The 71906-nt window shown below is 31.7% G+C and overlaps 7 protein-coding genes across 51 annotated transcripts; 3 read left to right on the top strand and 4 right to left on the bottom strand.

The window, feature by feature from the left end:
- Nucleotides 1-11462: 11462 nt before the first annotated feature.
- LOC146912433 (transcription factor MYB30-like) lies at nt 11463-13659 on the bottom strand. Its single transcript, XM_085720561.1, has 3 exons — nt 13407-13659; nt 12769-12898; nt 11463-12341 (listed from the first exon to the last, which is right to left on the bottom strand). Exons 1-3 carry the CDS (start codon nt 13537-13539, stop codon nt 11660-11662), a joined length of 945 nt encoding a protein of 314 aa, XP_085576687.1. The 5' UTR covers nt 13540-13659; the 3' UTR covers nt 11463-11659.
- Nucleotides 13660-25639: 11980 nt separating this feature from the next.
- On the bottom strand, nt 25640-27214 carry LOC146912432 (uncharacterized). Its single transcript, XM_085717651.1, has 2 exons — nt 26600-27214; nt 25640-26102 (listed from the first exon to the last, which is right to left on the bottom strand). The coding sequence occupies exons 1-2, from the start codon at nt 27121-27123 to the stop codon at nt 26099-26101; spliced, it is 528 nt and encodes a 175-aa protein (XP_085573777.1). The 5' UTR covers nt 27124-27214; the 3' UTR covers nt 25640-26098.
- A 7574-nt stretch (nt 27215-34788) lies between these two features.
- LOC146912431 (uncharacterized) lies at nt 34789-35367 on the top strand. The gene has a single exon (XM_085720729.1). It carries the CDS (start codon nt 34789-34791, stop codon nt 35365-35367), a length of 579 nt encoding a protein of 192 aa, XP_085576855.1.
- Nucleotides 35368-48280: 12913 nt separating this feature from the next.
- On the top strand, nt 48281-50631 carry LOC146912430 (2-methylene-furan-3-one reductase-like). Its single transcript, XM_085720512.1, has 4 exons — nt 48281-48580; nt 48985-49308; nt 49759-49918; nt 50036-50631. The coding sequence occupies exons 1-4, from the start codon at nt 48368-48370 to the stop codon at nt 50299-50301; spliced, it is 963 nt and encodes a 320-aa protein (XP_085576638.1). The 5' UTR covers nt 48281-48367; the 3' UTR covers nt 50302-50631.
- A 294-nt stretch (nt 50632-50925) lies between these two features.
- On the bottom strand, nt 50926-57813 carry LOC146912429 (G2/mitotic-specific cyclin S13-6-like). Of its 45 annotated transcripts, none has more exons than XM_085720520.1 (19): nt 57587-57813; nt 57349-57413; nt 57230-57271; nt 57046-57144; nt 56883-56951; nt 56530-56606; nt 56024-56150; nt 55879-55924; nt 55561-55764; nt 55117-55467; nt 54931-55042; nt 54684-54812; nt 54518-54589; nt 54260-54365; nt 53374-53445; nt 53177-53242; nt 52777-52845; nt 51984-52168; nt 50926-51385 (listed from the first exon to the last, which is right to left on the bottom strand). In XM_085720520.1, the coding sequence occupies exons 7-10, from the start codon at nt 56128-56130 to the stop codon at nt 55243-55245; spliced, it is 582 nt and encodes a 193-aa protein (XP_085576646.1). In that variant the 5' UTR covers nt 56131-56150; nt 56530-56606; nt 56883-56951; nt 57046-57144; nt 57230-57271; nt 57349-57413; nt 57587-57813; the 3' UTR covers nt 50926-51385; nt 51984-52168; nt 52777-52845; nt 53177-53242; nt 53374-53445; nt 54260-54365; nt 54518-54589; nt 54684-54812; nt 54931-55042; nt 55117-55242. The 45 variants fall into 45 exon arrangements, with proteins under 45 accessions (XP_085576646.1, XP_085576649.1, XP_085576666.1 ...); XM_085720523.1 differs by having other exon boundaries at nt 50926-51346; XM_085720540.1 differs by having other exon boundaries at nt 51984-52116.
- A 5556-nt stretch (nt 57814-63369) lies between these two features.
- Nucleotides 63370-67063, top strand: LOC146912428 (2-methylene-furan-3-one reductase-like). Its single transcript, XM_085720511.1, has 4 exons — nt 63370-63703; nt 64256-64579; nt 66237-66396; nt 66523-67063. Exons 1-4 carry the CDS (start codon nt 63491-63493, stop codon nt 66786-66788), a joined length of 963 nt encoding a protein of 320 aa, XP_085576637.1. The 5' UTR covers nt 63370-63490; the 3' UTR covers nt 66789-67063.
- A 3070-nt stretch (nt 67064-70133) lies between these two features.
- LOC146912427 (chlorophyll a-b binding protein 3C, chloroplastic-like) lies at nt 70134-71240 on the bottom strand. The gene has a single exon (XM_085720501.1). The coding sequence runs from the start codon at nt 71158-71160 to the stop codon at nt 70363-70365; it is 798 nt and encodes a 265-aa protein (XP_085576627.1). The 5' UTR covers nt 71161-71240; the 3' UTR covers nt 70134-70362.
- Nucleotides 71241-71906: the final 666 nt, after the last annotated feature.

Here is a 71906-nt window from a genome sequence, read left to right as displayed (position 1 = left end):
TCTATGTTGGATCGTTAAGCTCTCTCCACGTAAGACTTTACAGTCCATAAAAAGCTCTCTCCACGTAAGACTTTACAGTCCATAAAAATCTCTGTGTTTGATTTTCTAATAAGAATATGTCTATATGAGAACATATATATCACTCCATTCTTGTATGTGATAAGATGCTCATATATTTTTATAAAACATGTATTAGCTATAGTAAGATAAAAAACAACCAAGAAATCTAGGATGGATTTATCTCTCTGAGACCAAACTTTCATCCAAAAAGACCATGAAAACACTCAACTAGTAGGATTAAACTATCACCAAAGACGAGAAAATGGAAGCCCCCTCATGCAAGTCCTCAAAACCTCTTGATACACTCTCTATATGCCGATTTAGATCCTCTCCTAGAAAGATCTTTTCTCCTTCCAGTATATTCTGAATTAAGCCTTCAAACTCATCCTAAAAACATATTTTAAGGTGCACTCCTAACCCTACCTGAGGTGTGCAACCGCTAATAACATTAAATGTGTCTAGTTCTACTAAAAGTTCTAGGATTTTTATATGACCTTTAACATCCACAACATCTTTCTTCTCTCCTTATTCACAATATCTCATATTTAATTTATCCCTTGTTAAAAAGTATTAACTTTTGCAAGAGCGATTTCTATAATATACTAAACATGAAAGCAAAAAAAAAAAAAAATTTAAAATGGAAGGTATGATTTTACTTAAAAGCAGAGGCTAAAACTTGTGACAGAAAACATTTGAGGGACTAATATTTGATGAAAAAATTTAAATGGACTAAAAACGAAATTTAAAATATTTATATGGACCATTTTTTTTTTTTTGAAATTATGGATCAAAAATTTATTTAACACTTACAAAAATGATGTGAAGTAACAAAATAAAGGACTAATATTGCATGTAAGTATAAAAATAATTTACACTAAGTGTGTTTGCCCTTTAATCTCATATTAAATTTAATAACATAAGAAGGAAAATTGCTTTTTTTGATTTCAAGAAGGAAAATTGCTTTCTTCCTTTGGTTTCTGGTCATTCCCACCCCAAACTTCTAAAAATAACCTCAACGTGAGTTAACTCACGCTTGGTACCCAACATGAATTAACTTACATTGGTAGTTAACTTATGTTACGTTATTATATAGCAGACATCGTCTCATTTCTCCCATTTCACAACATTCAATCTTTAAAGCTCTCTCAAATCATCCAACACCAAATTTCGTCAAATTCAAATTAGCCAGCACTACAATAAATAGTAAGTTTTTAAATCTGCCACCACTCAACCACATAGAAACAATGAGGGGAGACGACATTGTGTATCGACGGCCATCTATCGACTCATCTGGGAGATTGCAGTTCAGCCAAACATGTTCTCGATATTTTCTCTGCACAACATGTTCTCGTCGATCTAGTTGGAAGTTTCGTTTGTTGAGATCTTCTGAAGATATTCTCAAGAGTTTGATTCGGTTAGATGAAGAGTTTGATTCGATATTATTATAGGGTTAAATATGTTTTTGGTCCCTATAAATATGTCAACTTTTCGTTTTAGTCCCTTTAAAATTTTCCTTCAACTTTTAGTCCCTATAAAATTTTCAATCTTCACTTTTGGTCCCTCTTTTAAAGTAAACTCATATGTAGAAGTCATATTATTTAATAAATTTTTTTAGAAATATTCAAAATATTATAAGAATCACTCCAAAAAAAATTCAGAATTTTTTAACAAAACATGAATTTAATATGAATTTTTATATTATTTACGGTTAAAAATTCATATTTAATTTGTGTTTTGTTAAAAAATTCTAATTTTTTTTAGGAATTTTTTTTAGAATATTTTACACATTTCTGCACAATTTCATTAAAAAAATACAAAAGTTAAATAAAAAATAGGGACCAAAAGTATTGATTGAAAATTTTATAGGGACTAAATGTTGAAGGAAAATTTTAGAGGGACTAAAACGAAAAGTTGACATATTTATAGGGACTAAAAACATATTTAACCCATTATTATATGATTTTGTTGGATTTTAGTTTAACTCTTGTAATTTTGCTGAAATGTTTGCTTTGAAGTGTGTTATACTTAATGAAAAAGTTTGCAAGTCTCTTTGATAACTCAAAAGAATGAAGATACCACATTTTGTATTCTACTAAATCGACTATACATGTTCTCACATCGAATTCTTTCGTATAAGAAAGTGGGACATAAGGGAATGTATTTATAAGATGTAGTTTTGAGCTTGATCATGCTCCTTTGTCAATTGAAATTTGTCAGTTGGCAGAGCAGTAGGATTAAGGTCAAAATAATATATTAAAATGCATTCATTTATGTCCTACTCATCTTATATGAAGGAATTCGATGTGAGGACATGTATAATTGATTTGGCAGAATACAAAATGTGTTCTCTTCATTCTTTTGAGTTTTCAAAGAGAATTGCAAATTTTTAAACTAAGTATAAGACACTTCAATGCCAACATTTTCAGCAAACTTTCCTGAATTTAATTTAAATCCAACATCATGATGATACCACATCCTTAAGGAAAATGTAATGCAACACAACGCTTCGTTTATTGCCCGATTTGAACGGAGATGGAATTAAAACTAAATAAATTTGTCATATTCTATTATTTTGGAATTGATTTTGTGTACTTGTTTATTTTTAGCTAGGATTTATTTTGGAAATGAATGAATTTATCTTTCTAAGACGTGTTTACCATTGAGCAAATGAATGTTTTCAAAAAATGTAGTGAATGATTGGGAATTGAAAAATGAACATAAGGTATTGTGAATGAGTGAATATGGTAAATGAATGTAGTGATAGCCAATAATGCATATTGTAAACAATGCATATTTAAGGGCTTAAAAAAACAACATCTCTGTTAAAAAATGTTGTTATGTTAGCCTACCTAAAACCGGCACATGTTAACTCACGCTAATACCCATGCAAGTTAACTCACGTTGGGTATCGAGCGTGAGTTAAATCACGTTGAGGTTATTTAGGAAAATCAGGGTGGGAATGAGAAAAACCAAAAGGAGAAAAGCAAATTTCATAAGAAGCATTGATAATCATTTAGACTATTACTTTTTCCACCCTATGCCTTACTAGCGCGCCCTGTAATTTTTCCAAAAATGCCCTTGAGCAATTCGGATTTTAAAATCCGAATTCTTGTTTCACTAATTCGGATTTCGTAATCCAAACTATTCTTATGTATAATTAGCAATCAGAATCTCTCACATTTCAGTTGTTTTGCTTTTAAAAACAACAAAAAAACTAAGTAAAAAAATGCTAAAAACCAGTCAAATAAAATCATAAAAATATAAAAATACCACCGAAAAATTCTAAAAATCAAATAAAACTAATGCAATTTTTTTCGGATTTTTCTGAGAATATGAAAAATATAAAAAAAATAAAAAATGGATCTAAACGATGGAATTTTGGATTTTGAGAGGCAGATTCTTGATCCTTGATTTTTTTTTTCTTATGATTTTCTGGGGAAGTTTCGGAGCAATCCGATCAAGTAGCACGAAAACCCAATTTTTGACTAAGAACGGCTAACAATGACCCAAAACAGAAGGATGAGAGTTAGAAAGATTAATATTGTTCATAAAATGACTAACCATGTTACAAGCATGTTTAGAATTTGTGTTGATACAGTTCACATTATATAATCCGAACTGTTTTTCCCTTGAAAAAGGGTGTTTAGGGGGTGTTCTGATTATATAATCCGGAAAAAAATCAAGTAACGCGCCCTATTTTTGAAGTTTTTGGATTATAAAATCCGAACTGGCGATGAACTCATTTTTTCACCCTATAACAAAGGAAAAACATGAATTCGGATTATAAAATCTGAATTGCTCAATGACATTTTTGAAAATATTACAGGGCGCGCTAGTAAGGCACAGGGTGGGAAAAGTAATAGTCTATTATTGCAAGGAGGCCCATGAGAAAAAGACACTTGTCCTGGCCTGGCCCATTTTATCCACATTGCTGCTGGCTTTTAAAAAAAACCCCATCTGAAACATGTGTGAGGTATTCACTTATTTAAATAACATGAATAAACAAGATTAATATAATTGAACCTAATATTAAACACTGCATAGAATTTATTATGTTTGTCAAACATTTAAAATTTATTAGAATAACTAAAACTAATAAGAAAAAAATTATTTCATCCATATCCAATGAATGTGACTCAGATGATTAAGCAAACATTGAGGGCTTGTAAAGGTCAGAAAGGCAGAAACTTTAAGTTGCAAAAGGACCAAAGCTTGTGGAGTAACATCGTTGTGGAGCTATAGAAGTGGCAAAATCTTAATTACAGTAGTTTTATTGATAGTTTTTTTTTCTTTCATGCATAATGTATCAATGATCAACGTTCCTAGCTAATTAAAATAATAAACTCTTTCTTTCCTTTATGACTTATTGTATTATTGGTAAGAAATTTTATCGTTGTTTGACGATGACTAATCTTCTTCGGAAAACTTGTGGAATACATAAGATGATTTCTTTCTTTCCTATCAAATTTTCTCCATACACAAGTGATAGGGATAGAATCTCTGATCATTTGCTTAAGAGGTCCAAATCTTTAACCGATTGATGTTAAAATACTAAACTTAATGTGCTCCTCCTGACCTCCTCAAAATCTTATGTTTAATTCTCCTCGACGACAATTTAGGTGGTATTGTTTAGCTTCTTTAAAAACTATACTAAATTTAGTAAATTGATTTGTGAAAAATGTATATATGATAATATGACCATAATACTTGGTTAAATATTGGTGTACATCACCGAATGTGAGAAGCAAAACTATACCATAAACAAGCTAAACAAAAAAATAAATTGTGAAAAATAAGTTTCATAAGCTTGGACTCACAGAAATTGTGTGGAAATTTTTCCTTTAATATGTATTAAATGTCTTTTTCATATCAAGTTTCGTGTATGACAATGCAAGCTGTCAAAGCAGTATATGTATATGCAATTCCACATGGTTTCACTAAATGCACAATGAGTTGGTATCTGAAAATCATGCTTAAGGCACATGATTCTGTCCTTAGGAAGTTAGCTTTGGATGGCAACTTGAAAATGATGCTCTAGGTTTTTTCAATGATTCTATATTTTATTTTTATTCTCTACCCTCTAAATTTTTATTCTATCCTTAGGAAGTTAACTATGCATTTTCTAGTACATGGTTCAAAAGATAGTACACAGTATTCTTATGAAATTAACCATGTCCTATTGGTCAAAACCAATAATGCTACTCAGTCTTGCATGATGGTGTATCTCTGATGTAAATTTAGGCCAAATACAATGTTTTTGGAATCATGGTGACAATCTGATTTTATTGAAGCTCTAAAACGTAGTTTGATTTTGTTAAATTCATTGCAATTTCAATCATGCACTAAATCATATTTTAAAGAGTAATGTTAGCAACACATTATTTTTTATTGGTTAAAATTTATATGAATGACATTAAATTTGTATTGGACCTAACCCATATGATTTGGTAGGACTCATTCGAATTTTAACCAAACAAAAAAGTTTGTTAGAAAGTGTGTGTTAAAATGTTTGTTGATAATATTATTCTTTAATTATATTTTAGTTGGATAGCTATGACCAAGTAGATTTAATGTTAATATACAAGAAATATATTTATGTAATCACTCATTACCTTTGTAAATTTTGTGTTATGAGTCTCGCATTTGATTGATAGGGTCGATGTGAGTAATCCACATTACTAATTTGATTCACACCAGTATCACATTGGATCATCACATTAGGTTAAAGGCAACTACATAAATGAGTTGGACATCACATCTTAACCTAAAACTTTAAGGCATTGTGTTTATGAGTCATTTCACTTGCATGTTTTTAAAATGAACTCTTTCATTCAATGTGAGACTTTACTTACACTTGACACATTACTACACTTCCCTACCAAGCTGAACGAGACTCTTATACCACTTGTTGGAGGTATTCAAGGGAACATGGTAGCCACAATGGTCTAAACGTTAAAGACCCCTACGAGACTTTAACATTATATCTCCATAAAAACTTTAATATATCCAACATTTCATTAATTTCTAGTCAATGTGAGACTAGCCACTTACATTTGATTCCAACAAAAAGTTTAGTGAGGACAATTCTTATTTTACATGTGAGTTAGACTCAATTCAAATTATAAGTTAGTATCATAATATAACAAAGATTTATTGAGTCATCTACTATCAAACGAAATTTTTATTTCTATCAATTATATAGTTAAAATCTTGAATTCTCGATTATATTTGTCAAAGCCTCTCTCTCTCTCTCTCTCTCTCTCTCTATATATATATATATATATATATATATATATATATATATATATATATATATATATATAAGAGTCATTGTAACTTTTGCAAATTTACCGTGATTCTCTATAATTTTGACAAACCTATTTTAGTTTTGGGTTGTATCTTTAGCTTTGAATTGAAGACTTGTCATTATATTAGTACTTTCTTTGTCATTTTATAAAAATTTTTAAAAAAATGAATAAATGAAATAGATAGGATTATTCTTTGTACAATATTATATTACTCTTATCAAGTATTGCTTTGAATTCCTTTAAAACAACGCATTGCTTTGAATTGAAAATTGAAAGTCTCGATTATTATAAAACAGTATTTTTTACAAATAGATTAATTATTATGAGAGGAATGGAACGTTACTTAAATATAGCATATAAGCTTTTCTTGGTCTATCTAAGCCAGCTACATGCAAATATTTTTTCTTGCATATTAATAATGGCACTCATTGTGGTAGTATTTGTAACAATTTGAACTATGCCAGTTTTCCCTAGAGTATGGCTTTATCATGGAGGGTGGGAAGGAAGGGTTTATAAGAAGAAGTTTTTATTTATATTTTACTACATAGTCAAAAATGGTCCCATGAAAGATAAAATTTCAACATTTTTGCCATAATGCTACACACATGAGTCTTGAGTACGTATGAGACTTAGGTTTTTTCCCCATACCTTTACAGCATGGATAAGTTAACAAAAAAAACAAGAATAAGAACTATAAAATAACCTATCAAAACAAGAGAAAAAAAATGCATCACATGAGCATTGATAGCCAAGCAGTTTAATTATATGAAAATATTCTACCAAAAAAATTTGTTTAGATCCATTTTTGACGTCATGCATGATGGAACAACATAAGAAAAAGTTGAATAAAATTCACTTTTCCTTTAGTTTTATAACTTCCCCATTTTTTCCATTATAAGATCACTTTAATGCATGGTTGTGCCAGCTGACAAAAGTTTAAGATGAAAAATCCAGTCAAAAAAATAAATTAGATGAATGAAACTAAACTCTATATTTGGCATCATGCATGACGAAAATAACTTAAATAAAAAATGCTGACTACTTATCTCTTATATTCTTGTTTTCCTATCTTTGAGTTTAGTAATAGAATATGTATAGTGTGCCACAATTAATCATTGAGGTAACGTTACTTATTCATATTTAATTATATATTTTAGGTAATTTAAATTTTATGTTGATTTTGTCTTATAAGTACGATTATCCAACTTTTTTCATGAATACATAAGAATTATTCGTAAGAAATTGTAGAAAAAGAAACTTTTGTTTTGTTTCATTTTTTTCTTACCATAAAATTATGTGTGTACATGAAGTGTTAGCTCAATAATAAGAGCTTAACCCTTTTGATTTTAATTAAGGTATATAGTTCAAACTCCTTCTTTGATAGTTCTATATGATCATTAATGTCACTATATTTAATTGTGTTAGAACATCACATAATGGGGAATGATGTGGCATGGAAGCTACTCCTATTATCATACCCCCTCCCCCGATATGATCAACCTTACATTAATATTAGTCTTTGGACCCCCTCCCCATTTTGTGAATGTCATCAACATCACTTGTACATGTGATCATTTGTATTTCATTAAAATAAGTTATGTGCTATTTTTTACCGAACAAAATCAATGTATGACATATGATAATGATGATTTGGGCGACTTAACAATGTCTTTTTTAAAACTAATTAGAGAGTGCAAATGCATCACTGTTTAAATTATTAGTTTCAATTAGGTTGGCACAATCCTAAAATATTACTAAAAAAGGAAGATGCAAATACAAAAATTTCAGAGAGGACATACCAAACTTTGGACAAGATCAACAAAATTTATTACTAACTATAAAAGAAAAGAATCACTTGTTAATTACTAGTACAAAGTTTTTGTGGGTCGATATGGAAGATTAGGAACACTCTTATTTTCGAGGGAACTTTGACAATGGTTTCTAAAGTTGTTAATTTGATGAAAACATTGTCTTAGCAATGGTTGTGGCTAGCTTTGAAAACAGGCTATATGACTGTTTAGGATCGGCCCTAACAGGCTTTGGGTTTTATCGGATCGAGCCAAAAAAATCCTTTTAAAGTATGGGCTCTAAAAAAACTACTCGAGCCCGACCCTATACGGGCCACGGGCTAAACATGTCAACCCTTATAAAAAAATAACTTTTTTAATAAAAAATTACTATAAAATAATCCAACAAAATTACTTTTTTTGAGTAATCAACAAACAAAATTACTTTTTTTTAAGGACAAACAAAATTACTTATAAATCATATTTTTAATAGATTTACCTAGCAAAAAATACGAATGTTGTGGTTATAGATATTTATATGTTCAAACTTTTGAAATCATATGTAACGAAACAAATAAATACAATTTTTGTTTACTTTTACATGTGTGTTGATTCACTGGATTTTTTTACCTTTTTATTTTATTTTATTAATCAACTAAGTAAGGAATTATTAAAAATAATATATAAAATTTTTAAGATTTTTTTGTTATGCGGGTTGAACAGGTTACCCGTGGCTCGTATCGGCTAGCCCAAGTGGGTAAGGGCTTTTGAGGCCGGGCTGAAAAGCCCTAAAAAAGTCGGGATAAATATTTAAGGCCCAAACTATCTTATCAAATGATTGTCTTAGTAGGTAGCCTTGGTTTTTGTTTAGTGGCATCTACTAATAAAGTAAAAATTAGCGAGGAAAATTTGGAGATGGAAAACGTGAAATCTCTCTCTAATTTCATCACTAAATTTTGCGACGAGGAAATTATGAGAGATTTCATTTTAACCGCCATTGGTTTCCCTCCCTATCCTACTTTTCCAAATACTAGAGTACTTCTTGTACTTCATCTAATGTGTTTGGGCAAAGGCTACGGTGGGAGACCTCTTTAGGTCTCCTACAGTAAGAGACTTGATTTTTTTTTTTTTGGCAAAATAGATATTAACCATTGGATGTACTTGAATTTTTTTAAAGACCATGGTATTATCATACTCTCTTTAACATTAGATGATTTTTACACTCATCCTTCTCTCTTCCCCTCCATGTTTCTACTTATTCACTCACCACCATCACCACCACATGAACTCATTTCAACAACACTCCAATGACAATAGAATAATAATTAATGCTACCCATCATCATAAATACCATGAAAATAAAAAAAGGAAAATGCTAGGTATCAAGAATGGATTTTCTTGATGAATTCAAGAATGACATGGCACAATAATTACCCTTAGATTTTAATCTTATTTATTAAAGTTTCATAAAAAAAAAATATATAACACCCACCCCCCATGATTTCCGGGCAGGCTGAGATTTTATTGGCTAACATTAATTTCGGGACAATTTCTTGATAAAATCTTTCTTGATAAATAGCATTGCTCATAAAAAAAAATTCACTGTAGCTTAATTATTTCATTTTATTATGTTAATGATATTTTAAATTTGTGTTGGTTGTGTCTATTATTCAATAATTTCTCCAAAGAACACAAACCCAGAAATAGATAATGACTAAGAGGTTGAGATAGAGAAAGGGAATCAACTAATGGTTTTGATGGTGGCGGTGGTGATAGATATGTTGAGCTATGATTTGGAGATAATGATGATAAAGAACACGATAAGTTGATATGAAAAAAAATCTGAATTTACAGAACACAATAATGGAGGATGGAGATGATTGATGAACACAGTAATTTTCTAGATTATAAACCAATTTAGCAGGTAGCATTTCATATTATTTTGGATTTTTAATCTTAAATCATTGTTCTTATTAATTTTCTGGAGGCACTATAAAGCTTAAGGTTAATTGTTCTCCATTAAATTACAGTGAGAAGAGCAACAACAACACAGTTGCTACAGTACTAACAGTCAAAACTCAAGAAAGTGTGTTTCTTTTTCTTCTGGGTTGTCTTGGTTGAGAGGTTGAAGAAAGTGTGAAAAATTCTAGCGTGGAGGGATTATAGTAAAATTAGTGTTCTTCATCAATCTAATGGTGACATATGTCATTTTTGTTATACAACACAAACTTTATCTTTCTATTAATATATTGCTACTCCTCGTTTGATTCCGATGTAATTTCTTTTGATTCAGGCTTACGCTCTTATTGTATTCAAATAAAAAAAAATATATATACGAGAAACTCTAAAAAGTTTACTTCTAAGAATGCTAATCTTCCAATTAATTAACCAAATAATTATTATTGGTGGCTACACTCCTGTAGAGTTGATCCTATAATGTGGAGAATTTCTTAACATAGTTTGCCCAATTTGATTGTGCTCATTTGCTTTAAATATTGAATGAAATTGTTTAGCGTAAAAAAATAGGCTTAATTGCTTACACCAATGGTAATTGAATTTTAACTCTAAATTGAAATTGATACTACTCTAAAAGCTATAACTATGGAAACTAATGAATTCTAAGCTAAGAAAGAGGAAGAAGAAAGGAACTAGCTAGTACAAAATAAAACATGAGCTTCTTCATTAATTTTGGCTACCTTTCCGAAAGGGAATAATAATACATTATATATGCTATTCTAAGTAAATTCTAGTGATCCAAGTGTCCTTATCTTAAGAATCCTATGAACATTCTAGAAAACATAATAATATAAAAATAACTACTAATATATCAAAAATACTATAATTAGAATATTTTAACTAATAATTCATTAATTTGATTAACTTTTAAGTCCATGCTATATTTTAGATAGGCTTATCAAGGCATCAATATAAGTTTGGAATTCCCATGTATATATGGGAAACTATTACAACTTACACCAAAAAAAAAGGAAAACTAAGAGGGTTTTAAAAACTAAAAGGAGTTGTCTTAGGGGTATTGATTAAGGAAATAATACAAAAACTTATTTGAGGATAATAGTTGAACACTTTTTTATGTACCAAATTAGTTTTTTTTTTTTTTTTTGAGGGAATGTACCAAATTAGTATTAGTAGTATATCATTCTAAATAAATTTATCTCATTTGATTTCTTAATCAATACAGATAGTTGTTAAACTTCTTCAAACTATATGATATTTTTATGCATATGGCATGTAAATTTCAACCAAGACATTATATAAGTTCTGGCAAATTAAAAAAAGACATAAGAAGTAGTAAATGATATGGAATTAATTGTAGAAAATGATGATATTATAACGTCAATATTGGAGTGGAATATACACTTCTTACACCACAAGAGTGTTAAAAACCAAAGAGAGATTCAATTAGTCTTAGTCCTAGAACTAAGAAAAAAGCTAGATTCCCAAAATCTTACAAAATTGAAAATCCAAAACATAGTCACAATAATTTCAAAATATGTAATTAATTTCACTAAGACCAACTTTCTCTTGACAAGCACCATCATCTAGAAGCCATTTTTCAAGCATTGAGAAAGGCATAATTTCACCAATATTTTCAGGTTTACTCTCATCTTGAAAAAGAGTAGTAGAATCAGAATTTGGTGAATCAAAAGACTCATAACCAAACAAAGATTCAAAAGTCTCAGATAATTCAACACTTGTTGACCCTTTTTCCATTCCTTCACTATAAGCACTAGTCTCATAATTTGGTGTCACATATGTGTTATTACCATTTGATCCTTCTTTAGGTTTATTTTTCATCCAACCTTTCAACAAACGAGCTATGTTATCAGCACTTGATGCATAAGACATAGGTTTTGTTGAACAAAAAGAGCTTTCACTAGAAAAATTTGATTCAAGTGGTATCATTAAGTTGCTACTAGAAGTGCTTTTTTCTGGTTGAAGTGCTTCACTAAGTGCTTTTTTGGCCATGTGAATATCAGTTTGAAGCCTTCTTTCCCATTGTCCTCTAGCTATTGGTTGAGAAACTGAGAATTCATCATGACCTAAACATGATTCAGAAGAAGTACTTGTTTCCAATTTTTTCAGCTTTTTCTTCAAATAAGTGTTCCAATAGTTTTTGATGTCATTGTCTGTTCTTTGTGGAAGGTATGCAGCTATGGCAGCCCATCTGTACAATAATCAATGTGATTCAATTAATTAGCATGTGAAAAAAAGTACTTCAGAAAAGCACTTTTCCTAGACAAAGTTCTCAAAATAACAACTTTGATGAAAAATAAAAGTAATTAAATTTCACTTTATTATGTATTATTGTTAAGAAAAAAATTACTTTGACATGTGCTAGGTCTTATAAAAAAAAAGTTTACAACTACAATTTGAGTCGTGACATCAACGTTTTAAATATCTCTTTAAATCGTATTGTTAACGCAATTTAGGTTACATCAGCCGTATTTGATCGTGATTCTCGAGAAGTTAGAGATTGTGATGCAAGCACATCTAGAATAGTGATTTAAAAACTTTTGTATATTCTTCAAAAATTAAAAAAAACTAGGTGGTTGTGGTAGATAAAGAGTTTGAAGAATAATCAATGAATATACCTGTTTCCTAAAAGAGCTTGAAGATGGATAATCATTTTCTCTTCTTGGTCAGTGAAGTTACCCCTTTTGATTCCTGGCCTTAGATAATTTGTCCATCTAAGTCTGCAACTCTTACTACACCTTAACAAACCTGACAAAAAAAAAAAAAAAAAAAACTATTAACTTCAAATCACAACCTTAAAAGAATTAAAATCTCCTTTGAGCATAGTCTCATAAAACAAGACAAAGACATAAAATTTTTAAAAATAAAAATTGATAAATTTCAACAACAAAAAAAACAATATCAAGTCACGACCTTAAAAGAATCAAAATTTCCTATGATTATGGTCTCTATAAAACAAGAAAAAAAAAACATTTACAAAATCACCAAAAAAAGACTATTTCTAATCAAAACCTAAAACAATCAAAATTTCTTTGATTTTTTTTTTTTTTGAAGGAAAAATTTCTTTGATAATGGTTTAATAAAAAAGACAAAAATTAAAAACAACATTGATAAGTAACCAAAAACAGACTATTAATTTCAAATCACATCATTAAATAATTCAAAATTTCTTTGATTAATAATCTTATAAAACAAGAAAAAAACTTTGATAAAATCATTTAATAGAGTGGAACTAGAAGAGTGATTAAGTAATTACCAGTATTGGTAGGAACAGCTTTCCAATTTCCAGGACCATGTTCTTGAATATAAGAAACCAAAATGATATCTTCTTCAGGAGTCCAAGGTCCTTTTTTCACACCTTCTTTATCACAACATGGTGGTCTAACCATTTTTTTTTCCTTGTATACTATTTTTCTCTTTTTTCAAAAATAATAAACTTTCTATATGTTTCTTCACAAATATAGCTTCTTCTTTTTTTCCTCTTATTGTTAGCTACTAAGGAATGTGTTGAGGCAAGAGTCAAAATGAAAGGGTGTATAAATAGGGGAAGAAAATAACAAAGGGTGCAAATAGTCAAAAGTTGACAGCAAAAGCATTAACTGTTGTCATAAGGATGTAAAGAAGACATGGAAAAAGTCAGCTCAAGTGGAGTAGTAATAAGCTCTTTGTGAGTCTCAAAACCGCGTTGTGCATTCAATGTGACTGCACTGGGAAAGCTCAATTATCTACTTTTTTAAGTCTCTAAAATTGTATGCTAGCATTAATGTTTATGTGAGGTATGAAAGGTGTTGCATGGTGGTGAGGTGACTTTAGCCAACCTATAACTTTTTTTCGTATTATTTGTGTATATACCTATATGCCCTTCTTTGTATGCTTGTGAATAGTAGTTGAGTTTATCACTAACCTAAGTTAGAAAAAAGCACAAGGTTTAGATTATGAAAAACTAAATTAGGGCAAGTTAGTCTCTAAACTAAAATCATAGTAGTTTTTTAAATAGATAGTGATCAAGTTATCACTAACCTAAGTCACTCTTAGAAGAAAAAAAACAAGTTTTAATTTATGGAAAAATAAATTAGGGCAAGTTAGTCTCTAAACTAAAATCAGAGACCTAAGTTACTCTTAATTAGAAAAAGAACACAAGTTTTAGTTCATGAAAAAATAAATTAGGGTAAGTTAGTCTCTAAACTAAAATCATAGTAGTTTCTTTTTTAAAGAAATAGTTGTTAAGTTATCACTAACCTAAGTTACTCTTGGTTAGAAAGAAAAAACCACAAGTTTTAGTTTATAGAAAAATTAATTTAGGGCAAGTTAGTCTCTAAACTAAAATCATAGTAGTTTTCTAAACAAATGGTGGTCAAGTTATCACTAACCTAAAATGGACTTAGTTATAAAAAGCACAAGTTTTAGTTTATGAAAATTAAATTAGGGAAAGTGTCTCTAAACTAAAATCATAATAGTGTTTTAAAGAAATAGTGGTCAAGTTATCACTAACCTAATGGTCTTAGTTAGAAAAACCACAAGTTTTAGTTTATGAAAAACAAAATTAGGGCAAGTTAGTCTCTAAACTAAAATCATAGTTTTTTTTTTAAAGAAATGGTGGTCAAGTTATCACTAACCTAAAATGTACTCCCTTCGGTCCTTATTATAAGAAACAATTGACTTTTTAAATTGATTGTGTAAGTGATGTATTTAGTCTATATTTATAACAAAATACATTAATTATTTAATAAACCTAAAAAGTTAATTGTTTCTTATAATAATGACCGGATGGAGTAGTTTATCCATAAATATTTGGCAGTATGCACTTTTTTTTTTTTTTATCTTAGCCCATAACAATCCAATAGAAGACGAACAACACATTCTAAACATACAGTCCCCACTACAAAATTGGAGACGCATTAGTTCTGAAAATTAAAAGCAAAGGCTTGTAGTGAAATACATTTGTGTAGCTAAAATGTTGCCAAGTTTCCTGTGAAGCCAAATGGTTGTAAGGTCACACTTCAACTTTGTGGTACACAGTTCGAGACTGGCACCAAGAGAAAGAAGAAGGAGAAATTGAAGTATTTATGAGGTATTTCAAAATACCTCTCTTTTTAATACCTCTCTTTTTATTAATATATGAGGTATTTCAAAATACCTCTCTTTTTAATACCTCTCTTTTTATTAATAAAAGGTATTTCAAAATACCTGTCTTTTTAATACCTCTCTTTTTATTTTTTTATATTTTTCATTGTTACTCAATCTTTGTTTTATTTTTAGACATTGTCATGATATTTCTTTACGTTGCAAATTATAAAATAATATCAATCCCCAATATTTCAAATTAATAAAAAAAATTAAATTAGGGTAAATTAGTCTCTAAACTAAAATCATATTAGTTTCTTAAAAGAAATAGTGGTCAAGTTATCACTAACCAAAGTTACTCTTAGACGTTAGAAAAAAAAAAACACAAGTTTTAGTTCATGAAAAAATAAATTAGGGCAAGTTAATTAGTCTCTAAACTAAAATCATAGTAGTTTTTTAAAGAAATAGTTGTTAAGTTATCACTAACCTAAGTTACTCTTGGTTAAAAAAAAAAACAAGTTTTAGTTTAAGAAAAATTAAATTAGGGCAAGTTAGTCTCTAAACTAAAATCATAGTAGTTTTTTTTAAAGAAATGGTGGTCAAGTTATCACTAACCTAAAATGGACTTAGTTATAAAAAGCACAAGTTTTAGTTTATGAAAATTAAATTAGGGAAAGTAAGTCTCTAAACTAAAATCATAGTAGTTTTTTAAATAAATAGTGGTCAAGTTATCACATACCAAAATTACTCTTAGTTAGAAAAAACAAAAGTTCTTGTTTATGAAAAATTAAATTAGGGCAAGTTAGTCTCTTAAACTAAAATCATAGTAGGTTTTTAAAGAAATGGTGGTCAATTAGTTATCACTAACCAAAATTACTCTTAGTTAGAAAAATACAAGTTCTTGTTTATGAAAAATTAAATTAGGGCAAGTTAGTCTCTAAACAAAAAATTGTCTACACTATCCATTAAGCGTTTACAGTACTATTTAGGTGACGATGTGACGTTAATGTTGTTTACCGTGTGTGATTTTTGCAATGGGCGAGAATCAGACTAAAAAGTTTGTGGATGGGATCTGGATCGTGACGTTAGGGTTTCCAATGCCTCTAATACCGTAACTTCATTGAATTTGAGGTCATCATGTATAGTTTTAAAAATTGGTATGCACACGCAATCTAAAATGTGACATTAAATTTTTTTATGACACCGCAATGCATTTGACCATGATTTGTCATTTTATCAAGGGTTGCAGTTCGACTACTACACTAAGAGTGTTCATTTACAATCTAGCGCAATAGAAAAAACACAATCAACCGATTCAAAAATCCGGTCAGTTGAATACCGGAAACAAAAAATCAAAAGAAGAAAAGTTATTCTTTTTAAATTGATTGAATCGATTTTTGGTTCCTAAAATGAAAACCGATCAAATCCGATCCAAATCTGAATTAATCAAATCCACAAACACTCTCGTTATCAAATTGATTGGATGATCTAGTCAAAACCAAATCAATTATACTAGTTGACATTTTCTTCTCAATATTTATTTTTTTGATAGGTTTTTCTTCTCAAAACTTATTCAATCTAATCCACAAACACCCTAGTTATCACGACTGATTTTATTTTTGTTTTTTTTTACATAACTACTGATTTGAAACCTTTAATTGTGTGGTCTAAGTGACCTGCGGCAGCCCTTTTCTCTTTCAACTTATCTAGAACTACATCAATTGACTTGTATTTGTATAATATAATATTAATTTCATATTTGACATTTTTGACACATAATTTTGTCCCATGCTTCTTTGGAAAGGGATAAAAAGATCATTATCGTGTGAATTTGTGCTTATGTTATTGACTTCTTTTTCTTGAGTAAATGTTATTGACTATTTTTGTTTTAATATGGTTTGTAAACAGACAAAATTCGTGTTATGATTTTATATTCTATTTATTTAGAGAAAATTTCATTTAGTAGCTTTCCATTTCATGTTTGTAAAGAAATTAATTTGTGCACAATAATGAAATTAATACACCGTTAGTTTACTGCTTAGACACAATATGAATAATTCAAACTTTAGCTCATACTAGCATTGATAGGTTTTGTTAGTTTATAAAACGTTTGCTAAAATATGTTTGAAATCATTTATTAATATACTGCCTGAAAACAAAAATAAGACCCGATCTATTTTTATATGTTTATGCAAATACCTAGTTGTTTACGTTGGATTTTCGTAAACAACCGCTGGTTTACAAATGGTAACTTGCAAGATCAACCAGTAAATCTTAGGACATATTGTGTTTGTTCTTGTTGTTAGAAATTCTGTGTCTCTGGTGTCGAAAATATAAGAAATATGATAATAACAATCGAATTCAATCCACTTGAACTCAATCGAACTTAATAAAGTAAAGTGCAAGAACACTTAAAAAAAAAAGGTAAATTGTATTGATTAAACAAAAGTTGGTACACAGATTCATACATTGCAACTTGCGACTCGTTTCTCGCTTCCATACGGATACTTTGAGTGTAAGTTTGTATGATGGAATTGTGACCCGTTTTTCCTATGAAAAACTACTATTTATACTAAGTCTAGAAATAACTACACTTCTTTGAAATTCAAACTACAACTGCCACAAGTCGACAGTTTTGCTTATTTGAAAACAAACTTAAAATACAAACTGACTTAAAGAATAACTGTTGATAACCGCCTTCGAAAACTGCTCTGTCGAAGTCTTCTACCATCTTCGAACCTAAATTTGCTTTCAATACAACACTCTGTTCGAATCTTCTTTAAATCTAGGTCAACTATACTTTGACCACATTTATTACAGCTAGTAAAATATATTGGCTAACAAATTGCCCCCCAGAAACGCCATTTTCGATTTCACCGAAGAAGAAAAAGACGTTTTTGAAAAAATAACTAACATTCTCCATCGAAATGAATGATGTCAGTATTTAATTCAAAACTAATTCAAATTTCCTTTAAATACTGACCCCACAATCTTAGTTAGTGGGCCACGTTCTCTAATATTGGAAAAGACGCCATTTTTAATGGTAAAACTGTCAAAATAAGATCTTGACATGTGTCATGATCAGAGGTCCATATAGAAACAAACTCACCTTTACTCTTCTCACTTTTCACCATTTCATTTTCACTTTCACTGTTCCTCTTCTCCGCCAAAATTCTCTCAAAGAAAAAACTTCGAATTTTCTGCAACTCCTATCTTTAAACACGAAATCTTCACTATTCATCAACTTCTCACAAAAACATTGAAACAATGACAAACACAGCAGGAACTTCTCATGTGAATCGCGAAGAACCCATTGATTTCACTGAAGAAATCGCCAATGCTGCTCCTGCTTTTGTGAACGAACCAGAGATCAATGAAGCTGAAAAAGCTATCTGGAAAACCCAGGTAATCATCCCTTGTACTGATACTCCACATGCATTCTTAGGCCCCATTTCTCTAGAACCTGAAACTCCAGAAATTAACTCTCTTTTTCCATGTATTGAAACTCAACCTCCTTTAATTTTCACAAAAGGTCCTTTTGACCTAAGTTTTGTAAAATCCAAAATTAGGACTGAACCAAAACCTTCTCCAGAATACATTGCTTGGTTAGACAAAGTTCAAAAACAAAAGGGACAATTCTGGAAGGAGAAAGGGATTTTTGATCTCATCCAAATATCTCGATATGGTCCAAAATACCATAATGAATTGATATTTGCTGCTTTACATTTTTGGAACCCATCGAACAACAGCCTTCACTTGAAATGTGGAATGCTCACTCCTACCCTTTTAGATGTGGCCGGCCTTACTAGCTTAAAACCAACTGGATACACCTTTAATCCAGATGTTACCACCTCTCAATACTCAGTAAATTTCGATAGCCCTGCCTATGGTTTGTTTATAGCTAACAACCATGATACCAAATGTGCTGAAGTATCTGCAGATGAACATGTAGCTTTCTTGACCTACTGGTTATCTATGCATGTTTTTTGCTCAAGGTCAGTACAAGTCCCTAAGAAATTCATGTGTCTAGCTAATCAGTTACATGAAGGAACAGATATCTGTTTAAGCAAACTGATTCTAGGTTCTTTGTATGAAACCCTTAACCATACAACTAATAATCTTAGAGATTATCCCCGAACTGGTGGGAATTTAGTTGTATCAGGACCCATATGGTTGTTCCAACTATGGCTTTTAGCCATTTTTGGATCAAAACTTGCTTCGATCCTACCTTCCTCTTACACATCAGCATACTCAGAAAGGACCACTGAAGGTATAGGCTTAGCTATGTTTCACCCTGATGGGAACAAATCTTCGCAACAACTTTTTGAGAATGCTTACAAAACCTTGCTTGATTGTCCCATTTTCACCCCTATAATGGCACCATTTACCACTAGGAAATATGGACCTAACTGGTTCAAAGAGGATTTTCCCACTACTTCGAAAACAGCCAACAAAACAGAAATCAATGCTATATGGGAAGCTTATTTGACCCCTACCTATCTATCTAGCAGACTTACACCTGGTAGCCCTTATGGAGTATATGGTTACCAACCTAACCATGTAGCTAGACAGTTTGGTATGGTTCAATCGAAACCTAGCTCTTTGTTCAAAAGTATAAGTGAATGGAAAATTCCTCTGATCGAACCTGTGTGGAAATCCATAATTCAAGCCAAGAGAACAACTATGTTCGAGCCTACATATTTCTCAACATCATTTGCATGCTCTGAAACATTCTTTCGATGGTGGCGAAATTATTACATACGCCAATCCAATCGAGGGAATCCTGATGAATTGCTGCCTCAACTGACCAGTACTTTTCACACTTTGCAGAACAAAGACAAGAAGACTAGAGGTACGCACATTAAAGAAATTCAGCAATTTCAAAGATATTATCAAACAGCATATAACCCTTTACATCCAAGGAGGACAGTATATTATGCTGCTCAGACCTTGAGAGACAAAATTCGAGAAAAAATTCCAGAAACAATTTTTCCCCCTGGAACACCCAATAAATATCTTTATGTTTTAGAAAAGAAAATGAGACTAGCAAAATTTCCATCTTGTAATCTTGCTTTGGCCTTTAGGCCACCATACCCAAAATGGTTACTTTATAATTTCAAAATCCCACAGAATAATTTAGTAACCTATGCTAAATGCAATTTATATCAATATAGTGGTGAACTTGGCTATGAATTATCCCAAGTTCGAATCGAAACTCCCAGTATCATGGGTATGATTTTTTCCTTTACTAAAATATATTAATACTATTTTTAGAAAAAATAGTACTTATCTGTATAATCACATATTTCAGCTTTGCCTTTAACTCCAGGAGAAACAAAGCTCGATGATGCCAGCTCCCAGAACACCTCTAAAAGCAAGTCTGACAAGAAGAAAAAGAAAGCTTCCCAAACTAAAGAAGTTGAATCGAAGAAATCTGAGGCTGCATCGAAGGAACCTCCTAAATCAAAGGAACCCAAAGTGAAAACAACTTCATCGAAAAGACCTTCTAGATCGAAGAACAAAAAAGAACAAGCAACTGTCGATCTCTCTGATGATGATGACGAGGTGAAGATAACTAAAGAACAGATCGAAGCTTCCAAAGTAACACTTCCCAAAGTCAATACTGAAGGAAGAAGAAAAAGAAAACAAGAACAAATATCACTTGTCCAAGAAAAGGAAGTCGAAGTGGAAGCTTCTGAAGGTTCTCCCACCATCTCACCATCTAAACCATTCAAACGTCTTCGAAAGAATTCTCACTCTAGTGCTCATTCACATGTTGGTGATAATGGTTCGAAGGTATTTTATCAAAACCATATTTTATACGAAATATTTCTAAGTGCCTTGTTTTAAGCATTTATCTTATTCTTTTTAGGGTATCGAACAAGAACAAGCTAATCCATCACAACATGGGCAAGACCTTCCTTCTTTGAAGACCACTTCACCAATTGCTGAAGACAAAGAAGATGAGCATGATGATGCTAGCAGTCCAGAAGGTCTTAAAGTGAATCTTTCTCAACAACAACAAACAGAAACACCCACTGATGACTTGGTAAATGATGAATCACTCAACAATGATCAATCTTATTCTGCACCCACCCTTGGAGATAATGTATCAATCTTTGCTACTGGAGATACAAAAATCACTACTCGACAAGATGCTCCTGGTGATGCAGAGATGATTGCTCAACAAGATACTCCTATGATCGATCTGGAAGAAATCGATCGATTGGCCAAAGATGATCCTTTCAACGCTTTTGCCTTGATAGCTAAGAGTAATACTCTTTTCTCAACTAGCACTGGCCAAACTTCTGATTCATCCAAGGGAAATCCCTCTGAGACTTCAAAGAACAACCTGCTAGCAGAATTTCAAAAGAAGATCATCGAAGCCAACTTGCTAGAGTTGATTGAAAAGGATGCTGGAGCTCTTGCTGAAATCAGGAGTTTATTTGAAAAGCTTGGTGCTCTCCCAACTGGTTGGAAATTTCGAAACCTGTTTAACTATCTTGAACCAATGTTGGAGAGTGCTAATCAAAACTTCCAGAAGAGGAAAACTGATCAAGCTCAAATGGAAGAGAAGAAAGCGTATCATGATCAAATTGTGATCGAACTGTCATTCTTCCAAGAAAAATTTAAAACTCTTCAGCAAGAAAGAAACAATGCGAAGCAGCAAGTGGTTGACATCGATGCCAAGATTAAAGAGCTGGAAGCTCAGAAAGCTGAAATTTTGGCTAAGGATGAAGCCAGAAATCAAGAAGCCAATGAAGCTGTTAACAAATTCAAGCTCTCCAAGGAACTAGAGTCTACCATTGCTCAACTTGCAAGTGACAACCATGCTCTCGATACTCAACTGGCTGAATACAAGAGCCAAATCGAGAAACTCATCTCATCATTTGAGATTTAGTTCTGTTTCTATTTTATTCTCTAAGACTTTTATTTTATTTCAGCCTTATCGAATATCTTGGTCTGTAATGTCTTTATAACAATTTATGGACCATTTTCTGTTTCGAATGACAATTTCTTTTCAATCATCGAAATTCCTTTCTTATTTTCTTATATCGAATTCAAATTTTATTTAAATCCAAATAAGATTGGAACAATTTCCAAGACATTTTAATGATGAGGAAACAAAAAAGTAACTTTTTTGTTTAACCCAACAAGTTAAACTTGTCTAGGAAGTTGAAAAGAAATAAAACAAATAAATAACCTTTTAACACAGATTAATCCTTTTAAAAGAAAACCTTTAAAACTTCCCTCAGATTACAAAGTTAAGTAACCATTGGCCATCAGAATAACTGTTCCCATGTGTCATCATCTTCAAAGCAAGAAGAACCGTCTGATTGAACCACTTCTTTCAACTTCCCTCCCCTATAAATATGATTTTCCTTTTATAAAAATCACTCTTTTCTTTGTTTCGTCTTCGTCTGAAAAATCCTTCTTACTCAAAGCTTTCTTTCCTAAATCATCATGACCACCATTGATAATCTGAGTGATGATCTTTTAGTCAAGATTGCTGCTAAGATTGCTGCTCAAAGCAGGAAAGATCTTTTCGCCTTTCGCCATACCAGTAGCAGGCATTGGCGTGTCAGTGAGGATTCTGAAGTTTCTATGGCTTTTGGAAATGATGTCCTCTACTTCCTCTACGACCCCAATGAATGGTACAACAATGCTATGGTGGCTCATTCTAAGTTTGCTTTTAAACTTAGACTCTGGAATCATGGCAACGCCATGTTCTGTATTCTTCGAAGCACTCAACACATGTTGGATGCTAATCCAAACATTGAAGAAATGAAACGCCTCCTCACTACTGCTATCAACGCCACTGGCTCTCTGAGTGCAAGGTACTACCGTCTTCTCATCAATGCACTCTCCATGCCTATGCCAGAAAACATCCTCGAAGACTTCGAAGATCTTGCATGGACACATCGATTGGCAGAATTTCGAAGCGACATTTTGGGAGGGACTTCAACTTATCGATTTTGCTGTCCTTGGTGGAATAGGCCCATGCCTATTTGGCTTACTAAGCGTCGTTTTTGCAACAACTACCACAACTGTGCAGGAGATGGGAGAATTGGAGGCTGGTATGCACTTCTACCTGGGCCAGATCATGAATACTACTTGGTCAATGCTTGCTTCAGGTGTCGTCTCGATACGGAAATTCGCTGGTTTCTCGATCGTTTTGGGATTGTAACTGAATGGTGAAAACCATCTTTAAATGCTTTTTAGTCTTTAAGTATTTTATGTTTTCTTTTGTAATGGTTTTTCCATTTTAAGCATTTCGATGTAACCTGCCCATCAGTTGGCATTTTTAAATTAATGCCAAGTTTTTATTTCGAATCAAATTACTCTTGTGTAATTTTAATTTCTTGTAACATCGGTTTATATTTTTTCAAATATTTACCGTTTATGCGTAGAATTCTCTGATCTTCTTGTAGTTCTTCGATCTCATACGCATTATTCGAAAAAACTCTTAGAATTTTCCATGGTCCTTCCCAACTAGGAGACCATTTTCCTAAACATCGATCCTTTTTATCCATAGGCAAGATAACTTTCCAAACTAAGTCCCCTTGCAGGAATAATTTCGATTTAACTCTTTTGTTATAGGCTTTTGCTATTCTTTCTTTTTGCTTTGTAAGCACTTCTAAAGCCATTAATCTTTCTTCATCAATATCTACTAATTCACCCAACATCATATCCAAATATTGATTTGTTGGAATTTCGATTTGTCTTTGAATTCGAGTAGATTGAAGTAAGATTTCTGTTGGCAATACAGCATCATGGCCAAATGTTAATCGAAAAGGAGTAGTATTTATAGATTCTTTAGGAGAAGTTCGAACTGCCCATAAAGCTTCATAAAGAAACTCATGCCATTCTTTGGGTTTTTTCTTTTGGCTAGCTTTTCTTTTGATTATAGTAATCAAATTCTTATTTGCTGCTTCTACCTGACCATTTGCCTGAGCATAATATGGTGTTGAAGTCAACAATTTATATCCTATTTCTTCAGCAAATTTTACCATCTTTCGACCAGTAAATACAGATCCTTGATCTGTAGTAATAGTTTCTGGTATGCCAAATCTATAAATAATAAATTTTTGAATGAAGTTTATAACTTCATCTTGAGTAACATCTTTTAGTGGAACAACTTCTATCCATTTAGTGAAATAATCTATTCCAACCAAAATATATTTGTAGCCTTTGGATGACTTAGGTTTGATTTCCCCAATTACATCTAAAGCCCATCCTCTTAATGGCCAAGGTTTCACTATTGAATGTAATTCACTAGCTGGTACTTTTTGAATTCCAGCATGTTCTTGACATTCTTTACAACCTTTAGCAAAATTTATGCAATCTTTTAACAAGGTTGGCCAATAAACACCTTGTCGAAACAAAAGTCATTTTATTTTATGGCCTGCTTGATGTGTACCACAAGCACCACTATGAGTATTCGATACAGCCAAATATGCTTCTGCTTCACTAAGACATTTAAGTAAAACTCCTTCTGGAGTCTTTTTAAATAATTCATTGCCTATTATCACATAACTCAAGGCTCTATATTTGACTTTTCTACAAGTTGTGCCATCTGGATTTTCCAAAAAATTGACTATGGGTTTTCGCCAATCATTATCATCCAAATTGTTAATGACCAAAATTTCAGAAAATTTTGCACTCTGAAGGTATCCTTGAGATGCTTCCATGCCCCCAAGTTTTGGTCTTAACAATTTGTTAGGCACAATGTCTATCGAATTACGCTTTGTTTTAATTTCAATAACCTCTTGCTCTTGTTCCTTCGAAAGTTTGTATCCAGAAGCTAATTGAGCTAAATCATTAGCTTCTTGATTTTCTGCTCTAGGAACATGTTGAACTTCAATTTGAACAAAATGTTTAAGTAATGCATTAACTATAGTGTAATACATTATCAAAGTTTCTTTGAGGCATTTATATTCTTTTGTTATTTGCTTTATTACTAATTCAGAATCACCTCTAATAATTAAACATTTTGCCCCCAGTTCGAGCAAAATCTCTAAACCATTTATTAAGGCTTCATATTCTGCCTCATTATTCGAACAATATTGGCTAATTCGAAATTTATATTTGGTTACTTCATTTGTTGGTGAAACAATAACTATACCTATTCCAGAACCATTTTTATGACTAGACCCGTCGAAATACAATGTCCATGGAAATGTTTCGATGCCCCCAGTCACAGGTTCTTCAATGGAATGATCAGCAATAAAATCAGCCACTATTTGGCCTTTCACAGTTTTCAAAGATTGATAAGTTAAAGAATATTCTGTGAGTGCCAAAGCCCATTTACCAACTCTACTATGCAGAATAGGTTTAGATAACATGTGCTTAATAATATCGAAATGGGAATAAACATAAACATCAAAAGGTCTTATATAATGCTTAAGTTTCACACATGAGAAATACAAACAAAGACATAATTTTTCACTAGGATGATATCTTGTTTCAACATCACTTAAAACTCTACTAAGATAATAAATGGCTCTTTCTACACCATTTTCATCCTCTTGTGCTAACATACTCCCTATAGTTCTTTCAGATGATGCTATATATAACTTCATCTTTTTGTCTTTCAACAAAGGTGAAAGAATAGGAGGATTAGATAAATATGACTTTATGTCTTCAAATGCCTTTTGGTGTTCAGGCTCCCATCTAAAAATTTCCTCTTTCTTTAATCGAAGTAATGACGAGAATGCTTGTGCTCTGCCACTTAGATTAGATATAAATCTTCTGAGGAAATTTATTTTGCCTAATAAAGACTGCAACTCTTTTTTGGTAGAGGGTGCTTTAGCCTCCATTATAGCTTTAGTCTTATTTTGATTGATTTCGATGCCCTTTTTATGGACAACAAATCCTAAAAAATCACCTGCACAAACACCAAACGCACATTTTAATGGATTCATTTTTAATCCATATTGTCTCATCCTTTCGAATGATAAACGTAAATGTTCTAAGTGTTTGTTTTCAGAAGATGATTTCACAACAATATCATCAATGTAAATTTGCATAAAATCTTCAATTAAATCATGAAACATTGAATTCATTGCTCTTTGATATGTAGCACCAGCATTTTTAAGACCAAATGGCATTACTATCCACTCATAACATCCTAATGCCCCTGGGCATCGAAATGCTGTTTTAGAAACATCTTCTTCAGCAATAAATATTTGATTATAACCTGAATAACCATCAAGCATACTCAAATATTCGAAACCTGCTGCAGAATCTACCAACATTTCTGCTACTGGCATAGGATATTCATCTTTAGGAGTGGCGAGATTTAAATCTCTAAAATCAATACAAACTCTTATACTTCCATTTTTCTTTTTAACAGGAACTACATTAGCTAACCAATCAACATACCTTGCAGGTCTGATGAAGCCACATTTGAGGAGTCTTTCGATCTCTTCTTTTATTTTTGGTAGAATCTCTGGTGCAAACCTTCTTGGAATTTGCTTCACTGGTTTCTTGTCTGTCCTGATTGGCAATTGCAACTCTACAACCTTTCTACTCAAACCAGGCATTTCATGATAATCCCAAGCAAAGCAATCCTTGTAATTTTTCAAAAGCGCCACAATTCGATCTCTGAAGCTCTTAGGAATCTTTGAACTTATGTATGTTGGTCTTTTTACAGAACCATCTCCTATATCCACTTCTTCAAGAGGATCTTGGGCCTTCATTTTTATTGTAGATTCCATTGGATCTTCTTCAAAACCCAAAGGTTCATCATCGTAAATACAGTCTAATTTTTGATCATCAACGAGGTCATCAGAATTATTTTCTACTGAAGCATCGAAGACCTCTTCTTCTTTGGCTGTTTCAGCCAAATCGAAGTTTTTCTCGGCTACATAAGCCGTAATCTTTTCCCATATGCTGGGCTCAACCATTGATCAATTATTGATATCCCACCCAGTTGGTGAGATTCCATTTGCTGAATATCCTTGGTCATCAGTAACCCTCTTGTACGAAGTACTTCTTGTCTTCAGCAAATCTGTTTCCTTTATAGGTATCTTCTCATGGCAATCTTCATTGTTCACCACTACGAAGTCATCGTCGAATGCAGTTTTCCAACGAAAACCCCATTCTGGTGCAAGTTTTACAAAGAATTTTTCTTCTTTAGTCATAGAACTTGATGCATCATTTTCCATGAATGGTGCAATATATTGAAGCTGTTTGTCAAAGTTCTTTTTGTTGATATCTTGATTATCAACTTCAGCTTTGAAATAATAACTCTGATCAGCCTCAATATTCTCTACCAAACCATCTTTCCTCCAAATCACAATCCTTTGATGCATTGTAGAAGGAACTGCACCTACAGCATGGATCCATTCCCTCCCTAATAATGCATTGAAATTGGCTTTAGAAGGAACTACCAAAAACACAGTTGCTCTGGTTATGCTTCCTACTACCAATTCTAGTTCGATAGCACCAAGAGATTGTCCAGTAGATCCCTCATAATTAGTGAGCACTACATTATGTGGTTTCAAATCACATTCATAAATACCAAGTTTCCTTAGAAAAGATTATGGTAGGAGATTAACAGTAGCACCACCATCTACTAACACTTTGTTAATTCCAACACCATTTAATTTAGCTTGAATAAACAAAGGCTTTAAATGAAGCTTCATGCTATCATCAGGTTTTTCGAACACTGCATGTTGATCTTCGATGCAGCCATTGTTCATAACATAATAACACAGAGGCCTATGACGAGCCATTTCCTCAGTGAAATCACATTCATCATCATGATTGGCCTTCGAAGATACATCATATGCATATTCAATTGGTAGTACAGAAACCACACATATAATGTCAAGACTTGATTCAGAATCTGAAAAAGTAGAAGTTAGAATACATCATCCCCTTTGGGGATGTTTAAAGCAGAAGATAATGGAGGGAAAATTCTTTCAGTAGCTGGTTTTTTAACCATTTCGAAAACTATTGGTTGTTTTCCCTTACTTTTGTCATCATTAGTGACATCTTTCAAAACTCCTTCCTTTTTCTGGCGTTGAAAACGGCGCCATTGAGTTCTAGTCATAGGATTCTTACCTTTATAGTTATTTTTGTAAGCATACTTGTTAGGATTAGAACTCTCTGGTTGGTCTGGAACTTTGACAGCTCTTTTTACCCATTTTGTTGGTGGTGTTGGAGGCGCAGAATGACCAGTTTTCTTGCCCCCAGAGAAAACCCAAGTATCAATAGGAGACTTCGATGAAGGAACGAACGTCTTCTTATGGTTCTTCACTTGATACTTCTCTGAAGTTTTCATCTTGTAAGGAACACCTCTTTTGTTAAAGCCAAATTTAGAACGGTTCTCGAACCACCCTCCTTTACGTTTTGTTTGAGGTTGATATCCTTCAACTGATTTCGCAGCTTCTTTATCGAACACTGCACTGCATCGAGGACAAAGCATAGCATTGGTGTTAGATATTTTACATCGGTTTAAAAAATCAACCAAATCTTCTTCAGCCTTTGGATATGCTTTCTCCATTTCCTTGGCCAATTGATCTTCAGTAACCACTGGCTCTTCAATTTGATGGTCCTCAGTAACCATTTCTGCATCAATATTCTCTGAAATTTCCACCATATTGATAGAAATACCAGCAAACATGGATTCTGCCACATTGGCAGAAACATCAGCAAACATGGATTCTGCCTTTTTCATAGGATCTCCATCCACTTGCTGTTTTGATTTCTCTCCAAATTTCAGCCTCCCTTCATCAAGAGCTTTTTGTACAGAATCCCTGAAACGAGTACATCGAGATAGGTTATGACCTAAAAAACCATGGAATTTACAAAATCCTCTTTTCTTCCTTTGTTCTAAAGGAGGCAACTTCATATTAGGTGGCACTAATATTATGCCATCATTAACTAAAAGATCAAAAATTTCTTCACTTTTAGTAATATCAAAAGTATAAGTTTTAGAAGGATATTTGTCACTCTTGGGATCTTCAGGATTTTTTCCATTGGATGGCCTCAACATTTTACAAGCATATGGAGGTCCATCTTTTAATTCTGCTAGGTTTATATCATTGTCTTCAACGATATCTAAACCCCAATCGAATCGAATTCGGGTTCACTATCTCCTGTTTCTATATAGGCAATTTTTTCCTTTTTAGGAAATTTGTTATGAGTTCTAGTTTTTTCAGCTTTAAGTCTTTCAACTTGTCGAACTCTGTCTGCCAATTGGGCCATGTCTCTTAAGTACTGGGTATCTAATTTCTTTCGAACAGAATAATCGAGGCCACCAGCAGCCATTTCGACCAATTCATATTCTGGAACAGAAGTAAAACATCTAGCCTTAAGGAGACGAAACCTATTGAGATAATCATCGATTGACTCATGACTTTTACGTCGAACACTGGCCAATTCTTTCAAACTAATCTTAGATTGACCCATGTAAAATTGTTCATGAAAGGCTTTTTCTAATTGGTTCCAACTATAAATTGAATGAGGAGGTAAAGTTGTAAACCAAGTAAAAGCATTTTTTGTCAAAGAACTTGGGAAATATTTCATTCTCAAATTTTCATTTTCTGCAATATTTCCTGCTTCCATGAGAAACCTAGCAATGTGTTCGACAGTAGATTCATTAGTTTCTCCAGCAAATTTGGTAAACTTTGGAATTTTCCAATTTCTAGGCAATTCAGCGTCTAAAACATACTCAGACAAAGGAGACACAAAATTTGGTCTATGTAAACCCATATTAAAACCATTTTGGGCTAACAAAGCCTCGACAATACCCGCTATATTATTCTGACCATCGAAATTGTTTCGACGGGCTTGTAAAACCACTTGATCGGCATCTTGGTTTCTATTAACCAAAATGGGTTGTCTTTCAGGTTCTGCCTGAACTTGTGGTTGTACTACTTGTGGTTGGACAATATTTTCATGATTTCGAACCACTGGTTCATCAGCAATTATTTCAATTGCCCTCAAATTTCGATTTTGAGGCAATTGGGTATTTTGGATTGGTGGAGCGCCAAAGAAATTAGCAATTCTTTCCATTTGATCAGACAACCTTTGATAACTAGTGCTGGTGTCTCGAATTAAAGGATTTATGACAGTACCAATTTGTTGGGTCATCATATTAACCATATCATGATTAGTTTCTTCCATAGTTTGCCTAATGGCAGCCATAGAAGCATTGGTTAAATTTTGTTGGGGACTTCTATATGTGGTAGATACCCCAGGACCAAAAAGTTGTGGTAATGAAACATTTAAATTTTCTGAAAACATATTACCACTAGTTTGTAAGCCTTGCATCAATGATGATGGCATACCATATGGCATTGATCTATGATCCCAAACTCCTTGAATAGAAGTATTATTTGGATAATCATGGGAAGTTTGGGTAACCATCGAAGGCATGGCTTGAGAAATTACTGTGGCCATCGAAGGCATGGCCTGAGACGATATTTGAGTGGCTGTATTACTAGTTGGAACAGCCTGTGATGTTCTAACATTCTCTGGGGATGGAACATCATCTTCAACCGTCACTTGATCCACATCTTCATTTGAAGATGTTGGATTTGTTTTCTTTTGGTTGTTAGCGCGTGTCATATTAAAAAGCAATTTCTTGTTTCTTAATTGCATACACAACAAAACAAACCAGAATTAAAAGAAACTCTAACAAAAACTATAAACAAAACGCACAAACAGTCCCACTGGGCGTGCCAATTTGTTTACGTTGGATTTTCGTAAACAACCGCTGGTTTACAAATGGTAACTTGCAAGATCAACCAGTAAATCTTAGGACATATTGTGTTTGTTCTTGTTGTTAGAAATTCTGTGTCTCTGGTGTCGAAAATATAAGAAATATGATAATAACAATCGAATTCAATCCACTTGAACTCAATCGAACTTAATAAAGTAAAGTGCAAGAACACTTAAAAAAAAAAAGGTAAATTGTATTGATTAAACAAAAGTTGGTACACAGATTCATACATTGCAACTTGTGACTCGTTTCTCGCTTCCATACGGATACTTTGAGTGTAAGTTTGTATGATGGAATTGTGACCCGTTTTTCCTATGAAAAACTACTATTTATACTAAGTCTAGAAATAACTACACTTCTTTGAAATTCAAACTACAACTGCCACAAGTCGACAGTTTTGCTTATTTGAAAACAAACTTAAAATACAAACTGACTTAAAGAATAACTGTTGATAACCGCCTTCGAAAACTGCTCTGTCGAAGTCTTCTACCATCTTCGAACCTAAATTTGCTTTCAATACAACACTCTGTTCGAATCTTCTTTAAATCTAGGTCAACTATACTTTGACCACATTTATTACAGCTAGTAAAATATATTGGCTAACACTAGTATGAGTTTTTCTTTTTGTTGAAAGATTCGCCAAATACTACTCATTTTGTTTATATAATATTTTGATAAAGTATGTTTCAATTGTCTTTTTTTTTTTTTTTTTTGACAAAACCTCTCAATTATCTCTTGTTTAATTTCTTGTATTACAGTAATATATAATTATTTACGAAAATATCCTTAACTATGTTATCATCTGTCTCATGTGATGATTGATGAAAAATGTGGGTGAGTAGTCTCAATTATACAAATTAGTTAGGTGTATAATCAATTAATACACTAAAATAGTAAAATGATGACATCCAATTAATAATTCTATTTAAGGGTAGTTTCATGAAATAAAAATCATACTAATTTCTAATAAATTTAATGTAACGAAATCAGTACTAGCACATTTTTTTTATGAATGAGTAGTAGTAAGTCTTATATAGAGAGTAAATATAAAAAAAAAACATTAATATGTAGTCAAAAAATATTTATATAAATATTTATTTTATGAATTGAAGTAAACCATAAATAAATTGTAAATAAGTTGAAAATCTTGTAAAATCAAGTGATTATGCTCAAGTGTGTAATAAACTCTTGTTAAAGATAAATTGTTTAGTTCATCTGAGTTTAACTCAATGGTAGGAACATCACATTATATATAAGGTCGGAGTTCAAACATCGAATTTCTCTTTATTCACTTTTCTGAGGTGAATTTATAGTCATTAGGTTGTTTGATAAAAAAAATAGATGAATTGTTTAACTAGATAATTGGACTCAAGTGGTTGATGAACTTCACCAATGACAAATTATTCAAGATACTCTGAGTTTAAATCCTGGATGAAACAATTGTTGGTCAGAGTTTACTTACTGCATGGTCGAACTCTAAACTACCATAACTATTTTTCTTAAGAACCGGAGAGTTAACACACAAAAAAAAATGAATTGTTTGAAAGAACTCGATTTCAAATTATAACAGATGTCATATAAACTTATATGACCAAAATATACATGTGTAGTAGTAATTTTTCTCACGAACTTATAACATTTTGTTATTTTTTTTATAGAGTTTTTTTATAATCTATTTCAAGTAGTTTATAGTTGATCATTTTTCATCTCAATTTTAACCTTGTTATGTTAGTATTGAAAAAAAGTATTAATTGAACGTATATATTTTATGTCATTCAATGTTTATTAGCTTCAATCATTAATTTTAACAAGAGTTAAATCTCTCTTCATTTTCTCTCAATTATTACAGTTTTGAAGAATTTTTTAGAGATGTTTTGAAGAGTTGTGAAATGTATAGAAAATATTTGAACCCGTCAAATCTTTTGAAGGGTTATGCTAATAAGTTTCCTCAAGTGTCCTATTGTCACTTGTTAAGAATACCAAAAATAGTAGATTTACATTATATTCAATAATTTTTAAACTTTTAAAAAGTCAAATTCACAACTTTTCACCATTTCTCAATCCAATATTTCTATTTTTATCCTTTAAACTAATGTTCTAGGGTAGTCTTTAGCATGTCCCTATTAGTATTCCCAAAACTTTGGTAGTAAAAATAATGGAAAGGGTAAAATAATAAAGAGGGTCTTAATTCAATAATACAAATTCAATATGTCATAGAGTATTTGCTAACATTTACAATCGATTAAATTTATTAACTACTCGTTCTTCTGTCTTTTTTTTATAAGACTACTTTATAAAAAATTTTGTCTCTAAATACAAGATTATATACAAATTTTTAGATGCATTTATTCCTCTTTTTTTAAATACACTCTCATTAATATTATCAATATATATATATATATATATATATATATATATATATATATATATATATATATATATATATATATACTCCCTCCGGTCACTATTATAAGCAAATTTCTACTTTTTAGATTCATTCAATAAATGATGTATGTGGTCTACAATATAGACCACATACATCATTAATTGAATGAACCTAAAAAGTCAAAATTTGCTTATAATAGTGATCGGAGGGAGTGTATATATATATATATATATATATATATATATATATATATGAAAAGTTAAGCTTAAATATCTTTATAGACAAATGATAATTTGGTTAAAATACATTTGTGATAAATTTACCACTCCAATAATTTTGCTTAATACTCATGATTTTTATAAAATAATCTTATAAAAAGGGACGGATCTACTTTAAGTTCGTCCGATTATATTCCTTTATTTTACTCTCTCTGGTCACATTTATAAGCAAAAAATGAATTTTTAGGTACATTGAATAATTAATGTATTCGATCACATTTATATGTTAGACACATTAATTATTCAATGTACTTAAAAAATTATTTTTTGCTTATAAATGTGACTGAAACGAGTAATTTAAAAAAAAGGCAAATGATACTTTAGTTAAAAAACTTTTGAAAAGTCAACGTTTTATTTATACTTGTATGGAACCCAAGTAAATAAAATTTGACTTTCTGATGTATGGAACCCGTCGAACAGTGTGTTTAAACTGTGTGTGTGACCAGTTAAATTTGTTTATGATCAAATCCATTGTCCAAAGTCAAAATGCAATTGCAATTGGTGACTGACCAATCACTTATCAATTGACTGATCTGACCTAATGTGGATCCACACTACGAAAAATATGCATGGCTATTTTAATGTGTATAGGCCCCTCAGTCTCAAATGCACTATCCCTTTCGTTCTAGTGGGACTCATTTTTTTTGAGGAAAAATTTGTTGAGACAATTCTAAGATGAGTTAAAAGTATAGATTTATAGTATAGATTTATAATGGTTATTTTTAAAATGACAAATGCTAACTTGTGCACTCAAGGACATGTTAAGGAACTCATTATAGAAATATATGTATCAAAAGTCGTGCATTTGACTTCTTAAAAGTTACAATATTATGATTTCCAATGCAAAATTACTCTTTTTGGGTTCCTTAACATGTGCTCTTAGATCACAAGTTAACATGACCCTTTTAAAATACAATATGGTACAACTCATTTGTATGGTTATTAATAGTATAGATTTTTTTTTTGAAAGGTAATAGTATAGATTTATAATGGTTATTTTTAAACTTCAATGCAATATTACTCCACAAAATTTCTATATATTAATTTTTTTAGGAAGTTAAGATAGTTCACCAAAATTAACATTAAGAAAAATCAAACTTGAAACATTGTCTAGTTAAATTTTTAGCAGAATGCACCGCAGCCGAACGTGCATTCTGCTACAGTTCAGCAGCGCATGTCACAGCAGGTTGCTGGCCAGCAGCTGCCTTCTGTCATGGTTCAGCAGACCATGTTGCAGCAACAGAATGCCTATATAAGCACTGCTGTTCAGCAGTGGAAACCGCCAAGTCTCGGGAGGTTTAAGTGCAACGTTGACGCGGCTTTTTCGGAGGAATTTCAAAGGACAGGTATAGGGGTTTGTTTACGGGATGATACCGGAACTTTTGTGTTAGCTAAAGTGCTGCAATTTGATTATCTTTACCCCGTGGCTGTTGGCGAAGCTTTGGGCCTTTTTCATGCTATTCAATGGATGCAAGATATGCAATTTAATAATATTGATTTTGAGCTCGATTCGAAGGTTACGAGGGATGCTTTCCATTCACGCCATACGAACAATACAAAATTTGGAAGCATTATGAAGGCTTGCAGGGAGATGTTCTCTGCACATTTTACAAACTCCAGAGTGGAGTTTATTAGGCGACAAGCGAATGCGGCGGCTCATGCCTTGGCAAGAGAAGCCATTTCCGCTAGTCCCACAATTTATTATGTTATCCCAAGTTGTATTGAATCCATTATTATTAATGAAATGCTATAAGCACCTTTCTCTCAAAAAATTTTTTTTTTATCAATTAATGTAAATGTTCTTTGAAAACATCTTAGCGAAACCCAAATGATAATCAAAACCAATATAATTATTGGTTAAATACAGCAATTTCAACATGGAAGCCAAATCCACTTGAAAATATGATCAAATAAGTTTGATTGGATATCAGTATTCTATAAGCAAATCTCATTTAAAATTTGATTTTGTTATTAAATAAATTAATACAAAAAAGATGACATGTCATTGATATAATTAAATCTGCTAAAAAAAATTGAATAGTTAAATGGTTATTTTTTATTTTTTTGACTGAAGTTAAATGGTTATTAGATATACAATAATACAACCAAACACTCTTTTTCTAGCCGTCACCACTTTTCTTCTTCTTATCTACCGAAGTTGATCTAACATCACCCCTCCGAATTGTTTTTCATTCTTTTTTTAGTTAATTAACTAATTTTCACATATTTTCAGTCTTTTGTTTGTTTCTGTGATTTTTTTTCCGTCTTTGCACTACTCTATTTGTTTTGATTTTTCGTCTCTGTGTGGTGTGTTTGTTGATTTCCCGTCCTATTGCGATGTTTATTTGATTCAGGTTGAAAGATTGGATTTGAACAGGTGCAGATTCAATCAATCAATGATATCGTCAACGTTGTAGATCTGAAAACATGAGTATTTCAGAGACTTGAATATAGTTATAAATACTCAGCCATTTTATGCTATTAACATTAATGTTGTGAGTTTGTTCGCAGACCATCCTTTATATTTTAAACGATTTTAAATTTATATTATATCGATGTATTTTGTCAATTTAAATGAGTATCATTTAATTTTATTAAAATAAAATACAACCAAACTTTAGAGTATCATAGTCTTCACATTTTAAATATTAATTGAGATTCACATTTTGATTTGATGAATTGCATTTATAAGAGTAGGCACCCATATGTGATTGCAAAGGCCCACTACATATGAACGTGTCATATAAACATGGTGTTTGCTTATACAAATTTGAGAGTGTACACGTATTGTCCAAGTACTTCTAACTTGCTGGCATAATTAACACTTTAAAGCAACGCATTCAGTACATAATTTAATCAATTTATTTCTCTAAAATATCATTTATTGTTCATTTATAAGTCTCACATTGATTATTTATAACAGCTCAATGACAGTACTAAGATTTTTTTTTTTTGGTTACAGTACTAAGATTTAGATATACATGCTTTTTTTTCAATTTGCATCGACATATTTTTTGGTAACCAAAGACGTACTATCATAGTTCATTAATTTTCCTTTGATAACCATAGATTTTTTTTTGTGAACTTCATATTATTATATTTTTAATTCTTAAAAATATTTGTTTTCATCAAATTTAGGTGCAATTCCTTATGAATGTATCCAATGGCATACCAAAAAAAATTTCTCTAAAACTTAGACATACAATCTTGGACCAACATTATAAAATTAATATGTTTGGACTACTCTACCTAATTAACCCAAAAGAAAAATTACGTTTCTATCAGGAAAAAAAAATGAATGAAAAATGTGGCGGTAGAGGATTCTTACGTGATTCAAAATAAGTTTCTGATAAGCAATCTTGTTGTAGGGATTAAAAATTTTGGTTCAAAATTATAAGTAATTTTTTTTGTAGGGATTAAAAATGCTATTAAAATTAAGTAAGGACTAAACTTACATGGTCGCAATTTTGTAGGGACCAAAAACATAATTAACCCTTAAGTATTTTTTGTAACACTTAGCTCCTTTAAGTTATTCAATTGTAACTTTTAAGCTCCGAATAACATACATTTTTAAGATCTGAAATTGTTACAATTAAATAACTTAAAGGATCTAATTGGTACGGAAAAAACGTAAAGAACGAACTTGTTACAGTTAATAAACTCAGAGGACATAAGTGATAAAAAAAACTTAAAGGACCAATTTGTTACAATTAAAAATTAAAGGTTTGGAAAACAGTTAAAAACACTTAGAAATTTTCAAAGTAAAAAGTGTGGTTTAAACAAAACTTCACTACGATCTACAGAGCTATAACTTTCTATGGCTTCATAGCAATTTGGTGGCCACTGGGAGTGTTGTACACTCAACCTTCATGTTAAACCCGTGAGACTACTGGTGGGAATACAATCATGTAATCTTAACATGCAACGTTGCTAGGTTAAGTCATCAACATTTACCACCGAAGTGTTAATCTGTTGAGTCTTTGACCTATGACAAGAGTCCTAATTAGTTCTTAGCGCCTAAAGCCTCTCCCAAGATCTAGTACTCGTGCAAAGTAGTCTATCTTCATCTCTTCACCTTTTGTATGCATAGGGACTAACTTATATCAAACAAAGATGTTCCATTCTCATACCCTATCGGTCTCAGGGAACTATATCATTAGAAGTAAAAGAGATTAATTTCTACTTTTAAATATTTTGAGTTAAATTAGTTGGTTTAAAAGAAGCGCGAAACTATAGCTTTATAAATCGTAAGAAAAGAGTATCATAGCCTCACCATTTCCAAACAATAATTGGTTTAGCTCAGGTGAGCTGAACCTTAGAGATGAAGATGAAATAAAACATAAATGAAAAATGAAAAGCTAAACTGATAGATTGAATAGAGGCAGTACAAGATTACAGTCCTTGAAAGAGAGTGGTGTGCTAAAAATATCACCAAATAATCTAACGCTAAAACTCTAAAAACTAGCAGTCATGCTCATCTATGGAGAAGATAAGATGGAGTGAGAACTCTAAAATTGCTAACCCTCGCAGGAACTTGGCCACTCCAATTCACAATCATATTTTTGGATCCTTGGCACCAATATGTTGTTGTCCTTTTATAGTACAAGGCCAACCACTACAAGTTGTACACTTTGGTCATTTTCCTATGAGCTGTCCTTATCTTATCCTACCTATTCTAGGCATATTCCCTTATATTCCTCGTACTCCAATCATTGGCGCTGTCTCAGAATTCTTACTCCTTAAGCAATGACCAGAAGTGGTTCCATGAGTTCATGCTAGTTGTATGACCCAACTAGCGATCTAGGGTGCTGCATCTTTCCACGTCTTTAGCGAAGAAATTCTAATCTACATTGCAGCTTCCCTGATCTCTCAAGCCATTCCTCATCTTGTATCTTCAAACATCTACAACAACCATTACTAGTTCAAAATGATTAATTGACACTAAAAACTAATTAAAACTATAAAATTCTAAATAGGCATTGATTAGATGCTTTAGACAATGCTCTCACTCAATTTCTTGTTCATTATGGGAGATAAGTGCAACGTGATAACCAACTATTTTACCGGTTAACAGTGATGCCATGAAGAGTGTTAGAAACATGCTTTTCAATATTCACTCTCTTATGGAGTAAAACCAATGTGAATCTCATATAAAGTGGTAGGACCCGTGCGAATTTCATCTAATATGAGGGTAATTGTCCGAGTGAGTTTTGAAAATAGTTGTTTTCAAGTAACTAGATCAAGAGGAGAAGCGATACATGAACCAAAATATTTTTCAATGGTAAATGTTAAACAAAAGTTGGGGGAAGAAAATCATATCAAGAGAAGAAAAAATAGAAAAACATAACAAAGATTTAAAGAAAAAAATGTAACCCAAAGAAAAACCCTGAATCAATCTGATAACCTACCCATAAAACGGACATTACGAACCTGAAAATCCTTTTGTATTTTCTTATTCTTTGACACCACCACAATAAGTGATCACTCTCCTCTAAAAATAGTGTTTTTAGCACTCTTGCTATATCACATATGATTTTTTTTTTTTTTGAGGGAATATCACATATGAATTAAATTTATGCAGATTATCTTAAGAAACATATAAATCAAATTTATGCAGTCTGTTATTTCCAAAAAAAAAAATTGTGCAGATTATTGGCCATACATTCATTAAGTAGCTTTTTTTATCAAAAAAATAAATAAAATAATTCAATAAGCAAAAATTTAACTATATTATTGGGCTTGGGCTGTATGATTAATAGTTCCAGTTATTTTGGCAACACTTGACTAAATTCATTAAAATATTAGAAAATGTTACCCTCCATACCCCCCACTCGTACTCCTACCCATAAATCCTCTAAATCTCAAGTTTGGGCTTGGTTTATTTAGACACAACTTTGTTCAATGTTTTGGAAAACACCCCTGATAAGTGCTCAAAAGTAATATAATTCTTGTGTTAATTTAGGCACTTTAATGATTTGTTTTGCAAGTTATCTATGGAAAAGCTCCAATTTCATGCAAATATGCCATTTATGCTGTATGTGCCTTACTCTACCTTTTTATGCAGGAAAATACAAGCAAGGACTAAAAAATCAATCAAAGTGCAAAAACTGAGTTTTTGGTTAATAGCGAGTTTTTTTTGGCTAATAGCGAGTTTCAAGCAAAGCCCAAAAGCAGAAATGAAGAAACTCGCTATTAGCGAGATTTTCGCTAATAGCGAAAATCTTCCAGGGAGGTTTCGCCATCAGCGAAATTTCAGTGACTTTCAGGAAGTTCAAGTGGATAAGGGACACGTGGAGCAATTCCATTGGTGCAGAAGCAGATTTCGTGCATTTCACTAATATCGAAATATTTGGCTATTAGCGAAATTACGCAGACTTGGCCCATATAAATAGTCTTCTCTTCTCTTTCCAGCGGATTCAATTACTGTTTTATTTCACATTTTCTGCATTTTAGAGAGAGAACTAGGGCTTTTCTAGAGAGAGAAACACAAAGCAAGGTAGTTAAGAGTAGATTCAACCCAAGATTTGTTGAGACATCATGGATCTAGGCATTGAATCTTCATCTTTTCTTCATCCTTTGCAAAGCTATCATAGACATATGTAGCTACATCTACTCTTGTGGGTTTTGAGGTATTCAAACAAGCTATTATGTAATCTTTTGATCTTTTAATATATGGTTCTAGCTTATTTATTCAATATTGTTGTTATTCTTGTGTTTAATGTTTTATTGAGATTCAAAATGATATTGACAAATACTTTTGGATTTAAGAAATAGAATAACAATCTATCTTAAGTTATCACTCTAGACATAGATGTTAATATTTGATAATCACTTTTAATCTAGAACTTAATGCTTTTGGGTCATTTAATTGGTTGGGAAATCGTCGATTAAACGATCCGATTGATTTTGTGATTGTTTTAATGTTTGGGAAATCGACATTTAAATAATCCCTTAGAAATAACGATATCATTTGGACACGAATGATATTGTCGAGTGATTGTGATAATATCGTTTAAAAAGCTAGAATCCGTTAATTGATCGAGAGATTGCAGCTGTTACGCTTGGTTGATATCTCTGACCCCAAGCGAAATAGCCATATCTCTTCTCGTTTTACTTTTATGTCGAATAGAAAAATAATTTTACTCAAACAAACAATTTATACCCAAACACTTAATATGACAAATGACGTTGAAATGCTAAGATATACGCTGTGGAAACGATCCTATTATGCTCACGTATAAATAGTTTTATGAGATGTAAAAATCTTACATCAACCCCCACACCCACACACACTATATTACATCAAACAGTTGCAGGGACTAAAAGTCTTAACAAATTTTTATATAGTCTAAAAATATATTTGTATGGGAAGCAAAATAGTTTGCTGCTAATATTTTACCTCCTACCCTCAAATTTTACATCCTACTCTCACAAACCATTTGAATTACCCTTCATGCTAATAAAGGGAAAAACAATTTTTGATGACTTTGTCAAACTCAAATTTTGAAATTGCTTAAATTGCAGCATTCTTTTCAATGTTTTAGAAAACTCTCTCCCCTCCACTAGATTGCAACAAGCATAAAATTTGACTTATCAGGGAACATTTATATTTCAGTAAATTTAAAGTTTCAGTTTCTATTCCAGCATTTTCTAGAATCTATTTCACTTTTTGAATTAGCAAGTTTTTAATTTTTGTCGCAAAGAAGCCGAGGAATTCGATTTTGGGAGAATGGTGTGGGTAAAGATATCACTTGGAAAAAAAAGATTCCAATCACCTACATCATTATCTATTCATGTATAATTCTTCAAAACTCATTGTTTATGTTTAATTTTATCACGAGTAGCTAAGTTTATTAGACTGGGTCATGTAGATGATCTTCTTTGTAATAACTTGAATCATGTAATCGTAGAGTACTCTTTTATGCACTTGCAAGCTTAGTCTTTATTCATATAATCTTTGTTCTTAATTATTTTTGTATGTTTTAAGAATATATGAATTGATCTAGGTCTCCAATAACTACTAACCCTAAATTTAGAGATTCGACCTAGTTTAACCTGTATAGTCAATAATGTCTTTAAACATATTGTATTATCGTATTTGTGATACTAAGTTTTAATGTACGATCAAACCTTCAATGATCACCGGCTCACTTAAAACATTAGAAAGTAGGTGGCGTTTAGCCTGGGAATGGCGAGTATTTTCCCACCATGGGAAAGCTCCCATTTTGCAGGACACCTGTCAGTTCAAAACCTGTTTGAGAAAAAAAAATATTGTTTTTTAATTTTGTTTGTTTTTTCTAATGCACCTCCTCAGTTTGCTATTGCTTCACTTCACCTCAGTTCTATTCTTAGAAGATTAGGTCATTCATTTCCTTCCCATCAGACATGGTAAGATCTAAGATTTGCGCCTCCCGCATTTCCAGTAAGGGAAAAAAATCAAAAGCTCCACTTCATGAACTCTATTGTACCGTTAATCCGCAGGATTACAAGTTTTTTCTGATCTTGGGTCTTCTAGCCACCTCTTACAGCTTACTTAAAAATAGAAGTTGGGGTTCAAGTTTTTGGATCTGAGAAATCAACTTCTTACTCTTCTAAACCAAACTTTCTCCATCCCCTTCTTCACTTTTTTTGTTCTTGATTCAAAGTGATTTTCTTCATCGTTTTGGATTTTAACCTTTAAAGTTAGTATAGATGGGTACATTTAATTTTTGGTTTAATTTTGTGAATTAAGATGATAAAGAAGAGGTTGATGAAAAAATTGAATTTTCTGGGTTTGAGATGAAGATTGAAGAACTTCATTTTTTTTCTTTCTCATTTCTGGATTTTTTATTTTATAAAAATAAAAAAAATAATTAGAAATATATTAGCCACTCATTTAGACTTGCCTTTTTTATGTTGATTCAGACTTCTTTCTTTTTTTTTTTAAAGGAAATTTTGCCTTTTTGTTTTTACTGTTTTGTAAATTTTGGTTTAAATATTTTGTTTTTACCGATCAATGTTGTTTTAAATAAAGAAACTTTATTATCTCTATTTTTACTACATACTATCTTGTAATCCATGTGTTCTCTAATAATAATAATAAATAACATAACAAATAATAATGATAATAATAATAATAATAATAAATGGAGTACATTTAATTAATTATGGAATTTGAAAATAAAAATCAACTCAAATTGGGTTTGAAATTTGTGTGACCCATTACTGCATTATTATTATTTAATTAATTGGTGGGGTAGAAATTTTTCCTACACAATGACCAACAATAAGTTGAAACAATTATCACTTCTTCAATCTCAGCCATCCAATTAAAATACTATTAAATCTATGGTTGTAAAGGACATTTTCCCATCATGGGAAAAAAGAGTCCTTTCCCATACCAAACGTCACCTAGAAAGTAACGATTAAAGAAGAGAGTTATAAGGCAAGACATTAATCATAACTATTTTGTTAAATCTCTCGTAATTATAAATGAACAATTATAGTAAATAGTAATTGCACTTGCACAAAAGAGAAATGATATTTGTACAACCAATTTTTGACAACTGTTGTGACAACCCTCTCTCTCATACTCACATATGTTTTTATTCTCTCTCTTCTTCATTCTCTCTCTATTCTTTTTATCCAATAAAAAGAGAGAAAAAGGGTTGTCACACAAGTTGTACAACAATTGGTTGTACAAATATCACTCCTCGCACAAAATTATCAAGTAACAAATGCTAAATCCGTCGTTCTTCAAAAAAAAAAAAAATGCTAAATCCGTCGTGATTATAAATGAACAGTTATAGTAACTGCATAATATTATCAACTAACAAAAGAAAAGTGATTTGAAAATGACCTAATCACTTTTAACTCTTGAATTTGCCACCGTAGCAATTTTGGCCCACTAATAAAAACAATGCAATTTTGACCCTCTAATTTTCCCAACTATGCTTGGAAGCCGCCACGTGTTCCAAAAAAGGGGTTATAATTGCAACTTTTTTTCAAAGATAAAGGGCCAAAAGAGCATATTTCCCTAAACATGGCAAAAATAGGGGGTCAAAATTGCTATGACGGCAAACATAAGGGGCCAAAAGTGCATTTAAGCATTATTATTATTATTATTATTATTATTATTATTATTATTATTATTATTATTATTATTATTATTATTATTATTATTATTGTTATTGCTGTTGTTGTTGATGTTTCTCTCTGATTTTTGGTCAACATTTTCTAGCTACAACCAAAGCCATGGTAGATGTTGAGTTAGGATAGGTTGATGTCCGATCAAACGATGAATAAGTGGTTTTTAACATGACTAAATCCGAAAGGAAAGGTCATGGAGCTACTCAATGCTTCTTATAATGAAGTCCGAATGGAAAGGTCATGGAATTTTGCTCTCCACCCAGCACATTTTGCTCGCACCCTGCAGCCATTCCCAAAATGCCCCTGCGCTAGTTAACTTGCACAAGTGTAAATTAATGCGCATGTTAAGTCACGTGGCGCAAGTTAAGTGGCACAAGGCTACTTTTTTTTTTTAAATTTATTTACTATTTACAAATTATGTTATTAACTTTATTCAAAATTATTTTGTTTATATTAACTTTATTCAAATTATGTTATTTTCTTAACTTTATTCTAAATTATTTTATTAACTTTATTTTGAAATTATTTTGTTTACATTAATCTAAATTACTTTCTTAACTTTATTCTAAATTATTGATTCGATATTATTCTTTAAATAAATACAAATATAAATATAGGTAAATACAACATTAGAAACTAAAAGCAAATATAAAATAAAGGAACAAAATTGAGGCATAAATAATATCTCATTTTATTAATAATTCATACATTACAATAATTCATACAATAAGTTTGAACTTATTCACTATATCTACTTATTTTCTCCTTGGGGTAAAAAGTAATCAACCTTCGTGGGGTAAAATAGTGAGCAGCCTTCTTGGGGAAAATACATCATCAACCCTTGGGCTAAATTTAAATCTGGTTTTTTTACCACAAGAAGTTCTTTTTACCCACGGTAAAAAGTTTCTGCGGTTAAAAAAACAGGTTTAAAATTATCCCACGGGTCGATCACTTCCTCAAGTCGGCTACTCACTACTTTACCCCGACGAAAATTGATCACTTTTTACCCCAAAAAGAATATTGAAAAGAAAAAAAGAAGAGAAATAGAGGGAGAGAGAGTGAGGAGGGGGAGAAAGTGAGATGGTGTGAGGAAATAGGGAAATATGTAGATGTATTTATAGGTAGAAATGGGAGCCTAGGTTGTAACTACCATAAATGTGGTAAAAAAAAACGTTTAAAGTTTGTTAAAAACGTGTGGATTGAAGGTTGAAAATGTGACCACCGTCCACAAAAACGTCTGTTCTTGTGGACATACCACCGGCCAACGTGCGTGAGTTAACTCACGCATAGGCCAGTGATGCGTGACTTAAGTCACGCATTGCTCACAACGTGTGTTAGTTAAGTCACGCTGCGTGACTTAACTAACACAAGGGTATATTTGGAAGACTTGCAAGGCGCGAGCAAAATGTGCTGGGTGGAGAGCAAAATTCAAGGTCATGGAGCTACTCAATGCTTCTTATAGTGAAGGTATATGAAGGCCCGGGAGGTGAACAACAAAAAAAAGGGTCTCAATATCAAAAGGGGGTTAAGGATAAACATCACGAGGTTAAGGAACCAAATGAAGAGATAAGAGACAATATATCTTTAGGATAGTACTTGGCAAGGGCTATGGACACCTTTGTTGAGAGAAGAATTTGAAGTAGGCGACTTGGTGAAGCCAAAAGTCTTAAATTTGTTTTATAAGAGTGTCAAACCAAAGAGACGATTGTATGCACCTTTAAAATTCTGCACTTTACTCAACATATTTTGCTCATTCCCAACTGAAATGACTATAATGCCCTTGCGTAAATTAACTTACGCTACGTGAGTTAACTCATGTAGTGTAAATTTTTGTGTGAGTTAACTCACACTAGTATAAATCTCTGTGTAAATCTCTGCGTGAGTTAAGTCACATAGATTTAACACTAACGTGAGTTAACTCACGTATGGGTATTTTTGAAATTTCAGTTGAAAATGAGCAAAATGTGTTGGGTAAAGAACAAAATTCGCACCTTTAAGGTCCATAGAATTTGTAAAAGAAATTGTATAGAGATTTGGGATGATGTACTTGGTGACACCAGGGTCAAGAGATTAGAACTCTGGCACATGGAAGAAGGGGAATAAGAAGACTATGAAGCCCCGATACTTCAAAATGGGTGACGTATCGTATCCCCTGTGTATCCTGCACCGATACCTGCCTGATACTTCCCGATACGTATCAGGAGAGTATCCGATGATTAAACTTTAATTTTTTTAAAAAATAATTATCCGATACTTCCCGATACATATTGGGAGAGTATCTGATAATTATAATGCACCGATACCTGCCCCGATATTTCCCAATTAATGTTAAGTACAATAACTTAACTCTTGAGTACTGATGTGTTCTTTTTTTTTTTTGGATATAGTGCTTCTTTTTTGGGTCGATATAGTATAACACTAACAATCTTCCTTTTGGATATAGGATATCATTGATGGTGCTCTCTTTGGGATATATTGTGAATGTAATTGACTAATCATCTATCTCTTAATCATCAATATTATTTATATTTATGTTGATGTGCTACGAGCCTATGACTGGTTTGTTTAGTTTGTTAATATATTTGCATATTAAAAAAAATGGTTACGAGTATATTGTATATTTAATTATATAATTTTTTATTAACGTATCCCAGCCATATCGTATCTTGATTTTTGAAATTTTTCTGTATCGGCGTATCGGTGCAGTATCGTATCCGTATCGTATCTCGTATCCGAGCTTCATAGAGAAGAACAAAAAGTGTTAAAGGTCAAGTCAGTGACATTAAACATGTGATTCATGGGAGGCAGCCCATGTTTTTCATCTTTAGTTATTAAAATTTTTGTCAGTTAGCTGTTTTGTCAAGAAACTTCATTTCAAACATGTAAAATGTAATAAATAACAATTAAACACATTCTTTTAATTTTTAGCATATATGTGATAGTATCAGAGATCCATTTGATAGTAAAGATAAATAATTCAGGGATCTTGACAAAAAAAAAAAAATTCAGGGATTGATTTGTCAGTGAAACAATTTTGTAATGACTTTCAATTAAGAAAAAAAGGCCAAAAAAATTTCGAAATTTTCAATTAGTTTCATCCCTGAATACGTGACATGTGAGTTGATAATCCACATCAGCGCTTAACGTCACATGTCATCACCGTTAACAATGAGACTTTACGGAGGGACAAAATTGATCGACGTTTGCAAAATTCAGGGACGTTTTAGCTATTTTAAATAAATAATTTGAGGATGAAATTGACCAGTGCTTACAAATTGAAAGACGAAAAAGTCTATTCACTCATATTTTATTGAATTTTTGTCTTTGGAATATCCATTTGTATGGAAGTGGTGCTTTGTTGATTGGTTTCCACCATTGCTGATGTACGGATTGTTGTTGTTCTCCCGTGTCTGTTAGTGGAAGGTTTATTTGTACTAACTCTGATTTTTATACCCTCACATGATGTTTTTCATGTTAAACATTATGTATGTGTATGATATTTACAGAGTTTTTTTATCATGTACAAATTTACACATGTTAATATTTTTTAAGTTTGTTTTGTAATCTATGCATAATATTTTAATAATTTATTATTGATTTTAATAAAAAAACATGTTACTTTTAGTTCCTTTAACATGTGCAACATGTTAAACCCTAAACATATTTATATTATCATTATTAGTGTTCTAAAATCTAAAATTGATTTGGACTGATTGTCTATCCAATTAAACCCGTTAAAGAAACAATTTAAGTCTGGTTTTTTTTTCCTAACATTATGTTTATGAAACAAAACATAAGCTAACGGCTAAATACATGCATACATTTTGTTTTTTCTGTTGTGAGTGGAATTATTGAATTGTACGTGCTTGTGTGTGATGTCAGGCATGAAGTCACTGAAGGATGCACAGTAACTAGAAAGCAATCATTTGGTGAAAGAAAACTTTATTTACTTTTATATAAGATTTTATTAATTTTAATTTTGAAAATAGTTGAATACGAGGCTTTTAATTTTGCTAAAAAAATTTTTTAGCCGTCTTTGTTGAACTTATACCCGAGCTGACTCAATTTATAGATATTGAATTATTTTTTTATCGGTAAGTCAGTGGCTATAAATTCACATTTTAAAGTAAATAATGATGAATATAGGGTTTGAACCCAGACTCCTGTCTATATAATGCAAAGTTCATATTAACCGAGTTAAACTCACATGTTTAACCTTTTTATTGATTATAATTTTAAATTACTTATGCATTGCAGAAGTATAAACTTAATTATTAATTAAAAACGATTCATAACTTTTAGTCTAATTGGTAGAATATATTGGAGAGCCAAGTTGAGGGAACATTACAAAACAGAATGCTCCTGGTTGAATGAGATTGCTCCCTCGTATACCATTACATCACTTCATGAACTTGACCCCAAAGTCATCTTCATGCATTGCTTGAATTAATTTGACATAAAGTAGAAAAAAGAAATGTATTCATGCATTGTAACATACAACTCCTATCTATAAATAATAGTCATTTGATATATTTTTCACACAAAAAACACCAACACAAAGTTCAACATTATATTACATCTAAATACCCTTTTATATATTTTTTCCTCTTAGTAGCAAAGTGATCATGGCAAGCACACATAGTATTCCATCTCATACAAAAGCTTGGGTTTACTCTCAATATGGTAACATAGAAGAAATTCTGAAGTTTGATCCTAATGTCCGTACACCACACCCTAGAGAAGATCAAGTGCTCATCAAGGTTGTAGCTGCTGCCCTTAATCCTGTTGATATTAAGAGGGCTCTTGGTCATTTCAAGGACATTGACTCTCCTTTGCCAGTAAGGTTTCTATTACCATCTATGACTTAAATTTCAAGAGTATCAGTAAACCTCAATTTGCGAGTGTACCGTAGAAGTTTTCATTTATATTTTTAGTCCTGTAAAAAAAATTCTTTGTTTATAGCCGTTGCAAACATATAATGTTTTTGCTTTTGATTCTATTTGTTATCTTAATTCATATGCACCGTTAGTGTAATTAAATAATTTTTACACCGGCAATCTAATGCAATCAGGCAGATCATTAAAAGCGTCTACTTAGATCTTAATTATTTCTAAAATCACACTTATGATTGGTCGTAGTTTCTTGACGGCGTATAACACCAACAAGGTACCAAAATGAAACTCACAAACATAATGCTAAATAACATGTTTTTTTTCTTCCTCGTTTGCGTGGTGGTGTGAAGACTGTGCCAGGATATGATGTAGCTGGTGTGGTGGTTAGTGTTGGAGACCAAGTGAAGAAATTTAAGGTTGGAGATGAAGTTTATGGTGATATCAATGAGATTACTTTACACAATCCAAAAACTATTGGTACTTTGTCAGAGTATACTGTTGCTGAAGAAAAAGTACTTGCTCACAAACCATCAAATTTGAGTTTTGTTGAAGCTGCTAGTCTCCCTTTAGCAATAATTACTGCTTATCAAGGTCTTGAAAGAGTTGAATTTTCTTCTGGTAAATCTCTACTTGTTCTTGCAGGTGCTGGAGGAGTTGGATCTCTTGTTATTCAGGTTTGAATTCTTCTTTCTAAAGATACTATATACTAGGAATAAATAAGATTTTTTTTTTGTCTTAATCCCTTGTTCCCAAGAAAAGAGAACCTGGTTAAAGTCGGACTAAAAATTGTTCTAATCAGAAATATAACAGGTTTTCACAAACAATTTGTCCTTAACTAAAGATTGACCAGAAGATAAGTAGTAAATCCGTAATAAATAAGATGAACATTTTTTGTTTTAATTCTGTGTTTCCCGAGAAAAGTGACCTTGGTAATCTGTAGGTTTGACCAGAAGATAAGTAAAGTCCGACTAAAGATTGTTCCAACCAGAAACCAAACAGATTCTCCAAACAATTCGTCCTTAACTTATTCATTGCTCAATATAAGTTGGCTTTTGTAATACATAAAGTATAGAATGTAGTATTTTGTCATCTAATGGAATGCAATTATTTGTTTTGGACTATAGCTAGCCAAGCATGTTTTTGAGGCATCTAGAATTGCAGCTACTGCTAGCACAACAAAACTTGATTTTTTGAGGAAATTGGGAGCAGACTTGGCAATTGATTATACAAAGGAGAATTATGAAGAACTAACTGAAAAGTTTGATGTGGTGTATGATGCAGTAGGTAAGATATTTCTTCTAAATTTAAATCCTTATTAATATGTTGTATTATGTGTAAATTTTCATTGCAAGAAAACAATATAGTTAAAAACCTATTTAATATTTTTTATTTCAAAAATAGGTGATAGTGAGAGGGCAGTGAAGGCTGCCAATGAAGGAGGAAAAGTTGTGACAATATTACCACCTGGAACTCCACCAGCTATCCCTTTCTTACTCACTTCAGATGGAGCTGTGTTGGAGAAATTGCTCCCTTATTTGGAAAATGGCAAAGTGAAACCAATATTGGACCCTAAGAGTCCCTTTCCATTTTCTCAGGCTGTGGAAGCATTTACCTATCTTAATACTAATAGAGCTATTGGGAAAATAGTTATTCATCCCATTCCATGAGCATGAATAATCAAGCACATCAATTTCATGGCTTTGAATTTGTACTATTTTGGCTACTTGAAAGTGTATTTGTGTGTTTATGTAGTAATAAATCTCTAAGAGATATGTTTGTTATTTTTTATAATTATCCAAGAAATCGTTAATGTTTGGAAATTGGCTCAAAATTGATATTGAAGTTCTAAAAAAATCGTGGCCCGATTTTGGTTCAACAATTTAGAAATTTGATTATGGAAAAATCGTGGCATGATTTGGGAAATTGTAACATGATCTTAGATGTGCAGTACTGTCTATGATACTTTGAATTGTGTCACGAGGCAAATTGTGGCGTGACTTTTTTGTGGGTCTTAACACTATTAAAGACTTATTCTTCAATTTACGGTTAAATAATTTTTTATTTTATCAAAACTAGTTACAAACCCGTGCTTCGCACGGGGTGAATTGCCTTTTTTCGAAAAAATTTGTTATAAAGGAATAGATTATTACAGGCAAACACAAATTTCTTAATATACTTAAAAGTAAACTGATTTGAAACATAGATATTACAGGCATATAAGAATATTGCATTTGCCTTCAAATTGTTTATTTATCAGAATTTTATGGTTTTATATGATACAAAGAGTAATCTGGTATGAAGAGTAGATACTAATATAAACACAGAGTTTAGTAGATACTAATATAAACAGAGTTATTTATAAGTACAACAAAGTGGATATTTACATGCATCATATTTGAGCACAACACACTTATTGTAGTAAGTTTTGATGTCAAACTTAATATATTACACCTAACCAAAAGCAGCCATGGCTGATGCAAAATCAAAAGCCATTATGCGAAGGATATAACAATATAGACCGCAGATCAAATAACTTCGCAAGATACAATGGCATATCTTCCAAAAAATACCCAAGGATGAAACTGGTCACTTCGTTTTAATTTCTTTGCCCAACTTGGCGGAAGAAAACTGTGTCAGGTTACAATCGGTAGATGCGATACTGTTACGATATTTTTCATCAGAAGAACGCTTTGCGGGAGTGCAGCTTCCAAACTGTTTCGAATCATTATCAGCACAGACAAAGAAAGATTGCTGTTGCAATGGGAATAAGGAAAAATCATACACAAAATAATTTCTAAGTGTCATTGAAGTAATAGTTTTCATATAGTGGTGTTGCTAAGATCATCAACAATGTGAATAATTAGTATCGAACATATAGGTGTAGGATAGGTTAGCAAACTTGTATTCTTAACATGACCACAGTAGAATTTTGACAAAAGTGAATAACTGCAATTTAGAAACTTTTGTAAATATAACTTGTATCCTCTATTATTGCTAATACGCAATATCCTTTAAGAATATAATGAAAACATCAATAAAATTGCAACCAAGATGATTGATGTTATGAAAGTTGGATCTAATGTTAATTGAACAATTTCCAGATAATAAGTTGCATCTTTTTCTAAAGTGTATAATTTTCTTTGGAAGATAAAGTAAGTAATGCCAACAGTCGATGAGAAGATCCATGAGACCATGACTGATATTCGGACACATTTATGATTTGGCATAAGCATATCAGTACATCAATAGCTAAATTTCTCATCAACAATTTAGATCATTTACTTTACCCTCCAAAGTGAATAGTTCACTTCCAAGGAGTTAAATCTGTATGATTAAGATCCTCACTTACATCCTTGGATAAGAGCCGCTCTGGTCCATGGCAGTTCAACTATCAAACTGCTTACATTCTTAACGTCACTAAATAAATCACATCCATTCACAACATGAGGAGATAATATTTAAATCTCATTTGAGAGAGATATCTGCATTATGTGTGTGGCATGTCTCGAGTAAGATTACATTCAGCAAGGAAACCTATGGAAGGCAAAATTAAAATAACATTAACTTTATTTCAATAATAACATGCATATCCTTAATTTGATTGGGGTCATACTTTATTTGTATAATTTATTTCAAAAATAAAAATATTCCATTAACTAAATTGAAGTATTTATCTATCCAAAAAATAAATAAATTGAAGTATTTATGAGAATGTGAATCGCCCTAGGAGGTTGAGGGTTGAGAAAGAAAGATCAATATTACATCTGATAGAAAAGGAAGCAAAAAAGTCCCCATGAGCTTAGCTCATTTGGTATGGGATAATGCACAATATGTGCAGGGGCCGGGGTTCGAACCCCGGACACCCCACATATTCATCTTACTGCAAAATAAGATGCATAGCCACAAAAAAAAAAAAAAACAAAATATAATGGAATTGAAGTCATGTAGTTATCATAAAACAATCTCTTAATATTCATTATTAAGTGAAATGATTAAATCCTTTATATTATTTTATAGAAGTATTTCCCTTTTTCATTTCCGTTGGTGTTAAGCATGTGCACAGTGCAAAACAGGTCAAGTTTGAACCTTGAATAGTAGTAATAAATTAATACTTTAAAGATTGCAAGGCACTGCTGTCTTACCTCAACCTGTTGTTGCAGTGATTGCACATAGTTTATTATCTCATCTAGCATTACTGCTTTGCCATTTATCTAATAAGAAAAGAAACCGAAGACATCAGAAAAATTAACAAATAAAGACAAAACTAAAAGAGATAGCAAATTAAGGAATCCTGGAAATGAGTCGGTATTTTGGGTTTTAAAAACACATCAAGAAGGAGTATATGCTATATCTGCGCCAAGGCCGCAAAAATATCTTGCACATTAACAAACCTCACTCCAAAAAAAAAAAAACCAGAAATAAATATGTTGAAAATGTTGTAGGAGAATGCCACTAAACAGATTTTCCTGAATGTTGCTGGAAGAAAAAAAAATTAGCAAATAATGGTAGTGTAAACGTGAGAAATGCGTAGAGATAACATACAAATCAATGAGTGGAAGCTCAGTCAGGTATGTGACTGGTCGAATAAATATGTTATGCTGCAGGAACCTGCAATAAGTACCACATTATAGATCAAATCAACATGACCCGTAATTTAGTAAAATCTTTTCTTAGTATAAGACGGAATGAAAATCAAATAAAGGAAACAGAATGAGGGGCGTATGAAAGAAGATACTTACAATCTACCAAGGTTTATCAAGGAACCAAATGAACTTGGCAGATCTCCAGCAAAATTATTATAAGAAAGGTCCCTGATGAAAAGAATAAATCATCCTATGTGAGTTGAAAGACTAAGATCTGTAAACAATAATTGAACACCTAAACTTTGATGCCTCACTTTTTCCTGATTCAGTCTAATTTCATTATGTAGTCTAATTGGAGTGCTTCACACCAGCTGACAGAGCATTTCTTTTCTTATCCAAAACAACATCCTTTTTTGGCTTCTGAATTCTAAACTATCCCATGTATTTCCGACAAAAAATGACGATTATGTGGGCTATTCTATCTGGCTATTCTAAGGATTCTTAACACAAACACAGTTAATGAATTAACCTTCAGAATCCTATCACTTGAAAGAAGCCAACAACGTTGACACAACGAAATACATAAAAGTATGAACCACAATTGTGCTACCAGGTGTAACCATCTAGAACAATAGTGTGTGTGTGTGTGTGTGTGTGTGTGTGTGTGTGTGTGTGTGTGTGTATATCACAGTTTCTAAAGCTAAATTAAAAATCTGCATAGTAAACTAACATAAGCAAAGAGCTGCTATATTGTTTGATTCTAATTAGCAACAGTTCTTATTTTGAAAAATTGAAAAGCACATCCCTTATGCTTAATTAGGATAACAATGAAACTAATTGAATATAAGTTCTATGATTGCTCAGAAAGTGATTGAGCACACAGATTTGACAGAGGCCACTTGAATGAAATATCATCAAAGTGGAATTACTAAGACCGATGAGAGGTAGTTTTAGTCAAACTCATAATTCTTTTCAAAAAATATAAACAAAGTTGTTGTATTCTTTATAATTCATTTCATAATCAAAACCTATAATTGTTTACCTGCAGATGACATTGGGTAATATGAAGGAATGACATGGATCATGAAACTCTCATTCTGGAGCAAACTCCCTGACACGAACATATTTTAACAAATCTTTCTCATAACCTGCCAAGTGAAAGACACAACCAGAACTATCACTTGGTTCACCAAGAAGAAATATAGGAGACCAACAGCCAATAAATATAAATCCTTCACTCAGACTACTAAGGCAATGCATGCAAGCTAGGTTTGATTCTGATAATAAAAATTGTGCTTACCTGACCAGTAAGAAGAGGAGTATCGGCTGCAAGTTTTGATGCAACAGGCCTCGGTGTACGTACAGGCCAACTCTGAAAATTGGTACACCATGTATATTAAGTTATAATGAAGGATAAGGAAGACCAATACTTCAATCAAGCAACTAAAAAAGGGGTGGCCATAAACCTGAGGCATGGTGAACTTCTTTTTGACACCTTGAAACTCAAGTTCCAACACAATGCAAAACTTTCCTCTCTTACCATGCTCAAGGCCACCAAGAAAAGCCACAATTTTTTTCATTAAAACGGGAAATATCTAAAGAAAATGATTAACAAAGTAAGATATATTGACATTTGAAGTATGAGAAAAATATAAAAAGTTACTTTACAAAAAGAAAGAAAGTGGCTCAAGAGTGTTAGCACAAGCACTAAACCTTTCAATGAGAACTGTTATTACTCAAAAAAAGTTGATGTCATGGCTGAAAAAGCATCTGCTTCAAGTCTTCCCACAACAGAGAGGTAATCGTTTTTTCCCTTTAATATTTTCTACAAATCCAAAAGTATAACTTAGACCTGAACATGTGATATAATAAATTCGTGAAGGATAATTGACAGTTAACCTTAAAAATTTCATAAGCAAAGAGCTGGATGACTCTATAAGTTATGGCCCTAATACGTAGCGATGCAAACCTATGGTACGTTACCCTTCAAGTAACCTCGAATGCCTTCTTCATTCCCTATCATTGTTATTGCCTGCATATCTTTTTTGACAAAATATATATGTAATGTTTTGACAAATCATCAGATCCAAATCCATCTAATATGGGCAATAAATATCGAGTCAGATAGAAAGTTTCCAGCATGAGTTCAAATTTCCTGTACACTTCAATCAACCAGTCAATAAGAATTGATCTCATCTTAGCATTTATATCTGGCTGTGAAACCATGTAATCATGCACACGAACATCATCCTGTGTCATTCATCAAAGTCAAAATATTAGAGAATGTTAAAAAAGTAGAGATATATATAGAGAAGAAACACAAAACAAAGCATAGAACATTACTTCAGAGAGTTTGTAATACTTGTAGATGTCATCAATATACTCAGTTGCAGTCAATTCATTATCCTTATAAGATGAATCAATGTTCTCAACCAAATCCTTGGGCACAACTCTACAAGCAGTCTGTGTTTGACAAATTATGTCCATTCTTATTATTAGTCTACATTGCTGCTGAGCATGTTCCACCCTTGCTGCAGGAACAATGTTCTACAACAACAAAAAGAGTTCCATCAAAACAAATTTAGTGATACAATGTATTAAGGAAACACAACCTTTGAAAATGGAACAAAGTAAACATGATAACAGCAACAACAAATGTACCTTGTTCTTCTCGGTTGCGGCTTGAGCAAGAGCCTCTAACTGAGCCCTGCAACAACAATAAAAACAAATAAAATCAGGCAAATTATAAAGATATACAACATGTGGTAATGATTTAATTTCAATTGTAAAGTTATGGAATCAGCACCTTGTGAGGCATTTGGTGACATTAGCATTAGCACCAAGATCTGCCGGGTTGATCACAAGATTTTGGATATCTTGAAGTACCTTTCTGTTTCTTCCTTCAACCCCCATATTCCTTTTCTTATTCTCACCTAATTCCATTAACAAAAAGCATAAATCAGACATTATTTCACTGATCAAAAATTATAAATCACACCATAGCAGAAAAATGTACAACAAAGGTACCACCCGTGGATTCACTAAACATTTTCCAGATTATTACATAAACCCTAATACTTAACTAAACCACCCTCAGATTTCATTTCAAAATCTATGAAAATTTGATAGACCCATATACACAGAACAAATTAATCACAAAAAATTCAACGTGAGATGGAACTATACTTGTATACAATTCTTTATACAATTCTTGTATAAGGAACTATACTGTATTTGTGTAATAACCAGAAAATCAAATAAGCTCAAACTCTTATAGTTTTTGGATTCAGTGCACGAAAAAAATTATGATACCTGTAAATGGCTTTTAAGATGTTCCAAAGTGAGTCCTGGAATCTCCATCACCCTCATCAAACGCTTTGGTGTTGCCTCTGCCACATATGCATAGTATGAAAAATACATTAAAAATTTAGATTCATCAACCAAATTCATTAAAAATCAATCAAACTTTCAAGTCTACACAAAGAAAACTTATCATCAACAAACCCAGGAAATCACTAATTTAAACCTGACCAACATACACATAAAACTTATCACCTGTTCAGCCCACAAATAAAAAACTTTTCATATCATAAATTGGTAACACAAAGTAATTTATAGCTGAAAAATTGATTTATTATATGCTTACATAGAAAAAAGTAATTTACCTTCAATTATGATTCTGCTAGCAGAAACTTTTACCCTTGCCAATTCCCACTCTAGTGTCCTCTCTCCTCCTGAAAATTTATGCTAAAACCATGTTACTGTATAGATAAACCAGTAGATACAAAAGTCATGCAAAAGTTAGTCCAAAATGCAAGTGGTCATAACATTATTAGCATATGCCTACTTGCAACTCAGAAATCTGTCACTGGATAACACCTCTTTTCTTTTTCACTGTGCATTTCAACATTTCTTTATCAAGACAATCTATTGAAATAAACAATTACAACATCAATATTTTGAGCCTACAATTTTTACATTCAATTTAAATATAAATTTACATAGAACATACCTTATGGGATGAAATTATCATAGATTAAAATCTAGAAGTGTCCTGGAAAAAAAATCAGTAAACAACTTAAAAACTAAAACTAATTAACTGAAAATAAATTAAAAAAATTGTAGCTAAACCTGTTTTTGATCAAAGATTAACAACAATTAAAATCAACAACTATCTTCTCCAGCCCTCTTCATACCTACACAATCAAAATCACAAGATCAAATAAAAAACATCAATTAAATCAACATAATTAACAATTTCATTAACAATAACAAAAACACAGAAACCCAATTAAACAAAACTCACCATAAATCAGAATTGAGTGTGTGAAATAACAAAAACACAAAAACCCAATCAAACAAAACTCACCATAAATCAGAATTCAGTGGGTGAAATGAAGAATTAGAACTTGTTAGATCATTAGATTAGGCTGAAGATTACAAAATCATATTTGCATGTGTGAAATTTGATGGAAAGGAGAGAAGAGAAGTGAGGCCGTGTTTGAGAAGAGAGAAGGAGAAGAACACGTTTTTGTTTTTTTAGAGAGAGAAGGGAAAGAAATCTGTTTTGTAGTGAGAGAAAGTTGGTGGAGAAATGAGAGAAAGAAGGAAATTTAGCATATATATGGGAACACTCACCCAATTACTAAATGACGAAAATACCCCTTCTGAGGGCAAAATTGTAAAATCAACGGACATTTATTTTCTTATTTAGTTTAGTAGATGACCTATTTTGTATCCAATTCATCTATCGGATTCCCTAGTCATCAAAGGAGTAGTAATCCCTTGCTATATGTCAAATAATCACTTGTTAAACTAAAAATTTTAAGGCATTGTTTGGTACTCCATTATGAATTGGCTGAGAATTTGATGGTGCCCATACGTTTAGGAAAGATATTCACACTTGCTTTCAAATGATTTAGATGGCGTTCATTTGGATTGTTTGAAAGGAGCAGAATCTCTGAATTTTTCAAAATAAGGAGTCATATATCGTTCAGATTGTTTACATGGTGAAATTTCATTCATGACTGCCGTTTAAGGTGTTTATGCTTAGTTTGGCTTTTGATTTCCATACTTGGTGGAGCAAGACATCTTTGTCTCTTTGTATTGGTTATTCCACCGAGTAACGCCTTTTGTTGGCTTTTATCTTCTTTGCACGGTGTTTATTTTCCATTGTACTTTGACACTTTGCTTTGTTTCCTTGGTAGGAACACCTTGTATTTAGATTGATCTAATCCGTTTTTTTTTTAATATTATACTCCTTTTGACTTCTCAAAAAAGAGTCTCCGTATAATTCAGTGAGCATTTCAAAGCTCCAACACAAATATACCAACATTAGCAAGTGCAATATTTTTTCTTAAGAGAATATATTAACATCAAACGCGACGATTGCTGATGGGATAAACTCTCCACAATGGAATGAGGAGGATGGAATATATGACAATGAAAAAAGATTGGACAGAGAAGGTCATTTTGGTAAAATAAAAAATTGTTTGACAAGGTTAAATGAAGTTAACAAAAATTATAAATTTGGATCAAAATATATAATTTTGCATTTTTGAAGAGAGAATTGTGTATGTTTTGAAACAAGAGAAAAGGAGGTGTTGTAATATCATTATCTTTGAAGAAAGGGAGAATAATTTACACAAACTTAAAACATGATTCAGTGTAAAGTTCGACTTTGCTTATCCATTTATTAGAGTTATAAACATACAACTTAAATTAGTAATTTAGTGGATCTCATAAGTGGATCCTACGAAACTATCACATCAGTCTATCTCTCTTATAAATAACTATAAATGAAGTAAAGTAAATGAAACAAAACCATCAACGCGCAATATCCGTCTACACAATATATAATTAAAAAACATTATAAAACCTTGTTTCTCCATTCATTTACAATCTTGAAATTTTACGAACATATATACTAACTAGTCTTTACCATTTGAAAGTCCAATCTTTTCATGAAAATTTATAGTACAAATCAAGAGTTTGGATAACCTGCTCTGCTTTTTATAATCACCTGGAAATGATTTATGACTTGGAAAAACAACGTGAAGGAGAACACGCTGAGAAACTTGAGAGAAACAGAAGAAAGGTCTTTGGGTTCTGGAGTAGTAGTTTTCTAACGTTCTTTGGTGAAAGATTTAATTGTTCTATCTCTCGTGATTTTTTATTTTTTAGTCAAATAGTTTAGTAGTTAGAAATTTAACTTTATAAGAGAATAAATAAGCGTTCGAGGTTGGATTATGCAATGTCCCTCACATGAAGTTTTTTCACGTTACACATTTTGTATATGTCACCACCTTACTTCTTCTTGTGGGTGGGGTGATTGAGGGTCAATTTTGACCCCAAAATCACCCCTCAAAATTGTTTTTCCTTCTTCTTTAGTCTTTTTTCGTTAAACCAGAAGAAATGATAGACATCAAGGGGAAACAACGACATTCCAACTAGGTTTGTACCTCGAAGAACCCCCATCCTATGCCTCTAAACTCAAAAATATTATTAAGAAAAGGGGAGAAAAATATTTACAAGAGGGGGGCTAGATCAAAACCCTCAAAGAAAAAGAAATAATAAAAAAGGAAACAGAAAGCAAACAGCCGCCTAAGGAAATGTGTAGCTAGGCTTACCACAACGGTCCAAATAAAACTCCGCCTGCAGGTCAGGAAGTAAAACCGATACCAAACCGCACCATGGATCGAGTGACCCTATTAGCTAACTTAACAGCACAACAATTACCTTCGCGTAAAATATGAAAGGAAATAGCTTGAATTCCAAGTGTACAGGCATTTTGCCAATGGTTTGTAAGCAATACCGGCACATTAGAGGTTCAACCAAATTTTTTTTTCGTGTCCGAGTTACCAAAACCGCGGACATTCCAATACCAAACAATCATTGATCAATCGGAGAGGGCTCACCCCTAGAGTGGGTTCTGTACGGCGGCTTACCAATATTCCTTCTTCTTTAGTTAAATAAGTGATTTCCATGTATTCTTAGTCTTCTTTTGTTTGTTTTTGTGATTTCGTCGTCTTTCCTCGACCTCGTTTTTCTTGGTTTCCCGTATTTGTACGACGCTTTTTTGATTTCCCGTCTTAATGCGGTGTTTATTTGATTCAAGTTGAAATATTAGCTTTGAGCATTTCAAATCTAATCAATGACTTTGACGTCGTGAACATTGCAAATTCAAAGACATGAGTATTTCAGAAACTTGAATATAGTTATATTTGTAGGCATATGTATTCTTCCGTTTTATGCTATTAACATTGATGTTGTGAGTTCGTTCGCATATTCATCATTTTTGTTTTTAACGACTTTGAATTTATATCGTATTGATGTACTTTATCAATTTGAACGAATAAATATCGTTTATTTTTTGTCAATTTATATGTCAACATTTATTTTATCTTTATTATTGATTACAGATGATTGTCTATTTAATTACATGTATGTAAAGAAATATATTCCGCGTTATAGAAACAAGAGTTAAATATGTTTTTGGTACTGATAAAATTTGGAACTTCTAAGTTTAGTCCTTATTTAATTTTAATAGCTTTTTTAGTCTCTACAAAACCAATTTACATGTAATTTTAGTCCCTACTAAAACAAAGTTTGTTTAATTAATCCTTAAACACTTAAATTTTTGAACGAATTTTTTGAGACAAGTTTAAAACATTACGAAATATTCATTTATTAAAATTTTGAATTTTTTAATATGAAATGAATTAAATATTAGCTTTTTTAAATGACAAAAGTAACAAAAAATTGTACATAGAAATTAAATTTTGAGACAATTTTTTGTGAAGGAACTTTAAGTAATGTTTTTAACACTTCTGGACAAAAATTATTTGAAAAGGTAAAAGTTTAAACATAATTAAACAAATTTGAATTTAATAAGAACTAAAATTGAATGCAATTTTTTTTTTAGAAACTAAAAGAACTATTAAAATTAATTAAAGATTAAACTTAAAATGTCTCAATTTTATTGGGACCAAAAACATTTAAAATGTCTCAATTTTTCCTAACATTATGTTTATGAAACAAAACATAGGCTAACGGCTATATACATGAACAAATAATTTTTTTTTTTGACAAAACATGAACAAATACATTGTTTTTTTGTTGTGAGTGGAACTATTGAATTGTACGTGCTTGTGTGTGATGTCAGGCATTTTTTTGTGATGTGATGTCAGGCATGAAGTCACTGAAGGAAGTAACTAAAGCAAATTAATTATTCGGTGAAAGAAAACTTCATTTACTTTTATATACTCTCAACAGATGACCTAGTTAACTCCGACACATATTAATGCATATGTTTTATCTTTGATATCTTCAATTCTCTACTAAAAAAAATTATGAAAATTTAATATTTTAAAAATATTCATCGAGACGAATCCAACATCTTACATGATATTATTTATCTTTGTGAATTAGTAGAAAAATATGGTCAAAGTATGTCAAGTCAATAATATATATTGTCAACTAGATCATCTATTGAGGGACGAAGGGAGTAAGATTTTATTAATTTTAATTTTGAAAATAGTTGAATATGAGGCTTTTAATTTTGATAAAAAAAAATGTTGGCCGTCTTTGTTGAACTTATATCCAAGCTGACTATACTTATAGATATTGAATTATTTTTTTATAAGTAATTTAGTGGCCATAAATTCACCTTTCAAAGTAAAGGTTTTTTTTTTTTGAAAGAAAAATAAAGGTTTAAATACAATTTTGATCCCTCTATTTTTAAAATTGTTAGCTTTTAATACCTCTATTTTTAAAACCAACTTTCTCATCCCCTAGTTAGAAAGTCAACAAAATTTTTTGGTCCCCCTCCTTTTAGGATGATGTAGTAAGCTCATTAATGACGTGGATCCTGTGTGACATTGTCTATATGTCACATCTTTTGACACATCATTTCCACTTCATTAAAGTTTAAATATAATCATAAAATTAAATAACAAATTAATATTAAAAAAAATTGGTGAATAAAATTAAAAACCCTAAACTGTTATTTTATTCTCAAATTGAAGAGAAAAAAAAATCTCAAACTCAATAGCTTCCATAAAAGAACACATTCATCATTTATAATCATAAAATCATTTTTTTCATAACCCCACTTTGGAAAACCATTAATTTAACCCATGATTTTCCAAGTTGATCAAACAACTATATCCGGCAAACCCAGGACGACAACGTTGTGGGAACAAATAAACCGACAAAGATCAAACGGGTGTGTTTCTACAGCGCATGTTAGCAGAGCTTCAGAAAATTATATTTTATAAAAATTGAAAGTTGAAGCATTTGTTGAAGAAGTATTCTTATGTGGAAGCTATTTAATTTGGGTCAAAAGAATAGTTTAGGGTTTTTAATTTTATTCTCCAATTCTTTATTTTTTTAATTTTAATATTAATTTGTTGTTTAATTTTATGATTATATTTAAATTTTAATGACGTAGAAATGATGTGTCAAAAGATATACCACATAGACACTATTGTCACATAAGATCTACATCATTAATGAGCTTGCCACATCATCCAAAGAGGAGAGGAGATCAAATTTTTTTGTTGACTTTCTAACTAGGGGGATGAGAAAGTTAGTTTTGAAAATAGGGGTATCAAAAGTTAACAATTTTAAAAACAGAGGATTAAAATTGCATTTAAGCCTAAAGTAAATAAGTGAGGAATATAAATGTATAAGGTTTGAAGCCAGACTCCTACCTATATAATGTAATGTCCATATTAACTGAAATAAACTCACATGTTTAACCTTTTCATTTATTATAGTTTTAAATTATTTATGCACTGCAAAAGTATAACTTAATTTTTTTTTTAAAGAAAGTATAACTTAATTATTAATTAAAAAAGATTCATAACTTTTAGTCTATTTGTTAGAATATATTGGAGAGCCAAGTTAAGGAAATATTACAAAACCGAATGCTCCTGGTTGAATGAGATTGCTCCTCTCCTCGTATTACATCACTTCATGAACATATCCCCAAAGTCATCTTCATGCATTGGTTGAATGAATTTGACATAAATAAAATAAGAAAAGGGAATGGACTCTTATTATTCTTAATGAACATAAATTAGAATGATTCATACATTGTAACGTACAACTCTTATCTATAAATAATAGTCATTTGATTTGATGAGCATTATCACACAAAAAACACCAACACAAAGTTCAACTTTATATTATTACATCTAAACTTTATATTATTACATCTAAATACCCTTTTATATATTTTTCTCTTAAAACTCTTAATAGCAAAGTGATCATGGCAAGCACACCTAGTATTCCATCTCATACAAAAGCTTGGGTTTACTCTCAATATGGTATCATAGAAGATGTTCTAAAGTTTGATCCTAATGTACCTACATCACACCCCAAAGAAGATCAAGTGCTCATCAAGGTTGTGGCTGCTGCCCTTAATCCTGTAGAGATTAAAAGGGCTCTTGGTCAGTTCAAGGATATTGACTCTCCTTTGCCGGTAAGATTTCAATTACCATCTATGACCTAAGTATGAATTTTAAAAAAAAATTCTTCATAAGTTTAGCTCAGTTGTTAGTGACAATGCATATTTTTATTTTTATTTTAATCTTGTAAAATTTGTTCTTTGTTTTTAGTCATATCAAATATGTAAAAAAAAATTCTTTATAAGTTTAGCTCAGTTGTTAGTGACCATGCATAATTTATGCAGGGGTCGGAGTTCGAACTCTAAACACCCCACTTTTTCACATTTAAAATGTGTGAACTCCAACCACTAAGCTACTAGACAGTATTTTTTTTTGCATTTGATTATATTTGTTGTCTTAATTCATATACACTGTCAGCGTAATTAAAAAAATTTTACACTAACAATCAAATGGATAGATCATTAAAAACGTCTACTTAAATATTAATTATTTCTAAAATCACACATATGATTGTTCGTAATTTCTTGACAGTGTAAAACACCAACAAGGTATCAAAATTAAACTCACAAATATAATGCTTGAATAACATGATTTTATTTTTCTTTCTTTTGTGTGGTGGTGTGAAGACTGTGCCAGGATATGATGTTGCTGGTGTGGTGGTTAGTGTGGGAGAGCAAGTGAAGAAATTTAAGGTTGGAGATGAAGTTTATGGTGATATCAATGAGACTGGTTTAAACAATCCAAAAACTGTTGGTTCTTTGTCAGAGTATACTGTTGCTGAAGAAAAAGTACTTGCACACAAACCATCAAATTTGAGTTTTGCTGAAGCTGCTAGCCTCCCTTTAACAATAATTACTGCTTATCAAGGACTTGAAAGAGTTGAATTTTCCTCTGGTAAATCTCTACTTGTTCTTGCAGGTGCTGGAGGAGTTGGATCTCTTGTTATTCAGGTTTGAATTCTTCTTTCTAAAGATACTCTATACTAGGAATAAATAAGATTTTTTTTTGTCCTAATCCTTTAATTCCCAAGAAAAGCGACTCTAATAATCCATAGGTTTGATCAGGAAATAAATAAAGTCTGACCAAAGATTGTTCCAAACGGAAATCAAACGAATTCTACCAAACAATTCATCTTTGACTCATTCATTATCTATGAAGCACGAACATTTCTCAGATTATGCGTGTTCCGGTGTCTGACACGTCTCGTGCCCGATACCGACACATATAATTACACTAAATTACGTGATTTTCAAGCATTATTAGTGATATCGGCATGTTTTGTCCGGTGTCGGTGTCCGTATCTGTTGGTAAATTGGTGTGATGTTGGAAGAAAAATAGGAAGATTAACACCAAGTAATTATACTTTGATCGAATGTTGTGTGAATTGAAAAAAATATGTGGAGGTCCCACATAAAATAGAACACACACATTAGTAGTGTTTAAATTGCGGTATTTAATTTTAAATACTTGATAATGATAAAAATGATAGTAATTATTATTTTTATTCTTGAATATCACTTCCAATAAATTTAACTTATGGTGGTGATAAGAATAAGAATAAGAATAAGAATTCAATTGAATTTCTTAGTTTTCCTTCATTCAAATCCAATGAGTTTGTTTCCTCCACTTTTAGGGATTTGTTTCTTTTTTATCTTAGTCACAAGTGTTGTTGAACTGATTAATGGATAAGTTCCATTTTCATCTTATCCATTAGAGTAATTGTTGCCTCAATTTTTGCTAAAACATTTACAAAATCTCTATATAAATAGAGGATTCTTGTCAGTTCAAAAAACACACCAAAAAGTTTCTATTGAGTTGTCGAGAACACTTTCTTTTTTGTCCCTCCAGCTTGTACATGTTGATGAACTATTCTCCTCCTCATCTCCTTTTACTTTCCCTTCGGAAAAAAGAGTGTTCTTAAGACCTTAGTCCATATTCATTATAATGTCCCTTCAGAATTAAGAAAGATCTTAAAAACATAGTCCCTTCGATAATGTATGTCCCTTCGAAATAAAGAGTACTTTTAAGATCATAGTCCTTTTTGAAACAATAATGTTCCGTCGGAATTAAGAATGATTTTAAAAGTATATAAATATTCTTTCAATATTTTTCTACTTGAGAGGAGAAATTAAAAAGTCGAAATAGTGGTAACACCATATTTGAGTGGTCTCAGCACCATAACAGAGTGATAACAATACCATATTAAAGTGGTTTCAGTATTAACGAGTGATCTTAGTACCATATTTGAGGGTGTAAATCTCGAACGGTTTTCTACAGTGCAATAATTAACCGCACAGTTGTAGTTGAACTTGTTTTATCCTGGAGGCGGCGTGATTGATAGTCTGCCTTGCACAATTTTGGACAGTGCCACGAAACGTCTTAAATAGTGCGATCTAGTCGTGACTCAACCTAGTAACAACTTTGGTAGATATTCTTTTTTCAAAATAGAATTTGGAAATCTAAATACAACAGTTTAGAAATCCAAAAACAACGGTATCTGTGCTTCATAGTCCATTAGTCAATATAAGCTGGTTTTTTTAAATACAATTAGTATACAATGTAGTATTTATCATCTAATGGAATGCAATTATTTGTTTTGGACTATAGCTAGCCAAGCATGTTTTTGAGGCATCTAGAATTGCAGCTACTGCTAGCACAACAAAACTTGAATTTTTGAGGAAATTGGGAGCAGACTTGGCAATTGATTATACAAAGGAGAATTATGAAGAACTTACTGAAAAGTTTGATCTGGTGTATGATGCAGTAGGTAAGATATTTGTACTAAATTTGAGTCCTTGTTAATATGTTGTATTATGTGTAAGTTTTCATTGTATAAAAATAAACAATATATTTAAAAACCTATTAAATATTTTTGTATATATTCCAAAAATAGGTGATAGTGAGAGGGCACTGAAGGCTGTAAATGAAGGAGGAAAAGTTTTGACAATACTACCACCTGGAACTCCACCAGCTATCCCTTTCGTACTCACTTCAGATGGAGCAGTGTTAGAGAAATTGAAACCTTACTTGGAAAATGGCAAAGTGAAACCAATATTGGACCCTAAGAGTCCCTTTCCATTTTCTCAAACTGTGGAAGCATTTACCTATCTCAATACCAATAGAGCTATTGGGAAAATAGTTATTCATCCCATTCCATGAGCATGAATGATCAAGCACATCAATTTCATGGCTTTGGATTTGTACTTGAAAGTGTGTATTTGTGTGTTTATCTAGGATAAATCTCTAAGATATGGTTGTTATTTTATATGTACATGTATATATTTTTTTTAAAACTCGATATCCAGTCTAAGAAAGAATATGAAATGACATGCATCGTGTGTATTGTTCCACAACTTATAAATAATCCTTGTATTTCTTTGTATAATATTTACTATTTACAAAATCAATTTCATCCAACACAAATTTTCAAGAAATCATTAAGCTTCTTAGAGAGACATGACTAGAATCATTAAAAAACACATTTATATGATAAAAATGAAATAAATTAGACTTATAGCAAAATAAGCATGTCACAAAGTAATAGTTTATGGAAGAGTTATAAAAGTAAAAGCTCAATGACCTACATGATGATATCATGGAAATAATTAAGGTTGGGTTTTAGTCACAATCACATGCTTTATTCAATGGTAACCGTTAATATTTTTGGATTTTATGTATGGCAGTATATTGAGAAAATTGTAAAGACTTTATCTTATGATGACTTCAATCTATAGAGACCAGGTGTGAAATTTATCCTTTGTTTCAAAATAGAAGGTCACTTGTATATTTGGTTTGATTAAAAATTATTTTTTGAGAGGTAGAGGCAATTATATGGTATTTTTGGATGATCTCCAATATTTTTCTTGAGAGCAGCCTCAAATATTTTGTTCAACTCATATAAATCATTTCTACCAAAAAACAAAACTCATAAATCATTTCTTTGGAATCAAGTTTGCACAATCAATTCTTTCGAATAAACTTTAAACATCATAAAATTTTAAAGTGTAAATTAATCTTTCTTCCCTTCAAAGATAATAATATTACAACTACATCCCCCTCATTTCAAAATATACACAACTCTCCCTTTAAAGATGCTTAATTTAATATTTTAATCTGAATTTATATTTTTTATGTTATCTGCCCCCATAACACCGGTTATTGGCTTTTGTCTTCTGGGCATGGTGTTTATTTTTAATTGTACTTTGACACTTTGTTTTGTTTCTTTGGTAGATACACCTTGTGTTTAGCTTGGTCTCATCCATTTCTTTTTTAATATATTTTTTTTTGTCTTAAAAAAAATTCTCCGTATAATTCATTGAGCATTTTGAAGCCCCAACACAAACACAACAACATTAGCAAAGTGCAATATCTTTTCAACAAAACATGTTAAAAAATAAGAGAAATAATTAACATCAAACTCCACCATGGAATGATATGAAGATGAAATATATGACAAATAAGGCCATTTTGGTAAAATGAAATTTTTTTAACAAGGTTAAACGGAAGTTAACGGAAAATATAAACTCGGATCAAAATATATAATTTTGCATTATGAAGAGAGAATTGTGTATGTTTTGAAAGAAGAGGGGAGTAATTTACTCAAAATTAAAACATGATTTAGAGTCCTTCAAGAGTCTTCGCGATGTATGAAAATATATAAACAATAGAAATCAAATTTACACAAAAAATGTTTATAATTTATACACGTTAACATTAAGTTTAGCTTTGCTTGTCCATTTATTAGAGATAAACATAAGAAATGGATTAGTGATTTTCTAGATCCCTCAAAACATAGAAATGTTTATCTATGTACTTCACTAAATTATTTTCCCTCAAAATATGATTTTCTAACTAGGTCAGCGATGTTCTCTATGTTTGGATTCTTTGTTCAAGCCATCGTGACCGGAAAGGGACCTTTAGAAAACCTTGCTGACCACATCGCTGACCCAGCTAACAACAACGCTTGGGCCTTCGCCACAAACTTTGTCCCGGGAAAGTGAGCAATGACTATACAATAACTATCTAAAAGTTACTAGCTGGCCTATCAGAGTGCTTGTTTCTTATTGTTAATTAATTTAGTGAAATATTTGGTGCATTTGGATCCTTGTTCAAGTTTTGTAAAAATTAAGAGAGTGAAATAAATATTATATTCTGCAAATGAAATGCTTGTGAATGATGATGATATGGTGTTTATGCAAGCTATCATCCCTTTATCAAATCTAATGAAACATGAAAGTATTCTAAGTTATTCTTCCTAAATCTCTACTAGCATGTAACTTTTAATTACATTCTTTTTTTTTTTCTTCCTGAATCACTTGTACTTTTTTGTTAGTATTTTCTGAATCATTTCATTTGTAATGACACTGAAAGTAAGGCTAATCAAAGTAACCACTAAATTCCATTCAAAACCATTTGCAATGAACATTTGATTGAATATAAGTTAGAAAATGGGAAAAGTTGAAATGAACATAAATTTGCTTGTTATATAATCTCCAAAAAAAATGAAATCAGGAAACACTAGCTTTTCAGTTCTCCTAAAAGTGTACTTAAGACCAGGGTTTTAAATAGTGGCCGCAATAACAATTTTGGTCACTTTACAATCCTTAATATTGTGAAGAATCACCGTTAAATACAGTTGATGTGGTCTCAATTGTTGCTGCGTTATAATTTCGGCAACTTAAAAAACTGTAATGGTTAGAGTTTTCATATTCATATGGATGTCCTAGAGGAAAAATACTGACAACTAGAAGTCACCATTGATGGAAATTGTGCTATAGAGTACTAACATTTATGTGTGCAAATAATCTCCTCTTAACCTTTCAAGTTCTTTGTCCAAAGAAAATGATCATAAGCTTGTTCTTTAATTTTTTTTTGAACAAAAGCTTGTTCTTTAATGTGTTCATGTAGTTGTGTAATGAATAAGCTTGTTCTTTACCATTTATGTAGTTGTAAAAACAGAGGTATGAAAAACAGAGGAATGAAAAATAAAGTAGGTTATGCAAATTCTTGATTGGTCTCTTCAGATTGAAGTCATCATAAGATAGAGTTCTATATATATATATATATATATATATATATATATATATATATATATATTATCCAGAAACAAAGAAAAAAGGCACCAATTCTACTACAATTTTCTCAATATATTGCCATACATAAAATCCAAAAATATTAACGGTTACTATTGAATAAAGCATGTTATTGTGACTAAAAACCAACCCTATTTCCATGGTAACATCATGTAGGTCATTGAGCTTTTACTTTTATAACCTTTCCATGAACTATTCCTTTGTGACATGCTTATTTTGGTATAAGCCTAACTTGATTCATTTTTATCATATAAATGTGCTTTTTAATGCTTCTAGTCACGTCTCTCTTTTTTTTTTTTTTTGGTACATCTAGTCACGTCTCTCTAAGAAGCTTAATGATTTCTTGAAAAATTGTGTTGGATGAAATTAATCTACTAAATAGTAAATATTATACAAAGAAACACAACGATAATTATATAAGTTGTGAACAATACACATGCATGTCATTTCATTTCTTTCATGATCGTCATAACATCATCAACATTCATTGGATTGGCACGTTATAATTGTCACAAACTTGAAGAAAAATCTAAATGCAGCGAATATTTCACTTAAAACACGAAATTCACACTCTCGTGTGACCTATTCACTTAACATGGTTTTTTTTTTTTTTTTTATATTTTTTTTTTTTAAGATTTTGTTTACTTTCCGGGGACAAAGTTTGTGGCAAAAGCCCACGCGTTGTTGTTGACGGGGTCAGCAATATGGTCAGCAAGGTTCTCCAGAGGTCCCTTTCCGGTTACAATGGCCTGAACGAAAAATCCAAACATCGAGAACATGGCTAACCTGCCATTCTTGAGTTCTTTCACCTTTAATTCTGCAAAAGCCTCTGGATCATCAGCGAGGCCCAATGGGTCAAAGCTTCCACCTGGGTAGAGTGGGTCGACTACCTCACCAAGAGGTCCACCAGCAATACGGTAACCCTCCACAGCTCCCATTAAGATAACTTGGACAGCCCAAATAGCAAGGATGCTTTGTGCATGGACTAGGCTAGGGTTACCCAAGTAGTCAAGTCCTCCGTCACTAAAGATTTGGGATCCTGCCTTGAACCACACAGCTTCGCCAAATTTCACACCATTGCGAGCCAAGAGCTCAGGGAAGACACATCCCAAGGCACCCAACATAGCCCATCTGCTGTGGATGACCTCGAGTTCACGGTTTTTGGAAAATGTCTCTGGGTCAGCAGAAAGCCCGGCAGTGTCCCAACCATAATCACCGGGAAATTCACCAGTGAGGTAAGATGGAGCTTCACCAGAGAATGGACCCAAGTACTTGACACGGTCTGGACCGTACCATGGACTTCCAGAAGGAACGTTCTTCTTGGTGGTTGTTTTCCTCATGGTGATTCTTCCCATGCCAAGGTCTGGAGTAGAGGGGGAAAGCTTGATTGCCTTCCCAACCATTGTTGAAGAAGAGAGAGCCATTGTTGATGTAGCCATTCTAGTATTTTATTTGCAACTGTTAAAAGCAAATGAATAGTTCTATTGAAAATGAAGAAGATGGTTATTGATGATGCTTGATTATGGCCTATGGATACTATTTATATGTTAAGTTAACATGGAAAACTAGAGGTCCTTATCCTACGAAATCTATATCTTGATTTTCTATTGGTTTGGAGCATTACACTTACTTCTCAAACCACATATATATCATTTTAGAATTATTAATTTTTTTTTTCTTTCAAAAACATATCAAATATCCACAATATGCCAATATGAATATCATGATGTTATACCCTAATTTTGGACCTAAAAATACTAGCTCCATTCTTCTTTTCGTACATTTTAAGTCATTTGAACTGTCCCTGATCAATTACATCTTTCTCTGCATTTCATCTCAATATTACTTGCAAAATTCATGAAAAAGGGTATTTTAGTCATTTCCTATGTTAAAATTTCTTTCAATCTTTAAAAAATTGTTTGAGTCTCTTCAATTGGTTTGAATAAGCCTTTATTTCAATTCTACGTCAAAATCCATTTCAAAAATTGCATTTGAAGTCATTTTGAGTCAGTTCAGCCCCTAGGGGCATTTTAGTCTTTTCATGTGTTAAAACTCTGTTTAAATTCTAAAAATTGTCTCTGAGTCTTTTCATTTGGTTTAAATAAACTCTTGCTTCAATTCCCTTGTTAAAAATCCATTTTTAAATTGCATCTGAGTCGTTTTAAGTCAGTTTAGCCCCAGGGGC

This window comes from Medicago sativa, chromosome 6, assembly GCF_051527215.1.
Source record: "Medicago sativa cultivar Bolivia chromosome 6, Bolivia_mono, whole genome shotgun sequence".
Taxonomy (NCBI): domain Eukaryota; kingdom Viridiplantae; phylum Streptophyta; class Magnoliopsida; order Fabales; family Fabaceae; genus Medicago; species Medicago sativa.
This window is presented reverse-complemented; position numbering and strand designations above follow the sequence as displayed.

Bases quoted from the DNA above. Each gene is read 5' to 3' on its own strand.
- LOC146912430 (XM_085720512.1), top strand. From the start codon at position 48,368: ATGGCAAGCACACATAGTATTCCATCTCATACAAAAGCTTGGGTTTAC. The intron at 48,581-48,984 runs GTAAGGTTTCTA...GGTGGTGTGAAG, and splicing joins ACATTGACTCTCCTTTGCCA to ACTGTGCCAGGATATGATGT. The intron at 49,919-50,035 runs GTAAGATATTTC...TTTCAAAAATAG, and splicing joins TGTGGTGTATGATGCAGTAG to GTGATAGTGAGAGGGCAGTG.
- LOC146912427 (XM_085720501.1), bottom strand. From the start codon at position 71,160: ATGGCTACATCAACAATGGCTCTCTCTTCTTCAACAATGGTTGGGAAG.
- LOC146912432 (XM_085717651.1), bottom strand. From the start codon at position 27,123: ATGGTTGAGCCCAGCATATGGGAAAAGATTACGGCTTATGTAGCCGAG.
- LOC146912433 (XM_085720561.1), bottom strand. From the start codon at position 13,539: ATGGTTAGACCACCATGTTGTGATAAAGAAGGTGTGAAAAAAGGACCT. The intron at 12,899-13,406 runs GTAATTACTTAA...TTTTTTTGTCAG, and splicing joins AGCTGTTCCTACCAATACTG to GTTTGTTAAGGTGTAGTAAG. The intron at 12,342-12,768 runs GTATATTCATTG...ATTATTGTACAG, and splicing joins CAAGCTCTTTTAGGAAACAG to ATGGGCTGCCATAGCTGCAT.
- LOC146912431 (XM_085720729.1), top strand. From the start codon at position 34,789: ATGTCACAGCAGGTTGCTGGCCAGCAGCTGCCTTCTGTCATGGTTCAG.
- LOC146912429 (XM_085720520.1), bottom strand. From the start codon at position 56,130: ATGGGGGTTGAAGGAAGAAACAGAAAGGTACTTCAAGATATCCAAAAT. The intron at 55,925-56,023 runs GTGCTGATTCCA...TTGTTGTTGCAG, and splicing joins GTCACCAAATGCCTCACAAG to GGCTCAGTTAGAGGCTCTTG. The intron at 55,468-55,560 runs GTAATGTTCTAT...TGAATGACACAG, and splicing joins AGTATTACAAACTCTCTGAA to GATGATGTTCGTGTGCATGA.
- LOC146912428 (XM_085720511.1), top strand. From the start codon at position 63,491: ATGGCAAGCACACCTAGTATTCCATCTCATACAAAAGCTTGGGTTTAC. The intron at 64,580-66,236 runs GTTTGAATTCTT...TTTGGACTATAG, and splicing joins TTGGATCTCTTGTTATTCAG to CTAGCCAAGCATGTTTTTGA. The intron at 66,397-66,522 runs GTAAGATATTTG...TTCCAAAAATAG, and splicing joins TCTGGTGTATGATGCAGTAG to GTGATAGTGAGAGGGCACTG.